The 72,089-nt window shown below is 36.8% G+C and overlaps 3 protein-coding genes across 4 annotated transcripts in view; 2 read left to right on the top strand and 1 right to left on the bottom strand.

Moving 5' to 3' along the window:
- LOC114535177 overlaps positions 1-2,777 on the top strand; it is a 2,990-nt gene extending 213 nt beyond the window's left edge. The window contains exons 2-7 of the mRNA XM_028556558.1: positions 13-182; positions 390-662; positions 1,095-1,268; positions 1,647-1,916; positions 2,198-2,284; positions 2,713-2,777. Coding sequence (XP_028412359.1) covers positions 13-182; positions 390-662; positions 1,095-1,268; positions 1,647-1,916; positions 2,198-2,284; positions 2,713-2,741 — 1,003 coding nt within the window. The 3' untranslated portion in view covers positions 2,742-2,777. The remainder of the gene's footprint in view (positions 1-12; positions 183-389; positions 663-1,094; positions 1,269-1,646; positions 1,917-2,197; positions 2,285-2,712) is intronic.
- Positions 2,778-19,307: 16,530 nt separating this feature from the next.
- On the top strand, positions 19,308-63,007 carry LOC114535176. Of its 2 annotated transcripts, XM_028556557.1 has the most exons (12): positions 19,308-19,384; positions 19,559-19,956; positions 23,689-23,739; positions 31,731-32,015; positions 32,611-32,841; positions 37,410-37,525; positions 38,492-38,550; positions 49,687-49,820; positions 50,150-50,265; positions 51,428-51,486; positions 57,029-57,165; positions 62,124-63,007. In XM_028556557.1, exons 2-12 carry the CDS (start codon positions 19,704-19,706, stop codon positions 62,408-62,410), a joined length of 1,728 nt encoding a protein of 575 aa, XP_028412358.1. In that variant the 5' UTR covers positions 19,308-19,384; positions 19,559-19,703; the 3' UTR covers positions 62,411-63,007. The 2 variants fall into 2 exon arrangements, with proteins under 2 accessions (XP_028412358.1, XP_028412357.1); XM_028556556.1 differs by lacking the exon at positions 19,308-19,384 and having other exon boundaries at positions 19,393-19,956.
- A 5,982-nt stretch (positions 63,008-68,989) lies between these two features.
- Positions 68,990-72,089, bottom strand: part of LOC114535194 (von Willebrand factor D and EGF domain-containing protein-like) — a 134,967-nt gene continuing 131,867 nt past the window's right edge. Inside the window, exon 28 of the mRNA XM_028556574.1 lies at positions 68,990-69,950. Coding sequence (XP_028412375.1) covers positions 69,667-69,950 — 284 coding nt within the window. The 3' untranslated portion in view covers positions 68,990-69,666. The remainder of the gene's footprint in view (positions 69,951-72,089) is intronic.

The raw sequence follows: 72,089 nt of genomic DNA, 5'->3' as shown, positions 1-72,089 counted from the left end.
ATTAATTTTTAGCCCATTGTCCACCAGGATCTTTTATGGCACGATGGAAAATGGTATTGCAGTATGCATTACCTGCCCGCGAGGGTTTTATCAATCAATTCCTGGTCAAATATCTTGCAGCAAGTGCCCTGGAGGTTTTCAAACTGCTAACAATGGTGCATACGATCAAAGACAGTGTGAAGGTAAATTAAAAATCTAATTTTTACCAATGCGTTTTTGGACCAATTTGATCCCGATCTGAGGGCAGTAGTTATGTTTTGTACGGATCAAATTTGCGGAATTCTGAAGATCCTCAAACTATTTTTTGCCCTGTATAAACACCCATATGACCGGTAGTAACTTCCTAACTCACTGCAAAACATCACCGTCTCCTTTCCACAATTATATAGACGAAAATAAATTCTTTCTCGTATTTGTACTGGTGAATAACTATCATGGTGATGTATTTGTCACGACAAACGTGTCTGGCAAGGTGGAAAAGTTTAATTTAAAACCAGGAAATAGAGTTGTGAAAAGTAAGAAATGGAAGACAGAAAGGTCGTTGATTTTAAGTGCTGTCGATGTTAGTACAAACCAAACGGTCGACATCAATGGGCAATCAATTATTCATCTGCAATCTACATCTAAGGAACGCGTATCACTGAGAGTTCTGACTATCCAAGGTGAGCAGTGCAGTGTTAGCTGCTTTGATTGTATTCATATGTAATTTTATAAGAAATTTTATATACAGATCTAAACGGCAATAATTGTAATTTAAATTGTAATTAACACGCGCACTCATTTGCGCGTGACGATCGAGGGACCGTCAATTAAAATACGATTAAATAAATGAGCAATCATATACATGAAATTGGTAGTTAGTTGATAATTATGCGAGATATCGCTTTTGTTCGTGTCCAAATTATTAAAAAAACATCGCTGTATTTAAGTCGGCTACAACCGACGGGATTTTTCAAAAATTATACTTTATCTTTGTAATGGTATGCTCGTTGTATGAAAAATATTATTCACTTTTTTAATACGACCATACCATTTCCCCGCTTGGGGTGAAAACCTGGTAAAATTCATGAATCATTTTCACTCATTTTTTCCAGTACAAAAAACAGTGGCACAGTTAACTACGAAAATAACTTCTACATTGACATCACCCCGAGCTAATGCAGCTTCGACTACTCCTCTTCCACTCAACGTTTTGACAGCTAAAGTTGTTTCAGCGAAAACAAGTCCTGTTGTGCCGTCGACAAATGATCCTCTCAACGTAATGGAAGGTAAGAAAACAATATGATCAATTAAATATTTTTACTTTCACCAGCTACGTACTACACGTGATATCAACTTACCGATGAGGGCGTTGATAATAATACATAAATGCAGCTTAAGAGCTTTGAATCAAGTTTGAGTTGAGTTGAGGAATGTTGTCGTTTAGTTTTTATAATAACATTCGTAGTGGTCGGGTATTTCAACAAAAAACCGCCTTTATTTTGATGGGATTGTTTTTACGTTTGCTTTACCATAAATATACGAATATTCGCCATTCATGCAATTGTAAGCTTCTAGCTATGGCACTGCTTTGAAGGTTCGTTTATTCAATCAAACATATCAATGACAATTCAAAGTCACCGCAGATTACTTTTCCACCTTTCCAGACGAAGGTAAATTTCATTTTCTATTCCTGGTGGTAAATAATTATCATGGTACTGTACTTGTTACGACAAATATATCTAGTGGGCTGGAAAATTTTTATCTCAACGCAACAAATACAGTGGTAATGAGTAGGAAAAGCAAGGTAGAAGAACCAATGATCGTAAGTGCGGTCGATGCTAGAACAAGTCTAACTGTCGAGATTAATGGACGATCAATTGTTCGACTCCAACCAATGACTAAACATTCTTCATTGAATGTTCTCATTATTAAAGGTAAGCATGTAGTAAAAGGCAAATAAATTTAAAAACAATAATCTGAAAAAATGCATGTAGTTACCGAAGCCAAATTAATATTCAAAAGTATAAGTTTAAATTATTCCAGATAATGTCACGCTATTCCACATGCAACATTATCATTTCAGAATCACTTTAAACAGTTACAAAAGAACAGTTTTGCCAGTTTTTTTCTTAATTCTACCAAAATTTGGGTAATTTGGTCAGTGCTAAGTTGGGCAATTTTTAGTCACAACTTTCTGAAAAAAAAATCGTTTTAGCCCAAGCGACTCCTGCTCTACCTTTGACAACCGAAGACGAAGATTTTGATGACCCTATCATTGTAAATGAAGAAATAGCACGAGATGGTAAATGAAATATTTCTCATAAGCATACTAACCCCTTTCGTTATCCAAAAGCAAAATTTTTTATAAATGTTACGTTTGATTTTTAACACTGTGTCTGTATTTTTTGCTGTAGCTACTGTTTTATACCGGTGTTTTCGCAGGTCCTATCTATATCGTACATCGGTACATGTGACAACAAAAAATGTCTGACCGTTTGGTCAACAATAACCCTTTTTCTTAGAGAAAGTTATACCAATTATTATTAATTTGATTAAGACTTAAATTACTATAAAAAATAGAAGAAAAGAAAAAGGTCAATGCTTCAAACACTCTGCCAAATATCGTGTTTTGTTTGAGAATATGATGTCATGATGCACATGTAGGTACATAGCTACGATTAAAATGTTCCAACCTAAAATGAACTTTTTCTCTTTAATTTCCATTTGTAGGTCAGGGTACCAAGACCAGCAGTGAATGAATATACAGGCCAACAAAGCTACATTTATCTCAACTGCATGGCTTTTTTCTATGTATTTAATCAAGAGAGATCATTCTATATATCCAAATAATGATTCGTTAATTTCGTTTGTTTTTCTAGTTAAATATGATAAACTTGTGAATGATTGGGGATGTTTGTGCAGGACAACCTCTTTTATGTATCTAAGTAGCTATATTTACAGTGCTTGGTGATTTAAAAATTTGCATTGAAATGGTAGTTTATCGTCATGGAATTATTGTATTGAAAATCTTTTATTAATTTTTCAATAAGTGCTGTTTTTATTTCGTGGTTACAAAATATTGAGTATATGGAAACTCGGAACATTCTTCGTTATAAGCTATATACCTAGCTAAGCTTGACGGATAATGATTTAAAAAATATTATTTGACCAGCAAATTGTTTGAAAAATTAGCGAGAAGCCTCTGTTTCAATTTCTAAAAAGTTTAGTATTTGCACCCCTTTGGCGGTATATTTTTATTTTGTGCAGTAGATGCTATATGCCCTCTTTCCCCATCTCATCCTCACAACACCCATCTTCTTTTCAACATGGACTGCATGTACTGTCTTTTCATCATTGAGCTCCCTTAGCTGGGTGGCACTTATTTCAGCTGCTCTGCAAATATCTACACATTTCTCCAGGCTTAAATCTGATTCCCTAAGCAACCGTGCTCTCACCGAGTCATTAGTTATCCCACATACAATTCTATCACGTATTAGTCCATCTTTAAGGTCAGAACATTCGCATCTATAAGCTTTATTTCTTAACTCAGTAACATAGGCATCTATTGTCTCACTTTCCTGTTGATTTCTTGAAAAAAAAGAGTGTCTTTCAAATGTTAAACTTTTTCTTGGGTTACAATACCTTTCGAACTTTTCCATTATTCTATCCACCTTGATATTATCTCCCTATTTACACAGGTAACCCAATCACTTAACATTACAACCGTGAGAGGTCTGGGTCTAGTTGCGTGTTTATTGCGTGTTCGTGGTAAGCGCGAGAACATCTTAATGAATGGAAATTTTGTTCTTTTGGGATATATTTTCAAAGCCCAAATTCATAAAGTCAAAGATTCATTTAAGTTCAGGTGCACAAATGAAACCAAACGATGTTGAAATATTAGAAAGATCTATATGCTATATAAGCGAACATTTACGCAAGTATTTATAGGGTAAAAATTAAAAGTTATGTAAGCATGTACCGTGCGATATCACCGATATGGGGTCTCAAATGTTTTTATTTTCTGCATGCAGTTAGAAGTAACTGTATCCACAGCGGCTGTATATATATATATATATATATATATATATATATATATATATATATATATATATATATATATATATATATATAGTCAAACAATAATATGGTTTTCGTATATCGAAGACTGCTCAATACTGTAAAGTAGAGCTATAATATAATTGCAGTAAAGACAGAAAACTAAGGTTGCATAATTACTACAGCGCTGTTTCGAAGGAGCAAGCTCCCTCTCATCAGGTGTATATAAGAATTTATTATTAACAGGCACGCCTTAAATACATCAGAGTCTAATTTACATGTTAGATAGAGTCTATAAGTTCTTTAGAAGATATTTGCTAGCGTGACGGCATGTGCTTGTAAGTTCGTTCCTTTTGTTAAGTGACTGTGTTATGTAACTGCAGATCCAGAACCTTTTGTTATGTAACTGCAGATCCAGAGATAACTGCCCTTTAAACGGCGAATGCCTAACAAGGAACATAATCTATCAAGCAACCGTCGAGAGCAACAATGAGAAACAAACCTATATTGGTCTCACTAGTGATGAATTCAAATCTAGATATAGAAATCATACAGCGTCATTTAGGCACAAGAACAAACAGAACGCAACCGAGCTTAGTAAGTTTATCTGGTCCTTGAAGGATGACGGAGTACCATTCAAAGTAAGCTGGAAGATCATCGCACGAGCCGCCCCGTATTCAAACGCCACGAAGCGTTGCAACTTATGCCTCTTGGAGAAATACTACATCATTTGCAAAACAAACTTATGCTCACTTAACAAAAGGAACGAATTTACAAGCACATGCCGTCATGCTAGCAAATATCTTCTAAAGAACTTATAGATTCTATCTAACATGTAAATTAGACTCTGATGTATTTAAGGCGTGCCTGTTAATAATAAATTCTTATATACACCTGATGAGAGGGAGCTTGCTCCTTCGAAACAGCGCTGTAGTAATTATGCAACCTTAGTTTTCTGTCTTTACTGCAATTATATATATATATATATATATATATATATATATATATATATATATATATATATATATATATATACGCGCGGTGTATGTGTGATCGCAATCTGAGCCTATGAATTTTATCGACTGGTCCCCAGTACTGACCATATATGGTATTGACATATAACAGCATCACAGATTCACAGGCTCGCAGCATCTATTCGGATTTCGGTATTGAAATGTTTCTGTCGTCGTAATCGTATACTATATATATATATATATATATATATATACGTTGGCCGCAGATAGATAGATAGATAGATACTCGAAGTCTAATTAGAATTGCATATGATTACATTTGCATGGGATTTCAATCATATTACACAACATATGCAATTCTAATTAGATTTCGAGTATCTATCTATCTATCTATCTGCGGCCAACGTTTTTGCAAATGGGTGTATATATATATAGATATATATATATATATATATATATATATATATATATATATATATATATATATATATATATATATATTAATATATCGGGAAGCTGTCCCCAGCTTCGAGTGGCTATAATGAACTTAAGTGGACTAAATATAATAGTATCATAGATATGTGTGTATATAACATGTTTACAAATTCCCAACTATCTTTATTTTTTTTTTTTTGAGCTCGGCGTGGCTATCACGGGTATATTACCAAATGCCTAATAACTGAAACCATACACATAGTACGTGTTGTTATTTTACGACGACACTACATAATCGATTATACGAGATACAACTGATCTAAATATAATTGACTTATGCCTACATGCACCTCAGGGGTAATCTAACTATAATGTCATATAATTATATTAAACACGTCAGAATATAGCAATATTAAACCAAAATTAGTGTGAAAAGAAGGGGTAAAAATTTCCTGTTTTCCTGAATGTATGTACCAGGGACTTAAGCAAAATGATAAATTTTGTAGACGCAGTCAGAAAGTGTACCAAAAATTATTCAAATTTCATAAAATACCTTATCATTGCAACGGCGAAAATTGTATTCAGATTTTTGGTTGATCAACTCACATAACAGGAAATTATTATAAAGCTCTTCCGACAAAACATCTCTCCATAATAATAACCTAAACCTATACATACGTCTTAATAATTCTTCAAAATATTTCAACTTATGCAAACAAATTTTATACGTATACTTTTTAATATAACTGAAACTCATTTTACTTTTTTAAACGTAACGTCATGCACGGCAAACCAAACTCCAAAATGTAGGTTTTCATCGACAATATAAATACCGAGTCTACATAGAGAAAACAAGAATGTGCCTAATGTTTAAGCTTTTGGCTCGAAAAAGAATTATAATCCATTACAACAAGTTTGGGAGACCATTGACTGTCCCGGGGGAAGAGGAAAATATATTATCAACGAATGACGCATAACTAAAAGCGTCAGAATTAAATTTATATACTGACCCAATTAAAAACATGCATGCGCTATCCTACGGCACATGTTTAATCAGCATGCTGAGTGTACCTAAGGAATTTTAGTTGAACAGCTATACTCCCGTGTTTAATATTATCGCACATAAACAAACAAATGATAAACATATACGTGTAACATGAGAATGACAAAAACTTATATTATACAAATCTTAAAATGCGTCCAGTTTCATGTCCATAATACAAGCATTCTGACCATTAGGAAGGATTGGAGAACTCTGAGATTCATACTCTCTAAACCATGAATGTACACGACCACGGAGGCTTCCATTGGTGCCTCTTTGGCTGGATCTTCGACATAGCCAACATGTTCGGATAGAGAGAGTACATGTCGCCAAACTCGTATTGGACTGCAGACTGAGGGCAAAGCGACTGTAGTTTCAATTGTAGTTCTAGGGAAGTGTAGAGGTTGTGGACAGTTGTTTTGAACATATAACCAAAAAATGAAACAAAGTCTAGCATTGCCATAAGTAGAAGTATTGATGAATACAGAACGTGCGTTTCCTTCGAACCAGTCATCAGGTCGTTTCAGCAAGGCCAGTATTCACACGTTCTTACTATAGTACATAGGCGAGGTTTTTTTTAGAGCCGTTCCTCCACCAAGTTGTTATATATCTTTTCTAACGTTTCATATACTTTTTGGAATCGCTAGTCCACTCTAGGTTGTTGGTTCTGTAAAGGTTGTTGGTTCTGTAAAGGTTGAACTTCCTAACGTTTCATTTACTTTTTACTCCGCTAGTCCACTGAAGGTTGGGGTGTTGTGCACGCCCTTTTATAGTAACGGTTGAGGGAAACTTGCAGACGTCATCAACCAGAGTGGGCTGATCCTTATCCAACCAATCAGCATTGTAAGTTAGAAATGTGGGTTGGTCTTAGAAGCTCGTTCCAGCTCTTATATCTTATTTGTTTAAGGCGTTGTCGCACTAGTCGAGTTGGTCTTCTGCTCAATCGATCAATACTTAAAAATGTTCACACCTTAAAATGTTTATCATCAACAACTAGTAAAATTTACAAACAATACGTCTGTGAACAATATCTTTCAACTTAAACTATTTTCACTCTTATTTTATCGAATTGAACTTTTGATGACGTGATCTATTACCTGCTTGACCGAGCAACATTTTTAACACAATTGATTGACATAAGAACTTGAATGGCCTACAGCACGCACACTTTTTTAAAGAATGCAACCATTAAGATAAGTGAAGACTTAAGACTGTTTATCCAGGTATTAGTTCTGAGAGGATTATAAATATTTTCACCTTATTACTTATTTAATCCCACGATAAGTCATGCATGAAAGGGAAAGGCGATTAATGTTTGCTAATGGCCGAAAATTATATTTACTCAGGCGTCTTGTGGCAAAAACCATTCACTAATCCCTGTCATGCTCTTGACATTCCTATTTTTGCAGCTATTTTTATATGCATATCTCTAAACACAATAAAGCTTTGCGTAACAATACACCTTTTTGTGCCCCACCACTGGGTCTGTCAGATCATGTAACTGTTCTTGCGTTACCTAAGCTCAGGTCGAAAGACATTCAAACGACACAAGTATGCCATGTACGTGATAAAAGACCTAGCACTGTACGACGTCTCGGTCGGTTTTTCTGTGAAGTTCCATGGGATCTTGTGATCACTCCTGAATTCAGTAGTGAAGAAAACCTAGATACTCTAACAAACATTATCAACTATGGATTAGACACTCTGGTGCCACTAAAAACCGTTAAGATACGGGAAAATGACCGACCGTGGAAGAATTGTAATCTCAAATCGCTGATCGATAAAAGGCAAAGAGCTTTTGCACAGAATAACGATATTTTATACAAACAGTTGCGAAATAAAGTTAATAGAATGAGGAAAAAGTGTCGGAAAGCATATTACGAAGCTAAAGTAAAGGATATAAAGCAAAGTATGCCTAAAGATTGGTGGTACGAGGTAAAACGTTTGTGTGGTCTTCCGTCAGGATCAAGACGTAATTCCATATTTTCAAACTTATAACACAATATTCAGGATCCTGTCACATTAAGTAATACGATTAACAGTACTTTCTTGGAACCCATGCAAGGATATCTCCCTTTGGATAATAATAGGGAGCTTTAGCAGTGACTACGACTACGAGTACGACTACGAGTACGAGATTCGTCATTCTCGCGCGTTGTTTGCTTACGCCATCAGCCAAAACTCGTAGTCGTTGGGCTTTCGAGTACGAAATTTATCAAAAAACTCGTACTCAAAAGCCCGGCGACTACGAGTTTTGGCTGATGGCGTAAGCAAACAACGCGCGAGAATGACGAATCTCGTACTCGTAGTCGTACTCGTAGTCACTGCTAAAGCTCCCTAATATCTCACCCATGACAGAGAATAACGCTACGATTGTTGTGACTGAAAAAGAAGTGCGGACACACTTACACAGCATCAAATCGGGTAAATCAAGTGGTCCTGATAACTTACCAAACTGGGTTCTGCGGAAATTTGCAACTGTATTGGCATCTCCTATTGGCCGGTTGCCTTTGGTTTGGAAATTGGCAAATGTTTGTCCGATCCCCAAAAGTAAACAAGTGTTAGACATTAACAAAGATCTTAGGCCCATCTCATTGACCTCAACTTTGTGTAAAATTGCAGAGGATTTTGTAATCACGAGGGATCTTCAACCGACGTTAATGAAATGTATTGATCCTAATCAATACGGGTGTACACCAGGATCAAGTACCACCCTTGCATTGATTTCTTTGATCCATCGTTGGTCAGAGACAGTGGACAAGGCGGGTGGGTCTGTGCGAACACCTCTAACGGCCTATCGTAAAGCGTTTGATCTTATAGATCATAATATACTTTATGAGAAATTACGACGACTTGATTTGAAACCATCGGTTCTAAATTGGATTGCCGATTTTCTACGTGGAAGATTCCAAAGAGTGAAGCTTAATTCAAACTGTTTTTCTACGTGGAAACCAATTAATGCTAGGGTTCCACAAGGGACGAAGCTTGGTCCGTGGTTATTTTTAGTAATGATTAATGACCTCTCGATCTCAGATGACCAGTTCATGCGTGACATGATTAAATATGCTGATGACACCAGCATTTGGGAGAATCTCACTTATCAAGTTAGTACCAACTCTATCCAAGAAGTGACAGTTTCTATTGTGGGTTGGTCCCAACGCAACAAGTTTGAACTTAATCCGTCCAAATGCAAGGAAATGGTAATTAATTTCCAACAGAGCGAGCCTGATTTTGCCCCTATTTTGATACAAGAACAAATTACTGCTCGAGTAGAAGAGCCAACAATACTGGGCGCAAGATCTAAAATGGAATGGACATCATTGATAAAATAACGACGAAAGCTGCCAAGTGTCTTTATCTATTAAAGCAACTCAAGAAGTCTGGTCTTGACAGTAACGATTTAAAATGTTTTTACATTGCATCGATCAGGTCGATTCTCGAACATGCTTGTCAGGTCTTTCATTACGGCCTGACAAAATACCTCTCAGACTTGAACGAAAGAATCCAAAAAAGAGCAATGCGTATCATTTTTCCTGATCTATCGTATGAAGATGCTTTGGCTACTCTTGATATGAAGCATTTGTGGGTGAGAAGAGAAGACTTGAGCAAAAAACTTTTTAAATTAATAGTTAACGATGAAAACCATAAACTCCATCATCTTTTACCTATGAAAGTTCCGGATATGTACAATCTTAGAAGTTCGAAACAATTTTACATTCCCAACTATCGTACAAACAGATATAGGGACACGTTTATGATATCCAGTGTCTTAAATGAATAGTAAATTATATAGATGTTTTTTTACTAGTAGTGTACACTATAATTTTTATAATGTTTTTAAATTGTTGTATATAGCCTCATGCAATTCAGCCGACTGGCTGCCATATGAGTATTATTAAACGGTTTATCTATCTATCTACGTCATGTAAAGATTATATAACCAACGTAAACAAACTTTGTTATGCCAAGAATATATGCGCAGAACGGACTTTACATCATCTTTATTCCAACCACGTCGTCGTCTTGTTGCCGTCCTTTCATGCTTAAGGTCCCTAGTGTTGGTTTGAAACCAGGACATTGCTAGGTTTTAAATCTCGATGCGAAATGTCCATGTCATGTAGAACTTTCAACGCATTTATAGATTTAAATTTGTACACATATTAAAATTGTATGGCTAGCTACTAAAAAATATATTTGGAATATATACTTCAGTTGATCTGAAGTTTAGGCTTTGTCAATCACTTTAGGGGAGTCGTCGACGACAACTTGCCCATTGGGTTTTTTTCTGCTCCTTAATCTTTTTTTGCGCAATTCCGCGTTTTATCCCCATTTGCGGAATCCGCGTTTTATCCCAGCCTCGTACCCAGGCGCTTTAATAGTAAAATATATATAACGTTGCATTCAGGTCTTATATAGAGGTCAGCAGAAAAAAAGCAAACGCGCAGGGGTGCTTGGGGAGGTTGTTTTTTTTCGAGGAAGCGCCTGGCAGAAAATGACCGATTTCTGGCAAATCGTGACCAATTTCTGGCAAACGCTTGTATTTTGCAGTTTATATTTTCATTATGTATAATCTTTTTACTGGATCGACTGCCGATGGGCTAGCCAAGTATTATGAACGTTTCCTTTGGCGAAGAATCATCTGAAGGTACTTTCATTTAAATATTTTCCGTCGGAGTGACTATTCACAACACTCAAAAGAAAGCACAAAAGCGTGAAGGCCGGAATTTTAGGTGCAATGTATTCTAATGAGTTGTATAATCCCACTGGGATATTAATCCCTATAAAATATGGGCGTTCTTGCTGCATTTACGCCAAAGTTGACCAAGCGCCAAGTAATAGAGCAGTAATTTCTCGTCGTCTCCACGAAGTCCAAGCGAATCAACTTCAACCGCTCAGATATGGCCGAAGATGCTCCTCAAGTACAACTGGCAGTGCCGGTCGAAATAGAACCTGAAGCAAATGTACCAGTAAATAATCCTCAATTGGCTGTTAACCCTGTTCCACCACCAGACGACTTAGAGGTATTTAAACATTTCGTCTTATATTAACATTGTCTTCGCTACGCATATGGATTTTAATGATCATCTTATACGGTACTTGTATATTTGATGAACAATGTTGAGCTCTATAATATTAGCTGACATGCTGATTTTGTGTTAGAATGAAATGATTTCTTTGGCAAGGGTTCATTGAATGATCATCTAACACGGTATTTTGTATATTTGATGGCCAATGTTGAGTTCTATAATATCAGTTGAGATACTGATTTTGTGTTAGAGTGAAATTATTTCTTTGGCACGGGTTCATCGAATGATCATTTAACACGGTATTTTTTATATTTGATGGCTAATGTTTTGTTCTATAATATCAGCTGACATGCTGATTTGTGTTAGAGTGAAGTGATTTCTTTGGCAAGGGTTCATCGAATGATCATCTAACACGGCATTTTGTATATTTGATGGCCAGTGTTTTGCTCTATAATATCAGCTGACATGCTGATTTGTGTTAGAATGAAGTGATTTTCTTTGGCAAGGCTTCATTGAATGATCATCTAACACGGTATTTTGTATATTTCATGGCCAATGTTTGCTCTATAATATCAGTTGACATGCTGATTTTGTGTTAGAATGAAGTGATTTTCTTTGGCAAGGGTTCATTGAATGATCATCTAACACGGCATTTTGTATATTTGATGGCCAGTGTTTTGCTCTATAATATCAGCTGACATGCTGATTTGTGTTAGAATGAAGTGATTTTCTTTGGCAAGGCTTCATTGAATGATCATCTAACACGGTATTTTGTATATTTCATGGCCAATGTTTGCTCTATAATATCAGTTGACATGCTGATTTTGTGTTAGAATGAAGTGATTTTCTTTGGCAAGGGTTCATTGAATGATCATCTAACACGGTATTTTGAATATTTCATGGCCAATGTTTGCTCTATAATATCAGTTGACATGCTGATTATGTGTTAGAATGAAGTGATTTTCTTTCGCAAGGGTTCATTCAGTGATCATCTAACACGGTATTCTGTATATTTGATGGCAAAATGTTGAGCCTATAAAATTAGTTGACATACTGATTTTGTGTCAGAATGAAATGGTTTTCTTTGGTAAGGGTTCATTGAATGGTCATTTAACACGGTATGTTGGTGTTATAGCAATAAATAATTTTAAGAATGCTCATAATCATATTCATTTGCATCAAACATGATGGGGTGATTGCCAACCTTGTACATTATATTGATATTGCATCAATTCAGAACGATTGTAAATGGTTACATGATGTTTTGTATTAAAGCGATGTTCTTGTTGTTGTGTAGTCCCTCGCTAAAAGATATGATGACCTGAAAGCAAAAGTTGACTCTCTGACGGTTTCATCTTTGGATGATTTACTCACAAAAATTAGAAACCTGACATCGCGACCACTATCTGAATTCTCCCGTTTTGATGCTATGGACATACTTGAAGCTATCAAGAATACTGCCCGGGATACTAAGCATGAGCAGGCTAACTATTATCGATTAACACATGACACGCTCCGACCTAAGCTTAGCACCAGTACGGATGCACAGTTTCGTGCATATTTGGTTTCGCTGTTGGGTGATAAAGACCAAGAAAAAATCCTTGACAGGATGGCAAAGGTTGACAAGAACAAAAAACGTCGTCAAGTAGCGAGACCAGCAAGTCTCCAGTCTCAACCAGGAAATCAACCGTATTGTGCTATTCGTTGTTTCCACTGTCATCGATTTGGGCATATAAAGGCTAACTGTTTTAGATGGAAACAGCAGAACCAAACCTCCGCATTGCCTAAGAAAGATACATAGATCGTGCAAAAATCTCTAATGGATATTTATCCTTATGATTTAAATATTAGTCTGACGATAATCGGACTCTGTGTGCTATGTTTATACAAACATTGAGAATTGTTAGAACAATAATAATAATAATAAAAATAAGAGACACATAAAGTTAGTCATATGTTTTTTGATATGAACGTAGCATGGGGTGTAACAGTTGCGAAAACAGGGTCTCTTTAACCAGCCCTCCTAGTTACTAGGTCACAGCTGTTGCCCCTCTGTGCTGCCATGTGGTTTCCCAAATTTTCTCTAATCTCCTATTATTTCCGTTAGGCTCCACTTACCTTAGCATGGGATTGGGAACTTGCTCCATCCTTTGATCAGAGTATCGCAAGTGCAACGCACCTATCAGTACGGCACCTGAAATGGGTTACCTATATGGGAAACCCCGTGTGTGGTACAGAGGGGCCAACGGTTGTGCCCGATAACAGGTTAAATCGGATTATTCAGGGTGATAGCCTTGGTAACATTCAGGATCTACTATTTCGGGACCCCAACCATTTTCGTGCAGGAGAATTACATAACCATGTTACTGCATGGGAGCAGTTATTGGATGACGCGCCGACACCTCAACAACTTCAAGTTTTGCGCTGGATACGCGAGAAGGTAGACATCTCTCAATATTTTCGACCTTTTCGGGGCAACTTTAAAGGCAGCTTTTATGACTCTGCACGCCCGCCATCCGTTCAATTTCGTAATAACCCCTCATGTCGGGATTTTATCTCTCGCACCTTGATTGATCGCGTGCATACTGGAGCTATCTCTCTTCTTGGACGGGTGGGGGAAGTCTCTCCACCATTCCTCGTGTTACCTCTTACTGTTGAACCACAGAAACCAAGATTATGTCACGATGCCCGCTTCCTTAACTTATGGATGACAGATTCCCCCTTTACATTGGATAGTCTTGTATATCTCCCACGCTACGTTGCAAAAAATACTTACCAAACGGTCTTAGACGATAAGTCCGGTTACGACCACTTATTACTCTCAGAGGAAAGCAAAACCTATTTTGGTATCCAATGGGGAGGATGGTATTTCTTCTACAACACTCTGCCCTTTGGGTGGAAAATTTCGCCCTTGGTGTATCATTCCACAGGCCTCCTGGCCTCACATTTCTTTCGCTCCCTTGGTATACCATGCTCCCTTTATATTGATGATCGCCATAATGGACAACTCCAGGTTGATTTAAGTAAGGGAGCCTATTCCCAGTTGCAAACCTTAGATGAATGCGGTCGGGCGGCTGCCAATTCTGGTATCTTCCTTGTCGCATACTATTTGGTCCAACTTGGGTATTTCCTCGGCCTAACCAAGTCCATCCTTGAACCTCGTCAGGTTGTCCCATACTTGGGTTTTCTCGTTGACTCACGACTACAGGTGTTTCATCTGATGCCAGAGAAGCAGGTCAAGTTTGTGCGACTTGTACATGATATCCTTGCGAAATCATCGACTTCAGTTAAAACACTTCAACGACTGGTGGGCAAGTGTGTATCTTTTTCCTTGGCTGTCCCAGGCGCCATCCTGTTTACTAGAGAAATTAATGCGGCCATTTCAAAAGGCCTGCGTTCTCACCGACGAATACATATTTATAAACAACTTCGTGATGAGATTCAATCTTGGTTGTTCCTTGAGTCATGGGACGACCCATTACCCTGGAGAGACGAACGCCACCTGCGACTATCCCTTGCGTCTGATGCGTCCGGTTCCGGTTGGGGTGCAACATTACATCTAGAGAACTCAGTTAATATTTCTGACTATTGGACTGATACGGAAAGGGATTTTGATATCTCAATTAAAGAGGCCCTTGCTCTTGAAAAGGCCCTGTCATCATTTGCGGAAAAAGTCAGGAATACCTGGGTGGACGTCCAGATCGATAATATGGCTGTTGTAAGGGCGTGGCCAAATGGTTCGAAGACTGTCGCCCTAAATAAATTATGAAGGGAATATTTTTCATTACCGCACGGCTAAATATCTCACTCCACTTATCTTTTGTCCCGTCGAAACAAAATCCGGCCGACCTACCATCCGACGTCTATCAGTCCTTGATAGTAAGTTGCACCGGGACCTCTGGAAAATTGTACAACAGGAATTTGGCGGCACACACGGCCACACTTGCGATCTTATGGCACTGGACTCCAATGTAATGCATGACCTACATGATTGTCCCTTACCTCACTTTACCCCCTACCCATCCCCAGCTTCATCTGGAGTTAACTTCTTTGCGCAAGATCTGAATGCAACGACCAATCTCCTCATGCGACCGTATATCTTTCCCCCACTCTTGCTTGTTGGAGCTGTCATCCGTTCCCTCATGTAGGCGAAATGCAACTGTACCTTCGTCACACTCACCCTAAAAAATACTGGTGGCCACTGGTTAGAAAATATGCCACAAAATCCTTACTATTGGCACGTAGGGGCAGCAAAACCGCTTTAATGGTGCCTTCGCGTCAGGGTTGGGTGCCTCATGATGGAATACCGGGCGACCTGTGGGCCTTCGCCCTCATTTTTACCTAATTTATGAGTGTTGACTGAATACTTGTACATTGCTCATCGGTAACTAATATATTCTGACGATTATACCGTATGATTAAATACAGTAATATAATTAAATGACATTAAAGGAAAACAAACCTTTACATATTAGGGTTCACTATCAACCCAGCTGGACAACATCGTTCCGCCCATTTACACTATTAGCGTGATACATTTGTCATACTATATACAATATTTAATAAAAGAACGATATCAGAATATGAATAAAAACAATATCGTCTTTTGTCCATTTCTCCCCTATCTTCTTTAGCCTCTACCGACAGTTGCCAAGCTTTTTGTCCCTTCAGTACGATGCCCAGCCTGTAGTTATGCCAATGACTACAATTTTCGTTTTTGCCAAGCTTGTGGATACAAAAGGAAATCCGTCATTTTGCGTACCTCTACTCCGTTCGACCACGAGACGTTACAGCATATTGATGAACGCCTGCATCAGATGTCGTTATATTCTCAAGCTACCAGCTACGCAAAACAAAAAGACTCACTTCAACTTGAATTAGACAAGTTTTTAGCCGCTCTCCCTGGTTCTCCCACATTGGTTACTGCTACCCCTCGTGATATCTGTCGCTTCCTCGTTTTTAAGGATCGTAATGGGAAAACTCAGGTTCACACTACCGGGTGTCCATACCTTGGCCAGCGTGGAGCACACGACTGTGGTTGCCCTTTTAGACTTTCTCATAAAACAGTTGATTCCAACATTGGAAAACTTCGTGCTATATTCCATTCATTAGGGCGTGATGGAGAATGGGACCCTAGATTAGGCCTAGGGAATCCTGCCGCAGATAGGACCGTAAAGGAGTACCTAAAAGCCTTTACCATGGAGCAACTGCAAGCTCGAGTTCAACCGAAACAAGCAACCCCCTTTTTCATTGATAAACTTGACCGATTGGTCAACCATATACAACGTAGCCTGAAGTCATCAACACTCACGCCTACACAGCGATTTATTCTAGCCCGCGACCAGGCCTTCTTTAAGGCTGTTTTCTTTAGCGGTGATCGACCGGCTGATATGGGACAGGTCAAAGTCCCATAGATTCTCCGTTTCCCCAACAACGATGGGTTACTATTTAAACATATTTGGGGAAAAACATTACGGGATGGTAGTTCCAACATGTTCGGCATCAAACGCAACCCTCAATCCAGCATCTGCCCTGTCCAAGGGATTGAAGAGTATATTGCTGTTGCTGATCAACTTAAGATACAGTTAAGAACAGGATATTTATTCCGCCCTACCAACCCGCAGGGCGCCGTTTTGAATGCACCATTCACCTCCTCTGCGGCTGAGGCCCGCCTTAAGGTTTATCTAAAGGAAATGGGCAGTGATGATGGTGAAACACTACACGGATTCCGCTCCGGGTGTGCCATTACCCTAGCCCTTTCTGGGGTAGAATTGTCAGAAATCATGGACCATGTGGGATGGACTCAACGTCATACGGCATTGTACTACCTTCAATTAGCACGAGTATTAAACCCGGCTGGAGCCTCGTCTCGATTGGCTCAATCTGCTTTATATCCTCTGCAACACAAGAGTGGGAACACATGAATGATCTACGTCAGTTCGTCTCAGCTTTCCCGGCTGCGCATGAGCAGAAACGCACACATGATCAACCTTAGCTACACAACACCGCGGAAAAACGTCTGCGCACGCGTCAACTCTGACTGTAAGTGAGATTAAAAATAATTAAAAAGCGGTTCCGACGTTTCCGAAGGCTAAAAATGGCGGCAAAAAGGAGTGATTTCATTCGTGTTTTCAAATCCATATTTCGAGGGCATAAATAAACACTGCATTATAGAAACTAAGAGAAAAAACGTCCAGAGAGTCCTAGAAGTGGCATCCTACAAAAACCCCTGTAAAAGGTGACTGTTAACAAATTTTATGTCTCAAAAATTTTGTTTATCAAATAAGCAACGACAGTTTCCGAACTCTTAATTGAGACACGTTTTATTAAAAAAAAATATGTCGCCAGATACGAGACGTTTGCGTGTTCTCAATGATTGAAAATTAAGATGTATTTTACAATTTAAATAGATTAGAAAGCTTAACTTTCCGCGGGTTTTCTTAACTTTTAGGTTTAAACTTTTGTTTTCGAAAAATACCCTAAAGCCACCCCGAAAAAAAGGAAAATTTACCGTGAATTCCAGTTCGTTCGATACTCTAAATGCTAGAAGGCTTTTAATTTATGTTCTGTCTGGCCGTCTTGTGTATTTTTGCCTTTTCTTAACTTATATTTTATCAAATAATGGGCATGTTTTGTTCCAAAAGTTGATATTTAGATTTACCATCATATTTTGATACTTCAGCGCGTGCGCAGACATTTTTCCGCGGTGTTTAGCTACACATGTATAACGTAGTCATTGAGATGTGGGGTTAAGATGTGGGTTAGTTACGAGGTATGGGTCTTTAGTATTGGTGATTTAGGGGGTAGAGTGGGGACGGATGGAGGAAGAAGAAAACGAATTATACTGAGCGTCGAGATCAATTTTTCCCATACCTGAAACAAGTAAGTGCGGTGAGAGTGTGGTGAAATACGATACTATATTCGTAGAGTACTCGAATAATCGCCTGCCGTATTTACATATTACTATTGGGAAAAGCGAGCGCATTTACAACATATTAAGAGGTTTCTGTTCATGACATAAACTGAGATAAACTCATATTCCTTTATTCACAGGTTTAATAATCCGATGATGAATTCAACGCGATATGGCAACAACTTGAATTTAAAAGTAAATTGAATCTATACGTGATACTTATCGGATATAATTTGTAACATGAAATGTTCAATATTAATCAATCTATAACATTTTTAAAAACCGGTGTATCTGTAAAAATCTGGATCTAATTCAAGTAATCATAGTATATAATTATATTGTATTGTATTATATTGTATAATTCATTTGATTGTTTCCATGTTGAATTTATTTTCTGCCAGGCGCTAAATTTGGCAAAACCACCCCAAGCACCCACGCGCGTTCGCGTTTTTTTCAGCTGACCTCTATACAGTAACTGAATGCAACATTATTTTTACTATTAAAGCGCCTGGGTACGAGGCTGGTTTTATCCCCATTTGCGGAATCCGCGTTTTATCCCCATTTGCGGAATCCGCTTTCGCATTCCGTTCCGTATTCCGTTTCCGCGTTTTCTCCCAACCCCTGCGAGTACTCCAAAAGCTGTTTGCCGTTACATCGATTCCAAACATCGATTCGTCCGCTCGGTCGATGCGGACGTAATGGCAATTGGCAAACCACATTATGACTTATGTACGACACGCGTGGGTTCATCCTAATAATATTACAATTCTTTGAAATTGTCCGGTGCTATAAACAATGCGTTTTATAAAATTTTCGTTTAAAAGACACAGATTTTGTTGTTTAGAACAGGTCTAAAATCTGCTTTTATTCCGTCTCATACGTTGCATCCATGTCCCCATTTTTCTATTATTTTCAAACATTTATTATGCAAATCAACTGAAGGCTGATATATACAGTAAGTCATATTACAGTATCTACACGAAAGAAACGAAGCATCGAAGCAGGGTCTCATATGACCAGGAATTCATAAAAATTACGCTTTATATCAACAACAAAACTACATAGATATGGATTCGATTTGTTCTCAGATACTATATTCCGTGAGTGTTCTACTTCTTGTTTATCGTAGCGAATCAATCTCGAGTAATTGTTATGGGACACACTACAAAATCATAAACGATCTACGTCGAAGCACAGGCTACGTGTCAAATAATTCTAAAGCGAATCTTTGCGATAGACAGCTGTTGGAGAACAACGCTTGGTATCGATTTTCTATGGACAGTGACGGAAAAATGCCTACGACGAACCCAAAGGTCGGAAGTTGTGGAACTTTTATTCCTATGTGGATGAATGGCACCCATCCAATTATCGACGATGGCATTGTTGCAAGGAAAGTATGTGCAAATTTGCCGCACGTTTATCCATTTGGTTGCGGTTATTCCCTCAGAATACATGTTCGTAATTGTAGTGGATACTACATATACCAGCTAAAGGATCCTAAAAGATGTGTTTTTGCGTATTGTGCAGGTAAATTACGATACATATGTCTATGAATTTTTGCCTTTATTATACTGTATTATATGTAAATGTCCATACTGTTCGCAGTTCGCGTTTATATTAATTCGATATGCTCACTTCATTTAATTAAATGTCTAATTATATGTTTTCGAAGATTAGTACAGTCTAAATAAAGTTTAATTTTAATCTTCTATAAAGCCGTGTTGTACAGCAACTTAATAAACATACTAAAACAGGAAGTTCATGCCAGTAATGAGAATCGCTCATAACAAAAGTACGAATACAGTCACACAAGGTTTGCATTTTGCAAGCACTTGTATGCAAACTCATTCAGATTTTACTTTCTTTAGTTTAATTATTCCATTTTTGGGTACTAAATGTCCAGTTTAACAATTTTACAAATCTTTGAGAAAAGCCGGCCTATCTGCTTGAATGTGGGTTGCTTGATAAGCTGTCAATATTATTACAAAATGGTATACAACAATATACCTACTCCTAACTGGAGAACAAGATCTTTATTTTTCCTATACTAGTATATACACAATTATAACTCCTTATATTTTGTTAACTGTACATCTAAGCACAAATTTAACCCTCTCAATTGCTAACACAGTAAACACACCCTTCAAACCTCCATGTTAGATTAAAGAGGGGGAGGAATATCTGTTGTACTTGAATTTTGCAGCATTATAATTAGCACTATTTGAAGTCTTTTCAAACTGGCTTGTTTTAGATACATTAGCTACGTTTTTCTAGTGTTTTATAGGCATTTTATGATACATTTTAAACTGCAACTAGTGAATTTAATTGCATTTCTGGTTTCTTTAGAGGGTTCAGATTTCAGAATTTCCTGGCAAAGTGTACCATTGCCCACTCTTACAAAATTAAGGTTCACACATTTAGCATTCACTAGTCCCCCAAATCCAAAACCTGCCCTGTGGTCCTTGTTAAGTTATCCCTGCCAGAAGCAATGGGAATTGTACCATGAGATACACTTCTGATGAACGAAACACAATGTGACTATATTAAAATTTAAATTTTGTTGGTAAGTCAAAGCCTTGTTCCCATATGAATATGCTATAGTATATTCTAAATCCTATAGAATATTCTATAGGACTTCGTATCCTATAGCATATCCCATTGCCATATTCTATAGAATTTACAGATCCTATAGAATATTCTATAGGACTTCTTATCCTAATAATCCTATAGCAATAATAGCATATTCCATTGCCATATTCTATAGAATTTACAGATCCTGTAGAATATTCTATTGTACATTCGCATTAAATATCCAATAATATATTCTATAGAACATGCTGTACACAATACTTTATAGAATGTTATACAGAATGTGACCTTTATTTAATAATTAAGGCAATTTAAAATATAACATTTTTAGTACACGATTGATTGGCGAGAAATGTGTTTTCATCTGTCTAGAAACATAAAAGTTGAATAGTATCATATTCGTATTTTTTGTGAGGTCCTCTCGACATACTTTTTAAGTTTAAAGTTAAAATTCTCGGAAGAAATCCTTCGTTTTGTAATAGTCTAGGACCTGTAAAGGAGTTTGTATGCATTTCATTTAGGACAGATTATCTCAACTGTCTTAGGGTAAAATGACCATGGCAGTCAACATGGCATATGTGCCTAAATGTGAATCCGGGACGAAAGTCCTGAAAATGACCACACCCAGAAACGGCATAGTCAACATAGCTCCAAATCCTGAATTATCAAAGCTACAATCTTTCTGAATTGTTTATATGGCTCAGAATGGTTGCTTTTAGGGGTGGTCACTGCAGGGTGAAATTAGCCTAAGTTTCATATTTTACAAGAAAATGAATGTTTACTATTCCAGGTCAACTGCTAATTATGCATAAAATTACAGATTCACCTGGCAAAGTCTAATTTTCCCTATTTTCTAAAAATTTTTGCCATATGATGAAAAAAAAATGCTTATTTTAATATATTTATTACAAATTTCCTAGGAAATAACAATGTTTTGTTGCGATACGACATATTTCATTTCACTTTAATACCCCCCGCCATAACACGATTTCAGCCATATTTTGCAAATTTGATCGCCGTTTTTCGCCGTCCGTCGCAAGCACCATCCAAATACTGTACTTTAGCACGATTTTAGTGGACTAAAGAATTATTCAACCAATTTTCGATGGGTTTTGAAGTAGTGCCATGTGAAGTAGTGCCATTTTTTCATTTTTGTGTCCCTTGACATTTCATCAATTATGTCGCCATTGCCATGTCTCGTCGCCTTTCTGCACGATAAATGCCAAACCCTAGGTAGCCCAAGGCATGTGCCCAAGGTATTTGTTTTTTAATCTAAAGCGTCCATCCAGTTTAATATCGCGGTCTGTGACGTGAACACCAATTGCTGTATTTGTATTATAATAAGATAAGGTTGGCAACTAAATATAAATTAACGACGTACACCTAGAAAACTATCGACAAAAAACATTGAAAATATGAAACATATCTCACAAAAAACATCATAACAATAAAATTTGATGCTTTTAATTGCTCCCCAGTACATTTTCTTGTTGAAAACAACTCTATAGAAATACGAAAAATTTAGCGATACTTTTCGTGTTGCCATGAATTTTTCCGCCGTAACCATGCGGGATGTCTTTTGCCTAGCACCGGTTTTCGAAGCAGCGACCTCATTGGCTCTTAAAATTGGCGAGTAATTAAATTGTTGTTCATTCAACATCTTAAATTTCCTTTTCTCTCATGCATTTGCACGATGAAATTTCCTGATTTATTTAGCTACACTGTTGCTGAAATAATCATATTTAAATATCATCATCTTTTGTTTTCTGGCCCCACAATGACTCTAAACACTTAGCTACATTGCATGGTTTAAGGTGTTGTATTGGGCTAGGTGCCTAAGGGGGTATGGCTGGTAGGGCTGCGTTTTCACTGCAGCTGTCAGATAGGGCACCAATAAAGAGTTTTTTCATTTAGTTTGCTCGCAATAGCTCCGTAAAGTTGGCTATCTTTTGCGCAAAGTTGACTGGTCAGCGGCATAGGCGACCGCAAGGCTTTATAAAAGTTCGATTTACTAGCTTTACGACGAGTTTTTCTAAAACTAAAAGATGGCCATTCGAGGGTAAGCTTTATGAGCTTGTCCTTATACTTCTAACCTTCTTCTAGCTTGCGAAACCACGACAGGCAACTTCTGTAAAGTATAGCCCTCTGATTTCATGCACGCACCAGTGGCATAAATTTAATCCCTTCGCGAAGGCAACTAAACCGGTTACTGCAAATTTTCGTTTTTCCACATAGATTTATTGGTTGCATGCCGTTCGCTTCCGAACAGAATGGTATAAACAGCTGAGAACGACAACACAATAATCATATCGAAAAAATGTCTGTCAGACCGAGTTAGGCCGAGGATTAATCTCCGTCTCACCGCGGTTCGACCTCGCTCAGACCTCGGTTCAAACGCGATTAGACCGAGGTTTGACCTAGGTTAACCGCAATTTTTTTAGATTATTTCTGGACAGTACTGTACGGCACATGGAATCTCTTTTGGAACCTCTATATACCATAGTTTTTTGGAAAACGCCTCGGCGCAAAAAGCCTATAGACCCTAGGTGTTTGGACAGGCAACGAAGAGCTTTTGTTCTGTCCCCAAACTCCCCACAAAATGTCACCCCGTTTGACCAAACTATTTAAAATCATGTTTAATTCTTACTTGATGTAAAAAAAATTTCGTAGGTTCGAAGGTACCTAATTGCACAAATACAGATCCCAATGGCAGCTGCATTGGTAAGTAAATCCATTTTAATCAAATTAGGCAGTTATTTTTCCATCCAGAAAACATCTAAGCTGATTGAAAAACAGCTGTCAAGCATGATTGATGTGTTATATCTAAAATTCAAAATACGCGAATAAATTTTTTTGAAAATAATTCATTTTGCCATAAATATAACAAAAACTATTTATTCGAATCTTGAACTTGAATTCAAATGATTTACAATAAACAAATGCAACTTTTACCTATATACATAAAATACTTTTTACATGAGTATGAATCCAACTTCACACACAAATGGTAAATGCTAACAGACATTAATTTTTCATACATGATTGTGTTAAATATTCACGAAGGACGTGCAAGTAAATTTTCATCCTATAATCTAAAGTTATGCAATTCTGTGTGGCTTCTATGAAAAGATTGAAAGCTATTTTTTAATTTTTGAATGTGAATATATTTAATCAAAACTATAAATATTTTGTGCTCTGAAACTATAACATGACACGGATGTGTCCTAACCTTCCCTTTTACATAAAAAGTTATAGATAATATTTACAATTCTAAAATAATAAAAGTTGTTTACAATATGTTGATAAAAAATATTTAAAATATGTATATAGAACCTTTGGTTTGAGATTAAAAAAAAACAAAAAAAAACAACAACAAGAAAAAAACGCCTACTTCATTTGACTAATGGCGTTAGAAATTTCAGCGCCATTTGGATCTATAAACAGTTCATGTTTAGAACGTCTTGAACCTCTTAAGCACATGACCGCTGATTTGAGGAGATTAAAAGATAGTTCAGCTCTCAGCCAATGAATAGTTGCACTATAAGTTATGTTCTTTCGCTCCGCGAGCTTCTGGGCCAGCTCTGTCATGAATCTGTCAGCTTCCCTGCCAAGTCCTCCATATGCGGAGAAAACAAGAGGGCTAAAGGAACCGTGTTCTACTTCTATCATCCGCTGGTTGTAGTGTCGTTTCTTCTCTTTCTCATTGCTTGTGAAGGCGGCATCCAGTTTCTGGTTTAGGTGGCTTTTTGCGAATGGATTGAACACCCTTACATCAAAAAATGTTTGATGTAAAAATGATAAATGTTTTATAAAAATGATTTATGACAAATATCAGTAAACTACGTATATGTTGTAAAATAATAGCCATCTAACTTGCTATCTTGAACGGTAGAATTCAATTTTTTGATATGTCATTTGCTCAAAAGTTAACTTTGAGAATGTTTTTTTGCCATCTAGAAAAAAATGTTATTTCTACACTGCATGGTGGCGAAATATAGAGTTATATTTTTTAGATGAAATACCAAACTTTGAATTTTTACCTGGCAATTCTAGAAGTAAAAGCAGAAGTGCGAATTTCACAAGAAGCTTTTTAAAAGCTTCTTGTGAAATTCGCACTTCTCGTGATTGTATTTCCCGTTTTTTCCCGTTTTAATTTCCATTCATTTTTAATCCAAAAAGAGCAATGTCGGATGGATAAATAAAATTTGCCCAAAAAACAAAGAGCAAAAGATCCTTGGCTTTAAAATTGCATTTCTTCTGCTAAAAAATCGACTTTTCCTTCCTAGCGCATGCGCATTAAAAGCAGGGGGAGACGATTTGCCTCGAGTTCTACCTCTGTGTAGTTGCTCTGCATGTGATCAAGAGCAGGTGTGATTAAACTCAAACCCACCTGCCGAACCCCATGCGTTACTTTCCTAGCACCTTTTGCCAGATTGGAGGTCCGTATAGGGAATTATTTCCCAAGGTCTCAAAAACAGTCCGAGACCAAAGCCCGAGGGACGTTTTTGAGACCGAGGAAAATATTTCCCTATACGGACAGACTAAACTGATAAATAATAGATTATTTTTTTCTTGCGGTCCGAATTCATATTTTAGCGTTGGCTCTGTGGTTTTAAATCTAGCGCGGACCGCTCGCGTAGCCAATCAGATTGCAGGAAACGCTAAAATATGAATTCGTACCGCAAGAAAAAAAAAAAATAAATAAATATATTATTTACCAGTTTAGTCGGTCCGTATAGAGAAATATTTCCCTCGGCCTCAAAAACGTCCCTTGGCCTTTGGTCTTTGTTCATTTTTCCTTACTGTTACTCTTCATCTTTCTCGTATTCGTATCGCTGCAGCTGCTGCGGCGTCTCGTTTCAGTCTAAATTCTCCCACAGATGGATCCAGACGACGATCCATATCTCTGTTTTTCTTTCTTCGCTTGCTTCGTTATATCGCACGAGAGTTGTGATGGGTACAGGTGTTGTATGGAACGTTCTAGGTGGCTTTTACCCGCTCGGAGCTTCGCTACACGAAGAACTCCGTCGCGTCTGGCAATCAGGTCCTCCACGATAACTAATTTCCACTTGTTTCGGTTGCGTTCCTCGGCTCTGATTATTACCACGTCACCCAAGTTGAACGAAAATCTCTTGTTGTGGTGTTTGAGATTGTGTATTTCTCGCAACTCTCTCACGTACTCGTTCGTCCATCTTCTCCACATCATATCCTTGTATTTTCGATGCGCTTCGCGGTCTTTCTCAAATCTGCTTCTTCGATATCTCGGTAATCTTGTATCGGGAGTAGATTTGGTCGATGGAACATCAGGAAATTTGGTGTCAGTATCGTCATGTGTATATCGTCCTCGACGTAGCTGAGGGGTCTGTTGTTTAATGCGACTTCGACATCAAGCAAAAGTTCTTGTAACGCATCCCAGGTAAGTACTCCCGCCAGCTTTGTAAATTGCGCTCTTTACTAGATTATCAAACTGACCACTCCACCATGGTGCTCTACTCGTGTTAAATTGCCATTTAATCTCGTATTTCGCGAGCCAGTCGCGTAGTCATTGATCTCTGATTAATTGTTTGAGCCAGTTTCCTGCTGCCACAAACGTCTTCCCATCGTCGAAATAGATCTTCTGCAGCCGCCCTCGTCTGCCGATAAGACGTTTCAAGCTTTATAGGAACTCGTTTGTTTCTTGACTCGGGATTAGTTCGACGTGAACTGCTTGGGTTAGACTGCACGCGTATAATATTATGTAAGATTTTGCTTCGTGTTTCTTTTTGGTTGGATATTTGAGATTAACTTTTCGGTGAGTAGTTCGTTACCGGGTAGATACACAGGATAATGTCCTGGTATTCTGCCTTCACACTCGTAGAGGCCTTTCGCGTTTTTCTTCAAGTTCAGCCGTTGTTGGGCGTTGTTAGACTCTTTTTCCCAAAATTCAACTTGTCGACTCATCTCCTTGGTTGTTAAGGGTCCAACTATCTTGTTTTCACGACTGTTCTTTATCTTGTTCGCGAAACGGCTCATTCTCGCTGTTATTCGGAACGTTTTCTAGTAATCATGCTTTTGCAGGAGTTGGTTTAAAATCGTCTTCCAATGGAACTGTCACCGCGAATATCCCTTTTACCGCCGCTTTTGTTTCCGCTTTGTGTCTCACTGGTATCACTACTGGTAGTGATGTTGGGTGGCCATTTTTTTATGATCGAGCAACCAGCTGGGGCCTTGCCACCAAAGACTCTCAGATTGATGTACGTTACCGCCTTGTCTGCCAAGATTGGCTGGATTATCACCTGATGTAACGTGCCGCCATTCGATGCAGCTCTTTCCTGGATTTTCCTGACACGGTTTTTCACGAACTGTTTGTTATAGTACATCTTACTCTCTTCACAGTGGTAATGATAAACTCTTAATCCCTAAGTGTAGAACTGACAAATTTGCCAACAGTTTTTTTAATTTTGCTGGAAGTGGAGCTTTTAATATTTGTAAATAGTAAGAGTAAACCATAACAGACACGCTATTCTTATCATGTAATTTTAACTATATTTTATTGTAGAGTAACATTTTAATCTTGTTAACCAATGTAATTCAGTCTTTGAGTCTTTGACTGCGAAATTGGTACTTCTAATAAATCTTAATCTTAAATAAATATATTTAAGTTTAATTATATTGCTCTAACGAAGCTTACTTCTTCAGTTTGCGTATTAGGTTTGTCAAGTCGACTTAGGCTGCCCGCCTTATTGTTTGGTAGTCGGGGGTGATTTCCCTTCAAAGGAAGGCGAGTCTCATACCAGCCCTCCGGATTTCTTGTCAGTTGCTTCTTGAACTCTTCGTACACCATGCCCTGGTCACCGGTTACAGAGTCCTCTAGCCTAAGCCTGTCTAGTCTACGCAATCGCTCATGCTTTCTTTGCCGGGGGTGAGGATTGTCCATCCCAATTGGAAATTTCGTGAGCTCGGCTACCTGCATGCTTATTGGGACGTCCAGTGTGGGGTTTAGTCTCGGTCTGAATTCGGGCATATTCGCTTGCACCCAGGATTAGGTGCACTGGAGGTTCCGGTTTTTTGTCGTTGTCTTGCATTTGGACTTCACTCAAATGTGGAAATTTGGCCACAGGTAATTGCGGTTTTTAACGTCAACAATTACAATCCCATTCCCAGTGCTTGAGGCGATCAACAAGGAACTTGAGTTGTCAATTCCGTTATTTACACGAATATCACAGATGCTCGAATGGTAGCGTTCCATTTGTGGTGGGTTGAGCACCGTCCATTTTTCTAAAGCTTTTACAAGTTGGGGGAATTTCTACTCCTGCAAATCATCGTCCATACGAACAAGGTCCACTCTAATGCCTTCTAGTTGTCGATCGTGGCTCGGACATAACCATTTACGTCATTTAGCTTTAGTTTCTCGTAAAATTGATATTTTGCACATAGCTATTTACTATCTCGCTAGATTTCCCATACCTTGTTTGCAGTATATTTCAGGCTCTTTCGTAGCCCTCGGTTGTGTACGGTAACCCTTGAATTGCGATCCTCACCTTTGGAGTTACTAATTCCTTTAGGTGATTGAACTTTTTCTCTGCTAGGATTTCTGCTGCCTTGATTTCGGCTTCGAAATGTTTCCCAAACCGTAACCAATCTGCGTAAGTGCCGTCGAACTTTGTAATTTGCAGCTTCGGAAACCTTGCGTTGGATTTACGCGATTCGTTCTCGTTCAACCTTTTCATTTTCTGGTACTGTTCATTCTCTCTCCCGCAGTTCATTCTTTTTCGTAGTCTCGGCGACGGTCTACAACTCGGAGATCGCATTCTCGATATGTATAATGTTGTTCGATTTTATTCCTTCGGTCCATGCTCGTACCTCATCAGATGTAATTCCCTCGCCAAGCTTGATTTCTTGAATTCCTATCTTCAAATTATGTACTTCTTGTAGTTTATCGTTTAGCGTTTACCGTTCACGCTCTGGTAGGTTAATCTTGGCTTTAGTAATTATCTCCCTTGTTTCTTCGTTAGTTAGTCGAAGGAGATCTGCTTTTGCTTTTAATTGTTTTACAAGATCCTCAGATGGTTGCGTTGCGTGTGCCACAGTATCAGGAAATGCTTCTCCTGATCTCTAATTATTACTCACATATTTTGGTTTTTAAGGTTTTTTATTCGCGATATCTCTTCACAGGTTGTTCCTCTACTCTCTGCGCTGTCTCGCGCTACTCTGCCCTCACTCTGGTCTCACTCCCATACTTATGTTGTCAATCAGCTGTTGTTTTTCCTTGATCACATTACTCGCGCTTATTTGGCAATGTCTGCTATATAAACGTTCTATAGTTAAAAGTTCAATTTACGCTTTTATATAATGTCACTAATTAGTGAACAACTGTCAACTTCCCAACACACACTAAGAGATTCAGGAAGATAATATTTTACTCAAGTTACTAATGCAACACTTCCTTTCGATGCAAACGCCATTATTTTAAATGTATAATCAAGATTGTTTATTTTAAGCGTTCATTTTTAATTTCAATATTATTATGTATGCTTTGTGATGTCTCTTTTCGTGACTTGGGAACTGTCCTCTTATTGTTTCAACATGTACTTAATATAGTTGATGGAATATCGGTTTCAAATTTTGTGCGATGAGCAGATGAGCACATGCTCGTAACTGCTCATGAGCAGATGCTCATCTGCCCAATGAGACAGGCCCATTGAAAAATTTTGTCGATAAAATGAAAATTAATGTATGAACTAGCGGTGGGGAAGAAGAAAATTGCAGACATTTAAAATTTATTTGTCTCGCAATTATAGTTACAGCAATAAAAAATAAATTCTTGTAAATCCTTTTATCGCTTTTTGCTCGTTTACCATGGTTTCCTTAAGAAAGGTTTAGTAAACCATTTGACTAAGTTTAAATTATAATTTTCATCATCGCCATCATCATCATCACTGCCTTTATTTTCCTCCACATCTTCAATCTGGTGGTCGTTTAAAAGCCCTCTAAATTAGAAAATCTCTCTCTCGCTGCAACTGCAGCTTCAATGGCTTCCTCTTGTTCAAAATTGTCATTTCTAATAAGCGTATCTTTTGTGTGCATTATTTTCTGATGTACTGGAACTTTCTTTAGTTGTCTCTTCCACAAAAGTACGTAGGTATTTTCTAATTATTTCTGGAGTTTGGGCATAACATTCAAGTAAGCTTTCTCTTTTGCAAGGTGCTCGTCGAAACCACTGTTTATAAGGAGTTCTTTCATTTTCTCGAAAGCTGTGTTACTTCTTTGTTTTGCTTGTTCTATTATAGCAGTATCCAGGGATCCATTTCTTCTTCACATTCTGAGACGTCGTCGAACTTCCTTATTGCTGGATGGAAATGGTCGAGACATCTTGGAAATCTTTTTCTTGTCTGTCCGATTCTGCTTTAAACATGTTTCTCTCTTGTTCTCGTAGTGGACAGTATCCCTGCTCGTGTCTGCGTTGATTGTAACCGCGGCTAAAGTATCTTCCACAAAATTGGCAGCTCATCCCATTTCCGCACCAGAAGTGTGGAAATGCCTTGTTTTCGAGCATCAATGCAGTTTTATGAGCAGTTATGGGCATATCCTCATCTCATGAGCAGTTATAAGCATGTAACAGACATTACTTTTTAAACTTAACAATATCTATTATATGTAAGAGTTTGGACCTGCATGGCCCTGAAAGATCTCATTGAGCAGCTGCTCATGATCTCCTACGTCTAATATAAACTTCTACATATAATAGATATTCTAGAGGTTTTAAAGGGTCGTAATTTCGAGTGGAATTATACACACTTCAAATTTATACCAGAACAGTTAATGAAAAAACGAGTCAACTATAGGTCCTCCGAGAGGAATCGAACCTACGCTTTTGCGATGCCGGTGCAATGCACTTTCCGCTTTTCCGACATCCCACGGTGCGTGATTTTGCCGCTATTTTGGGAGAGGGTTAATTCTACTTACATTTATTGTTTTAAAAAATCAGCATTCATATATTATGAATACAGGATCAATATATACCACTTATTAACCGAATTTGAGGTCCGTACTAGAAAAATATCAGGCCGAGGTCTTGACAGTACAGACCGAAGCGATAGCGAGGTCCGTACATAAAAGACCAAGGTCTGATATTTTTCCAGTACGGACCGAACGTATTCGGTTAATAAGGGATTTATTATACGGCATACAGTATTTAGTTTATTTATTTATACAATGCGCTGCAGCATTCTTGCCGGCTCTTTCGCCAGTTAGTCGCCAAGCAAGCACTGTTCAGTGGCTTCCAAAACTTTGTTTTTTACTCGTTAAATAAGAATGATGCAGTAATATAAACAAAAATCAAAGATGAATAAATATATAATATTCACATGTACCAAATAATGCTCTCATCGTCCATACTCCGTCGATATTTTTCGCGTCAAAAATAAAAGTGCAAGCTTGTTTTTGTTCAAATATATGAGAGTTGGACCGTTACTACGGCAACGGTCCAATACTGGGGGATTCCAGACCAGCAAAGAGCCAATCAGCGCATGCCATTTTAGTCACGAGACCGCTAGCTATATTATACCGAACCTTACACGGTAGGAGCTGTTTGAGGCATATAGTATTCGCTGAAAAATATCATGGTCAGCATATGGTATAAAGCATGCTCTGTGATTGGAAAAGTTGGTTGTTAGGTATAATATAATGTGGAATAAATAATTATAAAAAAATGCATTTTTCGTTTTATACAGCCAATCGAGCTCCGTATATCACTATGCCTGGTCGTTTCTACGCTTTCGAAAAGAGCGAATTCCAACTATCGATTAATGCTACTGACCCTGAAGGATATAAATGGAAGTACGAATGTCTGCCGAATGCAACAGTTGGTATATCAAAAGATATGGAGAAAAAAATTGTTAGAATTTTTGTGAATAGAACTGGAAGATTTTCATTACGAGTAACAGATGGTGAAAGGCTTGCAAGCAGCGTTCATACAATCGAAATTGTCGCCTTACCGTGTTTGTGCCAGAATGGAGGTAAGACAATGCGTGTGATAAACATGTATACATAACATGTTCTCCCGACCCACTTTGTCTAGTTTTGCAATAAGATCATCCATTCCACGTTGAAAAACATTTTTGATGCTTTACAACTCGTGGGCAATTTGCTCAAAAGTGATTCAAAAGTACACTTTTACCGAGCATATCTAAACCGTTGATTTTAGTGAAAACCGCAATGTAATAACTAGAGATTTGCCAAAAAAAATTCTTATAATAAATATAACAACCCAATATATAACATTTAAGAATGCCATCAAACAATTATGAATTTAAAATAATTTATTTGTAACGTTTCGTTTTTAACTTAAGACATCTTCGGACTAAATTATATAAAATTAGTTTAAATGATATAATGATAAACTAAATGATATAAAATTACATAAGATTTCAAATCTTATGTAATTTTATATCATTTTTCTGCAGATGTCTTAAGTTAAAAACGAAACGTTACGAATAAACTCTAATTCATATTTATAACGAAGCTAAATAGTGTTAGATATTCAGACACCAAATGTAAACAAACATTTTTGTTTGCATACGAAATTGACTTCCGCTTTAATGTTTTTTAAAGGTAAATGCCAAGGGAAGAAAAATGTGTCAACAGTGCGTGCTGATTTCGCAAGTTTCAAATGTGGTTGTGTGAAACCGTATACGGGGCTGTTGTGCGAAATTAGCCCATGCGATAACCTGCCATGTTTTCGTGGGGTAAATTGTTCGGTAACAGGCGAGAGGTTGAAGTGCGGGAAGTGTCCTTCGAAATTTGAAGGTGATGGTAAAGACTGTCAGCTTATTTTACCAGATGGTAAGTAATTAAGAGATAGAAAACATTTTCCGTGTTTCTATACAGTTTTAGTATACACCCGACTATTGTCTATTACAAATCCTACATTCTGATTGGCTACTCAACCATTGTCTATTCGTGGTGGTTAACGTTTGGGAGAAATTCGCTCGCGCGACCGTATAAAATTGAATTAATTAAATTTTTTTTCGAAGTAATTGCGGTGTATCGATTATTTTCTCGAAATTAATATATCTAGGTGCAGGGTGTATACTAAAACAATTAGACAACTCGCCTTCGTTGTCTATGAGCGAATAATCAACTCAGGCTTCGCCTTCGTTCACTATTCGCTCGTAGACAACTCGGACTCGTTGTCTAATTGTTAAATAGAAACACGCGTGGGAGTTTGGGAGAACGAGAAATAATCAATTATTTCGAGTTTGGAGCAGTTACGGGTTTTGATAAAACTTGCTTGTTATGACGAGATATTATGTTTTTAAATTTGGGCATACAGCTGTAGCTAACTTTAACTGCATTTCGGTTGAATAATTTTTGCAAACTACTTTTAGATGGGAAGTGTTTATCGATAAGTTGCAGGAATATCCGAGCGATGTTTGTCTTCACTGATTTGCTAAACGGGGGATTAAACTTGTAACCGCTCCAACTTAAGATACTTGCAACTGCAGGAACCCGGAAGAATTCCCTTAAAATATTGTGTACTGTATAAGGCAAGGGTGGCATCAGTCGACGGGCAAACTAAGGAATACATAGGTATGACGGCAAATACGTTCAAGGAAAGATACCGTAACCACAAGAAATTGATTAACAATGAGAAATATGAAAAAGAAACAGAACTCTCAAAATACATCCCGGGGTTGAAAAAGGACGGTATGGAATTCGAATTGAAATGGTCAGTACTGCGACATGCTTATTCTTACAAACCTGGTGGAAGGCGTTGTAATCTCTGCATCGAGAAAAAACGTTATCTAATGAAAGCCGATTAGCATATTCTTCGGAATCGCGAGAGATTTTATGCTTGGAATTTTAAACGCACGCGCAAGCAATAATTGTCAGTGTGCATCAGCTTACGGTTGATCAATTGATCACGCAAACCAATATCACGAACTGAATTTAATCGCCTGAAGATCGAGACAATCGTGAAATTCTGAGTAGTGATAACTAAATAAATTCATTGTAAGAATTAAAGGAGCAGTGCCATAGCGTGTGCATCTTTTCTGCGCATCGCTAAACTTGAAAACGTCGGCTTGAAAACGTCGGCGGACGTTTTCAAGTTTGATATATTCAAGATGGCGTCCACATCTGGAAAACGTACTTCGAAAGCTCCGTTTCTCCAGAGTAGCGTTCGTGGTTAAAATATACATCTATCCATTCGCCTGATGATCGCCTTGAGCGTGAAACACCGTGTAGCGATGACAATATTTTTAGATTAAACATTTATATATATATATATATATATATATATATATATATATATATATATATATATATATATATATATAGATGTCTTAATAAGAATGTAGTATATGAAATTACGTGCTCACATTGTAATTTAAAATACGTAGGAGAAACAGGTAGAACAATAGGCTCACGTATCAAAGAACATTTAACAATGAGACAACAAACTATATACAAACATTTGATGTCCCATAAGAGAAAGAATCAGAAACCTGTAATCGAAGATATCGAATGGAACATTATACATAACAATTTTGCACAGGAAAATGAGCGCAAGTGCATTGAGGCAATAGAAATACGGAGACACAAGGATGATTTAATGAATGGTTGTATTGGCAGAATTTTAACAATATAGTAATTAAGAACCATTATAAACTCTTTTATAGCTTTTTTACATATCTTATACACAATTATATATATATATATATATATACACACATTTTTTAGGTAGGATACTTAGCATAGTAATTTTTTAGACAATAATATGTAATTATCATAATTTTAATCAGAGACTACATGTACATATAAGACCTATCACCATCAATCATTGTAAATTTTATTCTCCACTGAAGAAGCCCTAACCGGCGAAACGTTTGGAGTAAATATATATTATTTTATGCCTGAAGAAGTCATTCTTTTTAACAGAACATTCACAATAATACCAGGCATGGCAACCAAAACACCTTCATATATATAATATATTATATATATATATATATATATATATATTAATATATATTTATTATATAAAGTGTAGTGCTTTATAGAGATTTCGAGCACTGATAAAACTGATAATTTCACATGTGAGATTATTTATGATAATTTTACATGTGAAAATTATTGCTTTTCAACCAATCACGTAGCTTGTTGATAGTGGGAAAAATCTGATTAGTATGCAAGCAATCGCAAGAAGTGGAAGCATGTATTTTGACAATTTTGACTATTTTCGAGTTTTGTATTTTTGTTTTTCATCTTCTGTAAACTGGTTGTTCTTTTTGATGTACAATTTCACTTAAAATTTTTAAAGTATGGCATCGAATCGCTTTGTACCTCACAGTGAGGACGACATTCAATGTTTTGTGGACACAGAAGCAAATACAAATACGAAGAAAAAAACGGCAAGTGATGTTGGGCTCGTTAAACTTTTTCTTGCGAATGAGGGAGAACTAGACCCATTGAAGAGATTCCTCCGCCAAATTTAGATCGATATTTATCTAAATTCCTTGTATCAGTCCGAAAAAAGTCTGGTGAAGAATATGAACCAACAACTTTGCGAGGTTTCATAGCTTCTGTGGACAGATACCTTAAAAAATTTAGATACAGCGAGTCAGTTATCAATGGTCAAGGTTTTGCGAATACTCGAGATGTTTTGAAGTCAAAACAGAAGCAATTAAAAAGACTTGGTAAAGGGAACAAACCGCAAAAGCTGCTCCACTTACTGATGACGAGATAACTGCACTGTTTACTTCGAAAGTTATGGGAATTCATTCAGCAGAAGCCCTCGTTAACATTCTCTGGTTCAACAATTGTTTGCACTTTGGTTTGAGAGGAGGCAAGGAACAACGAGATTTGAAATGGGGAGATATTGAATTAAAAACCGACCTAAATGGCAAAGAATACCTCGAATACTCTGTAGAGAGGCAAACAAAAACTAGACCAGGTGATAATCCTGCAAATCGAAGAGCAGTAAAACCAAAAATGTTTGAAAACAAAGCCGTTGGACCGGAGCGAATCCGGTTTTGCCTACAACTATATCGAAGTAAACGACCAGAACAAACCCTATCACCAAACTCGCCATTTTACTTAAGTGTAAACCATTGTCGTTCCCACGAAACATCACTCGAAGACTGCAAACCCTGGTTTAAAGCACAGATAATGGGTGTAAACAAACTTAATACTTTGATGAAAAATTGTGCTGCAAAGGCAGAGATTGGGGCTAATAAGCGTATTACCAACCACAGCGCAAGAAAAACCCTTGTCCAAAAACTTCAGGATCATAACGTGCCACCAACACATATTGCTCAAGTGACAGGCCACAAAAATCTTCAATCTATAAACAATTATAGCTGTTTACGTGAAGAGCAACAAGAAGCCATTTCATCGTTGTTGTCTGCAGACACTCCGTCGCCGTCACGAACCTTGTCACAAACGACGAATGACACGTACTCAAGGGCATTAGTCCTTGAGGCAGGGAAGCAAAACAATGAAACAGAAACTTTATCGATGTTCAGAGGTAATTATATTACTGGTGGTACTTTCAACATACACGTTGCAAGCTCTACAGCGTCAAATAGCCAAACTTTAATAGCTGAAAGTCCGAAGAGAAAATATCGTAGACTCTGTCCTTTAGAAAGTAGTGATAGCAGCCAAGAAACCTAAGTATATTTTCAAACTTTCTGAATAATCTGTTGCATAAATAGCATGAATTATAAAATGCCATGTAACCTACTTTTAAGTTTTGCATGCATTGCCATTGAAAGGTTTCTCGTTTTAAATTTGTTTTTTTTCAGTTGAAACACGTTAATATTTATTAAATAAAGCATTTGAAGTTGATGAAAATGGATATATATTGTTTTTGTAAAAACTATACGCTTTATATAATAAACAGAAAAATACATGGATGCTTGGAAATATGGAATTTATTTCTCGTGCTGAGAAAGATATCTCACTCGTTCGCTGCGCTCACTCGTTCGATATCATTCTCTACACTCGAAATAAATTCCATATTTCCGCGCATCCATGTATTATTCTCTATATATATATTTATACAGTTGTTATCAAAAAGGTTGTCCCTATCAATATATATACAAATATATAAATATCAATCACGTGAGCATTAAACATTGTTTATTCCGCTCATTTTTGCCTTGTTTTTTATTATTATCAATATTTTTAACCTTACTATTATATTTATGAAATTTTTAATAAAGATTTTCACGGATTTCCCATAAAATTAACGTATGCACTAAAATCACGTGACTGATATTTACCTATTTATATATATTTCAATATGACAACCTTTTTGATAACGACTGTATATATATATATATATATATATATATATATATATATATATATATATATATATATATTGTGTTTATTATCAATATTTTTAGGCATCATTTTTGTTGAGGCGGAGTTGGCTATCGTTTCCGGATTGAAGTGGAATGCTGTACTTTCAAATAAAACTACGCAGTTTTACAAGCGTATAGCAGAAGAAATCGAAACCCAGGTATACACACACAAATGTGTACATATCTATATAATAACGTTAAGAATTAAAGCAATTTCATTGGTCGAGAGCAATGATCTATAAGAGGAAAGACGCACGGTTGAAATCACAGGTAATTTTAAGTCTAATATCTGTAAAATTACTACTTGCACAATTTTTCAAGTGTTGTGGAAACTATTTGCCTGTTTAGTTTCGTATTTTCCGATTTTATTTTGTAAAACAAATAGGTATAACATCGAATCGTTGTCTTTTCAGTTATAGATACACGGTATGACCGTTATTTGTACACTTATAGATCTCATCCCGGCGGTTTTGGGGCCACTTTGTTTTTTTATCATGCACAAATAACGTCATACCGTTTATCTATAACTGAACAGACAACGGTTCAATCTTATCTTTTTGTTAAATACATACAAGTATATACAAATATATATGCAGTCGTTGCCGCAAAGGGTTTCCTGATGATATACATAAATACCTAAATATCAATCACGTAACCTGTATATTTGCGTGCATGCGTTTTCCGTGGTTTTCGGCGACCTTATAATTTGGAGTGGCAATGCCTTATTCTAATAGCATAAGATGGAAAATGATATATTCTGGTTTAGATATGCTATAGCATCACATTGTAATGTCCCCATAATGATCGGTATAAAGCTGGAAAATTTCATCTTGCGCCAATCTCAGAAGTAAAAATGTCCCAAGGCCGCCATCTTGCTGGCAAGTGTTTATTGCCTGACATTGCGTGATATTTGTCATGAAGTAGCCTAATTGTTTTTTATGCTCTCTGCCGTGTCACCTATTTCACTACTTTTTTTTGCATTTGCGGAGATAAAAATTCATTTAAAAATTAATTTCTATCAATTAAAAGCCATTGAGGTACCACTAAAACGGTAGAAATAGCAGGACAAATCGTCAGGCTGTGTATACTGCTTATAATAACGACTTTATTCTATGTTTTTTTAGATTAAAAAAGCCTATAGAGATGCCGAAGACTTTTGGAGTGTAATTATCGTGTGCTTTCGGTACGTTTACAGTTTGGTAGTTTGTTTGACCGGAGTTAAAGTTGAGTACTAAGATTTAGTTGATAGCAGAGAGATTTTGAAGCATTTAATGTTTATTTTATAAATATTAGACCCAGAAGTGGCAGCTAAATTACTTCCAACTCTAGTATTAACATATATCAGTGCCATGAAACTATAATGAATCAAATTGTTCGTTTAGCTTCAACAGCGTTGTAACTGGAAAGGTAGCCAGAGACAGTTGCCTTTGAGACCGTTAAAAACTTTCAAAAGTACAGGCCTGGTTAAAATTCTTTCCAAAATGTTGCAATCGCAGCAGATATTGTAGCTCCTTCCCTAACATACATACAGCATAATACTGTCTCTAATAAACTATAACACTGCGGTTGCGGTTCGGTTTCGGTCGACCGATAGAAACTGCCGACGACCGCAATGAAAAAAATACCTTCGCAGTGGCCGTTCGCTTCCGAACGAAATGTTATGAACAGCTGAGAACGACAACACAATAATCAAAAGGAAAAAATCTAATAAGAAATGTCTGTCAGACCGTGTTAGGCCGAGCCTCCGTCTCACCTCGGTTCGACCTCGGTTTGACCTCGGTTCAACCGCGATCAGACCGAGGTTTCACCTAGGTTAACCGCAGTTTAATTTATTACTTTCTATTTAATGTCACATGACCTCCCATCCCCCCGGGGGGGGAGTCCACACGCACCTCTAAAAATATGAACGCTTTTTAGTGCAAAGTTTGAGAAAGTTTCAGTCAGTCATAGTGTAAACGTTACGGGGGGTAGGTTGATTTATGCGTATAGTAACTTTTTGTATATGATCAGTAATTTAAAGTTTTTAAATCAGTTTAACTTGCTTTATTTATTAATGCACTATATCTCTTTTGCAAAGTACACCAAAATTTTGAGGAATTCTGACGGTTACTGTAAATTTTGGAGCATTGCTTTTCCGCGGTTTGGGTTTGTTTCAAAGGGATTTGCGCGGTATTACCCTCCCCACGAACACCCGATTTTTTCTTATGCGTCGCAACTGCGCATGTGCCGTCGAGACTTGAACATTATTCACGATGTAAAGAAACGAGGAGCGACGAGCATTGCTTCAAAACATTCCGGGCGTAAAAATCGAGCAATTCTTTGAGAATCTACGTAATTTATCAACTTATGTTATGAATTACGAGCATTCAATTCAACACAAATATAAATATAATTTGGAAGGTTTATTCCATAAATAGAGCTAAGAGGTTAGGAAGAAACGACGCTGTGTTGTCCCCGAGCCGGTGCGGAGCACCGTGCGAGGGTACTAATTCCGCCCGGAGATTAGGAATTACACCCGGGACCCGGGAGAACATAGCGAAATCCAAAGTTGCCCAAATGCACTGAGCTATATAATAATTCCTGGAGGACCGGCTCCTAATGTTTTTTTCTCAAAAAGTGAAGCAAGAAACATGGCGGATTTTTCGTGCTGACGCCAGATATGGTCCCACTGGGCAATGGTAATGACCACTGACACGGCTCAATATTGAGCCCGCTCCAACATTCACTCCCCCCTGCATATTTTTATAAACACTTAGCGGTAAATTGTTTTCGTTATGAATTTTTATTTTTCGACCTTTTTTCTACTATTTGTTAATTTCATTTTAAGATCTACACAACTGACACGTACTTGTCGTGCTTTAAATGTGGCATACGATTGCTAAAAGCTGAAAATTTTCAGTAAATAATGGTGATATTTGAAAACATTGGCGAACTAAAATCTCGAAAGTATTTGAATATGAAGTTTTTATATCATATTTTAAGAAAACGGAAATTATTTACGTTTTATAGGTATGCTTGGTTGGCTTAAGTCGTATTACATATTCACCATTTATAATATGAGACAGAGTATTAACTATAAACTACAGTTTGACTTTGTATGTGGGAATCAGTTCATTGTCATTGTGCTCACTCAGTCTTTCACTAGCTGGTTGAAAATCTCATGCTATATCATAGTGCTATATATGTGGAAAAAAAAATTATAATCAATATCACTTAGCCAAAGGGCAGCTGATTCTGAATTGAAAAAGGGCAGCTGATTTGAACAGGCCCAAGATTGCCAAACTACCTGAATAAGCTGATCAAAAAACACAGGAATATTTCCCCCATTTGTCCTTTATATTTACCTTGGCTTTTTGCCAGCTTTTAAAACATAACTGACCAGTCTAGCAGTAAGCTTTGACAATATGAAAAATCAAATTATAAAGCATAAAAAAACTGAGCAGATGTATGTAAGTTCAACTATGTTTCACAATAATTAGTGACCAAGGATCACCAAGCAGATTTTGCATCTTGTGTGTTTTAATTTTAATAGTTTGAATCCTGGGTTTGCATGAAAATGGTGATAACTCAGAGCTTTGTTTTATATTTTAACCATAGGTATGCTGGTAGAGGATTTTTGGGAACAACACTATTACTTTTGACCTAAGCAATTAGTATGTGGACTGCATCTGCTTTTGAAATGTTAGTAATTGAGAAAGAACTGAATAAAAATAGTGATATATTAACATTACTTTGAATTATTATAGACCATATAGGGTCTATCATAGTCATAATTGGTAATTTTGTATTGTGTGTATTGTGTGTAGTTTTTGCCTAGATGGAAAGTAGGCAAAAATTTATTTTCCCACAATTGACATATAAATCAAGCATTCTTCTACTGTTTAACTCAGTTAAAATAGTCTCATACTCTCAAAGAATAGCAGTTTATAACACCTCTTTTGGACATGTCTAAATTAATAAACAACTATTCAGCTTGATGGCATAGATACAGATGGATGCAAGGTTTAATAATAATAAAATGATATTAAACAATGCCCAGGCAAGTGCAAGGATCTGGCAAATAAATTTAAAATATATAATTTAGGACAAGAAATCCAAAGGATTGCAAAAACAACTCTACTTATAAATTCCATATGAGAAACAATTTATAAAACTATAAGCGTGAATCTCAATTCATTTTCTATGAGAGCTGTCAAAAATGCCATCGATGAAACTTCAGAAGTAAATATAAATCGGCTTACAAGTATATGAGTCGATATTCATCCTTTCTGGAGACTAATTGCATCAACTCACTGCAAAAAGAGTCCATTGCTTTTAAAGGTCGAAAAAATTGTAGAAAATAGTCGGATTCGTTTGAAAAAAAAACAAAAAACAAAAAATATTTTTCGAAGGCAGCCGGAGGGCGAAGGAGTGCGCCTGAAGCACTGTATCGCGGTTGTCAGTGGTCATTACCATTGCCCAGTGGGACCATATCTGGCGTCAGCACGAAAAAATCCGCCATGTTTCTTGCTTCACTTTTTTGACAGGAGCCGGTCCTCCAGGAATTATTATATAGCTCAGTGCCCAAATGTCATGGACGTTCAATGGTCATGGTACTTGTGCGCATGCGCGAAATGCGAACGAGTGTAGACTGGTAATCAGCAACTTCCGGATTGGCTAAGACGAAACGTTTGTGTTTCAGTGAAAAACGTCAGCAATTTAACTGTCATTTTGTAAACTATTTTTTAAAAAAATGTTTCGAAAACAAAATATGAAATTTGGAATAAAATAACAGATAAAACACTGGGAAGAGTTTAAAATATTATCAGAACTGGAGGAATTAGCGGCGAAAAGGAACAACTCGATTATAATCCTTGAAATGGTAGGAGTCTATTTTGTTTATTTCGAGGTTTATTTCGTGTTTGCTGTACGAATACATTTTATGACCTTGGTACAGTACACACGTAAAAACGCACGAGTTGTAACAAGCCTGCAGCAAGCTTGTCGCAAGCTCGTTTCAACAAGCTTGTTGCAAGATTTATTCGCACCGCTTGTCCCAAGTTGTTGTGACGAACGTGTAGCAAGTTGTTGTCAGACTTGTAGCAAGTTTGTTGTGACAATGCTGTACCAAGGTTGTTGCCAACAAGCTTGCTACAAGTCTGACAACAACTTGCTACAAGCTTGTTGAACTTGAGCTGTTCCAAGCTTGTTATAACAAGGCCGTTACAAGCTTTTCGTGACAAGCTTGCTGCAAACATGGCCGCGCATTAAATCTCGCTTGAAAACACGCGTGTTTTCCCGGAGATTGTGAAACAAAGAACAAACAACACAAAGTTTGATGTAAAAATCATATTATTTTAAAAACAAATTCAAAGGTTAGCAATTAAATACAAACTTCACATTTGAAGTACCCAAGATTACTAAAGGCTCAGTACAAGAACATATGTATTTTCCTTTCTGAGTATATAGCCTAATAATCAGTTCGTAAGAAAAGTTTCTTTGCATTCATATGGTAAAAATTAACTGGTGTATGAATATTCTTGTATAATACCAGTATTTCAGTCACTTGTTGAATTGACTTCGTCATCCCAAGAATCAACAGCTAGCTGCACCTCTTTCCTATAATTCACTTTGTTTGATACGACTTTCCGGCCAATACCTCAGTTTAGCTCCAGTTTGATAATCAAATTCCTATAAAGTATAATATACAATGGCTTCAGGAATCAGTTACTTTAAAAAATATGCAAATATTTTTGAGGAAACTGGTTTGCAAATACGTTGAGGAAACTCCATCCTGTCTGCTGTGGCGAGGGTCTTGCTTGCCATCCAAGTCCTGATCCAAGTCTAATGTCAAATAAGTAATGTACAAATACTTTATTACCATAATACGTAAATATATATTATTATTTCTAATCAGAGCATGCTAAAAACATACGCACAGATATTAAAAATAGGAAATTTTGCACTTTACCGCACACCTACTCGTCATTAAAAATATTTGAATTATTGAATACAAAAAACCGGCAAAGTTTCGATTTTGATAAATATCCACAGAAACTAAGAGTTCAATGTTTATAAAAAGCAATAAATTCGACAAATATTTTAAAAACTATATAGTTTTAAAAGTCTAGCTTGTGTACTATAATAAATTGTGTTGCCGGCGTTGTGTACGCCATATCAAATATTTGGATGAATTAAACGCACATACCTTTATTAAAACGTCGAACTGTAGTATTCTTCAAACTTTTTTAAGTTGCCCATCCGTTTTAACTGATATTTCAACGTTTAATAAACTTTTAAAGGCTTAAAAAATCAAAGGTTTTGGCACAAAGATAGCTCAATGACCAGGTGAATCAGTGAACTCTTGAAAAGACCAGGGAAATTTGCAAATATACTGACGTATATTTCAACCAATAAGATCACTTATACATAGTTTAAACAGAGTCTGAACCAATGAGATTACTCCGTTGAAATCGTCACTTCCTCAACGGTTCAACGGTTATAGATATCCTTGAAACAAGGAAATGTTCATCTGTAATGTTTTTAAGGAATTCGGATTCTTTTCAAATCTTATTACTAAAAGAAGTTATGAACTTCGTTGCAGAGTGTTAAAGTGTTTAAAAGCTCGTTGATCTTGCTTTTGCCATTTGATGAATGGCAATGATCAATAAAATCATATTTGGCCCAGTTCAAATTGATTTTGTTGTTATCGGAAAACTTTTGCCGTTAACAATGTCGCTACAACTTGTTGGAACTGTCTTGTTACAGCATTGTCACGCGCAGCCTTCGTACAAGCTTGTTGTGAAAGGCTTGTTACAACTTGATGACTATAACAACTTGTCAACAAGTTGCTCCAACAAGCTTGGTACAGCTTGTTGTCGACAAGCTTGGAACAAGTTGTTCCAACAACTTGCTACAAGTCTCCAAGCCAACAAGTTGTAGCAAGCTTGATGTCAACAAGCTTGCTACAACCTGTTGTCTCAACAAGCTTGTTACAACTTGTCAACAAGCTTGCTACAAGCTTGTTGAGCTAACAAGTTGTCAACAAGATGTGAGATTTTTAGGTGTGTATGTCGTTTTGCTCGGTTTTGCGAAGACGTGACCGACTATTAAAGGCTTTACATCATCGTAGACATAATATGCACGGCGGTTTATTTACATTATTTACAACGCAACTATTTTGGCTATTATGAAGTGACGGATAAGTTGTTGCCATCATATAAATATAGTGAATTTAGTCACAGTTGTTTGACGAAGAAAAGAGACTAAACTGAGAAAATCGCGCCCGGTTAGGCCGGTTTACATGGGCAACTAAAATTATAATTTAATAGTGAAAGCATCCGCGGGCCCGCGGCTACGGTAACTTGAGTTCTTTGAGTAATTACCTTTTGATTAATGTTTAACCTAGCTCATTATATTTTTACTGGCATAAGTCAAAATGTTTATGTTGGGACAAACGTCTGGTTGCTCAGGTATTACAGGGCATGAAAAATTTGCACTCTCCTTGGATCCCTAGTTTTATATTTTTACTACATATTACTGTTAATTGACTGTTCGATCAAATGTTTGAACGTCCCAGATCCCAAATTAACAGCATGTTAAATTCATCGTCTTGCTGTAAACATTCCTTAATCTTTTGTTCGGCATATTTTGCAGCTTGCCTCTTCTTCCGGTTTTCTTGTGTTTCCCCGACTTTTTCAGTGCTTGCGTTGTGTAATTCCGCTTCGCGTAGTGGACTTCGAATCTCGAAGGGACAGAGTAATTCTATCGGACGCTCTGGTGGACGCTCTGTGACGTATTTAATGACTCTCTGTTTCATCCATTTCCCTCTATTCTTTTCTTCACCAACAATAAGGACAACCTCACCAATCTGTGGTACTTCGTTACGGCTCTTGTTTACTCAATGATATTCCATTAGTCCGTGCACATATTCTTTTCGCCATCTTGACCTCGCATGTTGTTTCGCGACTTCTAACCGTTTTTGTACTCTGCTGATTTCGTCATTATAGGTTTCATCAGATTCAATCGTGCATGCATTTTGTCCCCAGAGGATCACGTTCGGTGTCAGAACTTGTTCTTCGCTATGGTCGCTTTCAACATAAGTCAGTGGGCGATTGTTCAGATTTCGTTCGATATCCATTATAACCGTTTGAAGTTGTTGGTATGTCAGGTGTGTTTTGCCCAGGGTCTTGTACAGGGTTTTCTTCAACTCTTGTATCAAGCGTTCGTAGATCCCTCCCCACCATGGAGATTTGGCAAGGTTAAATGTCCAGTGGATCTCTTGGGCAGCCAGATAGTTATGCAACTTTTCGCCCTTTCTTATTTTCTTTATCCACAACGCTGTTGCTTTGAATACTGTGGCTTTGAGACTATTCGCCGAGGTTGTGTTCTGATAAAGGAATTTAGTTTTTCTTGGAACTCTTCGGCTGACTGTTAATGTGTTAGTTCGGGGTGAAGTGCTCTCGATGTTGCGCATGTAGATATAACCACGTAACATTTCTCGGTCTCTTTCTTTCCCGCTTTGCAAATCAAAGCCCTGCGAAATCCACCCCTTGACTTGGAATGGTCTACTTTCGTTGGTTCTGAATTCAGGTAACGGGGCTGTCGTCGGTGCTCCATACGGCTTAGCTGAGAAACCCTTACACGTGTTGCATTTCTTAATAACTTTCTTCACTTTGGACCGCAGATGAGGCACCCAGTTTTTTCGTATTGCTGCCATAGTGTTTGCCACTCCTAGATGCATAATCTTCTCATGTGTGTGTGCTATTAACTTCTCCACAAATAGCCTTCGTCCTTGATAAGCTGCCACCCGGGGACCTCGGCCTCGTCTTGAACGGTACTCTGGACCTTCCGCACGCTGCAGTTTATTGCTGCTTCTATATCGGTATAGTATCGATTAGACCTTTCTTATGCACCTCACGTTTTTACGATCGTCATGCAGTTGTTCGCGAACCGTAGCGCCCATGCCGTCACTCTAACTATTCTCTAGTAAGAGTTCTTGTTTAACATGCAATAGGTCCCATTCGACTGCAGCATTTTCTTCTACGTGATAAACCGTTTGTCTGAGGGGAATGCTCTCCTGAGAGGTGTATTTCGTTCTCGCTAGTCTTGGTTAATCAGGCCAATGGCCTTCCCTCCCAATCCACTGAGGTCCCGTAAACCAGCCACCCTGCTCTATCCGGTTTATTGTTGCACCTGTACTTCCTAGTTCTGCGATATTCTCTTTGGCAGGGCAATACTTCCACTGGATCCCGATTTCGGCGGTTATTGACGCGATTTTCCTGACCCGATTTGCTACAAACACTTTCCAGTGCTTGGCGGGGCTACCAAACTGTCCATCCAAACAGTTATTGAGGCAACAGGTATTCGTTTAAGTGCAGAACATATGTTTTTCCCATATTCGCTGCCATCTGGCCGCTTACTCAATCTCGGGATTGAAGTATTCCTCTTCAAGATCCTCTACTTCGATGCAAGGAGGCCTTTCACTGTTCCAGTAACTTGTTCTATTACCGCTATTGTCACACACGAGCATGCCAAGTTACTCGCATCTGCGAAGATATGGAGGTGAATCGCGTTGATCTCCTTTAGGTCTTTCGCAACAAATCGTTATATTTTCACATTTCGAAGCTGTTTAGTCCACCTCAAACAATCATTTTTCAAAGGCGTAGATGCTTCAACATCCCAGCTTTTCTTCGTCATCCCAGCTCCCTTCTTCTTTTCATCCCAGCTTTTCTTTTCTTCTCATACTTCTCTGAAAATTCTTTTCCCTTCGGCCATGGTTGGCGACACAAATGCCCAACGGATCATACATTTTCCCCAGATGGCTGACGATGGACTTCTTAGTCACAGGCATTTTTTCCGGATACTCAGGTACTTTAATTAACGTCTTCCTTTTTGTCCCATCTGAGTCCCAGAATCTTTTAGGGATTTGGCATCCCTTCACTTTCCAGTGTTCCCACATTCGACCCACATTTGTGTAACGGAAACCTACCACTTTTCAATATCTTTGTCGCTTCTTGCTTAAACCTCTCTAATTCTGAAACATCACTTCCCTTTTTCATTACATTGTCAACGTAGGTGTTTTCTCTTAATACTTCGATGGTGCTCTCAAACTCGACTGGTTGTTGTTCCAGGTGGTATTGTATTGTTGCTCCCAACATGAATGGACTCGCCTCCGCTCCGAAAGGCAATCTTGTAAACCGCAAATGTTCCTCTTTACCGTTGATATTGAACAAGAATCGGAAGGCATCCGATCTTCTTCTCTTATTCTGACTTGCAGAAATGTTCTTTGATTATCTGCTGAAGCTATGTTTGGGGCCACTCTCGCTTTAATCATTATGTCCCACAGGAGTGGTCGCAGTGGGGTCCCGTATACATGCCGTCGTTTACACTATTGGCCATTGGATGGGACTTCATGGTGGCGTCAAACACCATCCTTACTTTAGTTGTGGGGGCATCTTCCTTTACGACTGACTTGTGTGGCATATAAAATAAACTTTCTCCTTCTGGCTGCTCTGGTGCTCTTTCGATAATACCGTCATTTTAATGGCTTCGTACTATCTCAACATACTCTTCTTTCAGTGTTTTATATTGATTAATCTTCTTCCAAACATTGCCCAGTCGCTTCCTGCTTGGCTCCAGGTTATCATTCGTTATAGTAGTCCCTGGTAGTAGGTATAGTAGTCCACGGTACTTTAACCTCATATCATCCCTGTTTTGTCTTCGTTATGTTCTCTCGAAATTTCCGATGGATAGCCAGCTGGTCGTTTTTGCTTCGATCTTCCACTCCGAGGACATCCAGGCTATACAATCTCTCATAATCCGTTGTTTCTCTTGTGAACATGCATTGTTCACTCGAATAGTTACCACCATGAATTAATAATCCAGCCAAACGACGATCCTTCCACCACCTGGTTTTCAGCGTTGCCTTTGAAGACTTCCTCTGTTCGTATCTTACAATATGTCTTGTGTCCAATGATCATATGAATGGGATATTTCCCTCCTGGATTCATGTAGAATCGTTTATCTTTGGTGTGCTCGAATTCAAGTTTCAGTTTGTTCATATCCGGTCCGGGTGTGGCACAATTGAAACACAACTTGTTCTCTACGAAGAACTTCTTTCGTTGTTCAGTGGTAGTAGAGGAACTGCACTTGTCACTCCAGCGTTCTGCTTTGCAGAAGACGCATTGACTACCTCGTTTCCCACCCTTGTCTCCCCCTCGGCAAGTGTACATGCTTTGTTCCCTGTTGTTATCATGAGGGATTTGTTCCGTCTTAATTAATTTTTCCATTTTCCAGGCTTCACAATTGTGATCAGTTCTAACTAGGTCTGGCTTGACTTGGGGTAACTTGTGCACATTACCAACCCATCTAGTTTGCAATGTTCATCCAGGGTGCGTAATGCGTCATAATTTTTACTCAGTTTCTCATAAAACACTTGAACCCCATCGTGGGATGATCCCCTAACCGTCTCCAAATTTACTATTTCATCAATATGGAAATTTACTACCAACCTTGTCTGTCTTTTCCATCTCAAGTTTTCTCTTGGTTGTCTCGAGCTCTGCCTGTAACTTCTCTTGCCATATAACTGCCGCTCTTGTCGTCTAATCTCCTCTCGATGATGCTCCTCTTCCTCTCGCATCGTTTCCCGTTTCCGGCTTGTTTCGGCAAAAGTAATTTCCTCTTTTCTCTTCGCTAACATATTTTGCAACTTACTCAGTTCCAATACCCATGGTGAATACGTTTCCTAGGCAGTTTTCTTCCACTGTCGAATCGCTCTTGCCGTATACTCGCCCCAGTCCACTTTTAATTCTTGCATCGTCGACACTAAGTTATGTATCTCATCGAGAATAGGTTCTCAACGTTTGCTTACTGTTTCCATTTCCTTGCAGTCTCTCTCCTCGATTAATTCATCGGTTTGTTCAAGATAATACTTTAATTTCTCAATCTTTTTGTTCATTTTTGTCTCCAATTCCCTCTCTTTCTCATTAGGTTCGACTTTGTCCGTCATTTTCGCACGTCTTGTTTACAATCACAAAAGTTGTTCTCTCGCTCCAAATCGTTCTAAAATCCTGGTCTCGGCACCACTATGAGCCGAACTTTTGTTTCAAGCCAAAATTCTCACACCTCAAAGTCATTTTTATTATATTTATTATGAATAATTCATGATTTTAAAATCACAGTTTTTCTTTCCTCGCTTCCCAATGTTACATGACCTCCCATCCCGGAGAGGGGAGGTTATCTATCATTGTCTGTAAGGGTTGTAGCACTTTACCACAATAACAATTTATAGCAATTTATAGTCTTTTTTCAGTACTTATTTAAATAAACGTTTTTGCAGCAAGGGAAGTGTTGTGGTTGAGTTTCAACTTCATTTCAAGAAGGAAAAAGATGATCCGCTAAAGCCATTAAGATCATTTGTGCAAAACGATTTTGGCTCATTTAAAGTAGCACCCAACAGCATTAAAGAAAAATGTAAGTAATAATTGAGTGCAAGTAATAAATGAAAGTAATTTTTAAGTAATGTTATACTGGCAGATCCATAGGCTACTAAAGAACAATTTCGTTTAAATGAGAGGAGGGCCAGCCTTACCAGGCGAGATATCGCTATTGACTATCCGAGATATCGCCTGGTAGGGGGCTGGAAATGTTTCATATAAACGCAACAGGGATAACCCTCCCTGCATGTAGGGCTAAAGATTGCGCAATGATGCTAGTTGACGATTCCGACTCTTTTACTACCCCTAATCGTTTCCTAATCAGGATTATAATAAATGTCATCTTTTTTGTTGTATTAATTTTAGATTCGTTCGAGGTGGATGGAAAATTTCATGTGAAATCTGGTTTAGAATGGAAGGATGATCTTTTGCATAAAAATTCTTCGTATTTCAAAACTATGGCGTTTAAAATTGCTCATGAGGTATGGCTTATTTTCTTTTCTTATTAAAATTATCTTTCTTTTTCCATTCTTTGACGAGGATGGCCGCGTGAGTAAGAACAAAAAGGGGAAGCGGTCAATGACTATAGTCAGAGTCTGAATTTTGTCATCGACGTTTGAAGTGCTTACATAGTTAAGAGGTTGACATACCTGGAGGAAGATTATGCAGGTATAATGTACAAAAAAGTACCCAAATATTGATATAAATCATTAAGCAAAATACTGTTTCCCGCACCCGTAGAATAAAACCACCCACTTTTTTTTAGTACCCTCTCGCTTGATTATACATTAAAACCAATTCAACAAGGGAACAGTGTGGACGGATACATAAACAATCACTCTTGAAGATAAACTGATTATAAATGTCCTAAGAATCGACTTTCTCACATTTTTTTCTCAGCCTTTTACCTTCCCTGAAACTCTTCACAATAACTACGCCAGTTTTCAGACTGTTATTCATACAGACATTTCTACTCGGACATTACATTGTCTGCACTCGCAGGCTTTGATATACATGTCTCAAAAAAAACGAAAACTATTGAAATCACCCATAACAATGTAATTATTAGAGTTTGAATGCCTAAGCACTCTGTTGGGCCACAAGCGCATCGGGGTTGCCAGAAGCATTTTTATGCATGATGCAGTAAAATTTGTTTTTACGTAAAAGTCTTTGCAATTTGTCCTTTCTCGACCTTTGTCGAAAAGCGTTTCGAACTTCCGTTGTACTTTGGGTACGCGTATAATTTATCACAATAAACACTCGTTGTTCAGCGGTCAGCTGTAGAAAATTCTTTCGAAGCAATAACGAGGCTAATTTAAATTTAATCATATTCATAATCATATTCAATCTCAAATTTTTCGTATTTAGCATTTTATAAGTTGCATTAAATCCCCACAGGCTAAAACTCATGAACACGGCATTCAAATTTTAACAATGAGTGATTTCAATAGTTTTCGGGTTTTTTTGAGACATCCTGTAGAGTCTTTTGTGCAGTTTGGTCCAGTAATTTAATTTGAATAAAAAGTGATTTAAAGAAACGTGCTACAAATTAAATTAAATTTATTCCCTGCATTTCAAATGTGAATCATTATGACTTAATTGACTATCTTAATACAATAATTATCGCTTTACATTTATTTATAGATTGATAAAATCTATGCTGATGAGAAATATTTTGTGTACATCTTTGTCATTGGTTTCCGGTAGGCTGCAATTTCGTATAATAATGCATGGTAATTGCACTGGTTTTTGTAATGGCGCCTTTGATATCGCACCTATTGACTTGTTCAGATTAACATTATGTGTATCTATTTTTGAATACCTCGTCTAGGTCGAGAGTTTAATTACTTCTAAGGGAAAGCTGAGGGAAATAGATGGGTTAAACAGAAGATTATATATAGACAGTAACGTAGCCAGCCTGACAATTTGTCCCGCTATGCTAATATTTTTGTGTTCACTGACTGTAAAAACAATAAATTTCTAAAAAAGTTAATACATATAATAACTCGAAATTTACATAGCGGGACAAAATCGTCAGGCTGGCTTCGCCACTGTATATAGATAAATTAGAAATATGTTCTAAAAAGTTTCAAAGAAACTTTGCCGTATTGTGATGAGTGACAAAAATTCAAGTCAGTCAGTCAGTCATAGTGTAAACGTTCCGGGGGTTGTTAGTTTATGCTTATAGTAACTTTTTGTACACGATAAGTAATTTAAAGGTTTTAAATCAGTTTAAATTGTTTTATTTATTAATGCACTATCCCTTTTCCTAAGTTCACCAAAATATTGAGGAATTTTGACCGTTACTGTAAATTTTGAAGCATTGCTTTTCCGTGGTTTTGGGTTTCGTTTTAAAGGGAGCACCGGATTTTTTGGTTATAAGCCCATGTTACGGGTCACGGAATATATAATTAGAATCGCGAAAATATATAACACAGTGTTTCCAGAAAGTGTTTCCAGAAGTTTATAGAAACACAGAAACTAGAAACACAGAAACGTAGAAACATAGAAACACAGAAACACAGAAACACAGAAACACAGAAAACATGACAGAAACACAGAAACATAGAAACAAAGAAACACAGAAACACAGAAACACAGAAACACAGAAAAACAGAAACACAGAAACACAGAAACACAGAAACACAGAAACACAGAAACACAGAAACACAGAAACACAGAAACACAGAAACACAGAAACACAGAAACAAAGAAACACAGAAACACAGAAACACAGAAACATAGCAACACAGAAACATCGAAACACAGAAACACAGAAACACAGAAACACAGAAACACAGAAACACAGAAACACATTTTCCGGGCCAAAGGTCGATCATCAAGTCACTTTTAAAATTGGGGTGAGTGGACAAAATATTAGAGCCGTCGGTACTGGACAAATGGGATATGTTTTTTTTCTGCTTTCATACAGATACATATACATGGATACATATACATGAAGGCGATGCATGAACGTTCATTGTTCAATCTTAGAGGAGTCCTTTCATGTGTTAATCGGCTACATGATTCTCAAAGCAATGTTCTCATCTTAATCTAGAGCGGTGCTTTCATTAGTTTATCGGCTTTAGCTTATATGGTTCTTATATGTCAAATATTGAATATATTATAGCTTATATACCCAAGCGAATGGATATTGTTAACACGTAATTGTATACGCAGTAACGCAGGATCGGAACGGAAGATAGACATTTTCAGAACAAGGATATATTTCTTCCCCCACTTAGACAGATACATATACATTAAGGCGATGAATTTTTATTGTCAATCTAGCGCGGTGCTTTTATGAATTTATCGCCTATATCAGTATATTATGGTTCTTATGACGTACTTAATTCATAGTAAACAAATAAGTATATGAGGTACTAGATAAATGGGATATGCAGCAGGGATATATTTTTTCTGCTTTTATACAGATACATATACATGAAGGCGATGCATAAACGTTCATTGTTCAATCCTAGAAGAGTCCTTTATTCGTTTATCGGCTACATGGTTTTCATGGCAATGTTCTCATCTCAATCTAGAGCGGTGCTTTCATTAGTTTATCGGCTATAGCCTATATGGTTCTTATATGACAAATATTGAATATATTATAGCTTATATACCTAAGCGAATGGATATTGTAATGTTCAGACACACCGGACGCGATTTGACAACGCGACGCGATTTTACGATTTTCACTGACCGATAACTTTGATCCTGGTTCAAATTCTGCATATATTTAGACGCGCTATAACATTTCAAATTATTTGCTTGACATATTTTTTAAAATCTTCTCTCATTGAGTGTTTTATCAGCTTTTGGAAACTAAAAATTCGCGTCGTGTTGTCGATTCGCGTCCGGTGTGTCTCGGCCTTTACGTAATTGTATACGCAGTAACGCAGGATCGGAACAGAAGATAGACATTTTCAGAACAAGGATATATTTTTGCCGCTCTTATATACATACGTATACATCAAGCAATGTTCTCATCGCAATCTAGAGCGGTGCTTTCATTAGTTTATCGGCTATAGCTTATATGGTTCTTATATGTCAAATATTGAATATATTATAGCTCATATACCCAAGCGAATGGATATTGTTAACACGTAATTGTATACGCAGTAACGCAGGATCGGAACGGAAGATAGACATTTTCAGAACAAGGATATATTTCTTCCCCCACTTAGACAGATACATATACATTAAGGCAATGAATTTTTATTGTCAATCTAGCGCGGTGCTTTTATGAATTTATCGCCTGTGTATCAGTATATTATGGTTCTTATGACTTAATTCATTGTAAACAAATAAGTATATGGTAAATGGGTATTGAACATATGCAAGCGAACGAATATTGTAAATGTTATTGAATATTGGATACGCAAAATGTTGATCTCGTTAGTCCATTATTGTTCAGCTCATCTGACTTTTACGGTGAACAAATAAAATATGGACTGTGGGTATTCAATACTACAGGTGAGGGTGTCCCAAAAGACGCAAACAATAGCCTTGACGATTGTTAGAATTTGAATACCCAAGACAAACTACGAGTAGTGGCATGTTGAATTTTCACAGGTTACGTGCAGTGCAATTACATTTCAGTTCAAGAAATATCATTGCACGTAATGAATTCATATTAGCAATAATCTAACACGTCCCCAATGGATGGAAAATAGCACAATATTCAATACGAATTTCTTAACTTATTTTTAATTGCATGTATCCTGTCAAAATTTTACTCGCTATTGCGTCGAACTTTTTCTTAAGTATTCGAATTCTAAGCCTATTATTGTTTGCGTTTTTTTGAGACACCCTGTATATTCGGCGACAACGCGCAAAACGCCACCGCAACACTTGATCTTGGGGAACTGTCAACTAGCTCCATTTGCGACAAGCTTAATAAGCTAAAATCATTATCAGGAAATGAGATCACAACAGTTTAGTTAAAATACATTTCAAAATGTCGATCTCGTTAGTCGAAATGACTTTTTTTTGTATTTTTGAGCGTATACAAAATATATAGCGCTTTTGAAGTGTTAGAGCATTTCAATTTAACACCCAGTTCCACAAATTAAATAACGAACTTTTAAAAATGAATACTGTAAGAAAATACAAGACAAGCTTAAACTAAAATCATTATGATAGGAAAATGAGCCATAATAGTTTAGTCGATATCGCTAGTCGATTGTTGTGCTCGTATAAACATATAAACAACCAATTCAGAAAATTCCGCATGCTGCCTTTAATCCTTGGCCTTACCGGGGATGTTAAGGCAGCAATTTCCTTGCGATAGTAACTCCTAGTATATTCCGTGACCCGTAACCGATAACCGTAACTTATAACCGATTTTTTCTTATACGTCGCAACTGCGCATGTCCCGTCGAGCCTTGAACATTATTCACGATGTCAAGAAACTAGGAGCAAGTCGATACCATACAGTACATAATTGATACTATACAAAACGGACATTTTGTGCAGTAATCAAATCATTTTGGCGGTATACAGTATTGATTATAACTGATAAGTATATATTGTTTTGTGTCGATTTACGCGTCGAAGTATCCACATCATAGACGTAATATGCACCGCGGTTTATTTACATTATTTACAACCCAACTATTTTGGCTATTCGCATGAAATGACGGATAAATTGTTGCCATTATATAAATGTTGTGAATGTAGCTAGTCACAGTTGTTTGACGAGGAAAATAGACTAAACTGAGAAAATCGAGCCCGGTTTACATGAGCAACAAAAATTATAATTTAATAGTGACAATATCCGGGACTATAACGTAACTTGAGTACTTAGACCTAGTTTATTATATTTTTACTGGCATAAGTCAAAATGTTTATGTTGGGAGAAACGTCTGGTTGCTTAGGTACTACAGGGCATGGAAACTTTGCACTATCCTTGGTACTCTAGTTTCTTAATCGTAATGCTAACACTGCAATTGTTGAAAGTATTGCTCGTCAACATGTATTTCTCGTCAACATTGTATTGACAAGAGTGGCCCGCACGCCGGAGTTAAATACATCAGAAGCGGCGTCTTGGTTCATGAAGTTTCGGCTTGAATATATGCCGCGATTACATATAAAAAATACGAGTGTACAATCCACGCTTTTTGCTTTTTTGCAGTGTTTTATATATAGAGCAAATATATATTTGCAGTCAGAAAAAGTGGCGTCAGCAATGAGGTTGATTCAGTCTGAAATCACAGTGCTAAGAGAATCAGATTGCAGGTGTTAGCTACATGATGCCGCAATATCATGTAATTATAATTATAATAGGGTTATAAACTAATCTTTAAGGCATGCATTATATTCATAAGGCATTAGCCTGAATAACACACGATGAAAAGAAATACCCAGGAACACACAGTGGCGTAGTCAGCCTGACGATTTTGTCCGCTATGTACAGGGTGTCTCAAAAAAAACGCAACCACTTACGTATGCAAGAATATTAATATTGTTCGGGTTTGCACCATAGTTCAGCTAAAATGACTTTTAGCATTTTAAATGAAGGGTTAGGAGCCATTTTCAATTCCCAGAGGTGCTTATCTATTGCGCTTTAGAGCTGTAGTAATGCTTCTTGCAAATTTAAGTGGTTGCGTTTTTTTTAGACACCCTGTATATTTCGAGTTATTATAATTATTCATGTCTTTAGAAATTTATTGTTTTCACACTCAATGAACACCAAAATATTAGCATAGCGGGACAAATTGTCAGGCTGGCTACGCTACTGGGAACACACAAATACGAATAGTGACAAGAAGGCTAAATCTATATAGCCATACACCTGACGACGCTATATAATTTAAGCTGACAACATCAATTGTACATCAACATCAACACACACCAACATCAACACCAACATCAACATCAACACACATCAAAATTAATCTCAACATCAACACACATCAACATGGATTTTTAACTATTCGCTGTTCAAGTTATCAGTTAACGTACCTATCGAACTATGCTACTCAGACCAGAAAGTTAATAGGATAATGCTAATCTACTTTGTTAAGTTTAAATTACTATATAGTTCACTAAAAGTTTAAAAATGCTCAACACTGTTCTCATTGTTTGTTCGTTCTCACCGGCGAACGTAACACAGTTTTCAAAAGCACCGTGGTTTTCAAAATGAATATAATTCTACTTTGGGGTAATCCCACTATAGCTTATTAAAATTATGCACTGTCGTCTAAAAGGATAACATTAGTTACATAATATTTTTCTTAGCAAAGAAAATGCAGCTGTGAAATTTAGACTTGTATGGCGAAAGAAAGTCAAGAACCCTCTAGAAAGACTGCAAAATGAAATAAAAGATGGAAAACTGGGGCCATTTGAAATTGACGTACATAGCGTTAAAAAAAAGAGTGAGTTATTAAAAAAGATTGAAGATGTGTTATTCTTGCCTTTAGCTGGTGCATGTATTTTTCATGTTGTCTATTATTACTCCGGCCTAAGCGGCGAAGTTAAAAAAATACTCCTGTTTTGTTTTCTGTTTTTTCTTATTATTTTCTGAAGCTTAGCCAGCCTGACAATTTACCCCTACTATGCAAATTTCAGGTTATTATTATACACTTAATGTATGCTCCTGAGGGAAATAGTTAGTTTTGTTTTCCCAAGTGTCTGAACAAAAACATACATGTTACACAACAATTTCATTTCATATAAATACATTACAATTAAGAAAGCCTATATGTTGCTATATAGCTAACAAACAAACATTTTCAAACCTCCGCATGCAGCCAACGATTAAACCTTTTACTAATAATACCTATATATATAAAAAACAGGTGTGTAGAATTACACACCAAGGTGTGTTTGACTACACACCAAGGTGTGTTCAATTGCACGCCATGGTGTGTAATTTCTGCACACCTTTCTACGCGCTTTTAGAAAGCACACCTTGGTGTGTAAGGAAACACACCTTTGTGTGTACGCAAACACACATTCGTGTGTTCGAAAACACACCTTTGTGTGTTAGCGAAAACACCTCCTTTTGCACACCTTTTCTTTTACTCATTAAGGTGTGTAAAGTAACACACCTTTTCACTGAAAACACACCTTGGTGTGTTTGACAGCACACCTTGACCCATCCAAGAAACACATCTTTTGATGTGTTATAAAACACACCTTTAAATTATTAACCCTATGCTTGATTGGCCTTATTTATTACCTATAGTATTTTAGTGCGTCGATAAAAGCGTCAGCCTTACGAGGAATTACACAAGTCACAGGAAATTTCACGCTGTTCCATCGCATTTAAATTTAACTTTTTGCTTTAAATTCCTGTTATCTTTGGCCTGCGTTTCAGCTTTGATCAGTATTAAAAACTCTAAACATTATATAAGACATAGATTTAAGGGAATTTACAGATCGTTGTGGTTTACTTTAGTAAGAATGATTAACTCTTGTTTTTGAATATCTGCCATACAGACTTGTATATACAGGTCAGTGATATGATACGTCATACGCTTTTAACCAATAAGAATGTCGCGAGGTGTGAAACCCACGCGCACGAAATACAAACCACTGTTTAGTGTTTACATTTCCTTCTCTACTGTGACAACTGTGCTTCGAGTCTGTTTCAAGTTACAAGTTAAATTATGTTTATTGTGAAGGCGATTTTAAGATTTTTTTGGAGATGAACACACGAGAGCTTATGATGTTGTATAAAGAAGAAATTATAAGAGGGTAAGTTGTATTGCAGTGCTTTTCGAATCGTTTGTGTCAAACATTTGTATCAATTTCAATATGGCCAACGAGTGTAATCAATATGGTTGTCTCTATCTATTTGTAGCGAATAAATTGATGGTTCCGTTACAAACGATGCAAAGAAATTCAAGACTTCGAAGGTCCCGAATAGCTTTGAAAGTGAAAGTCTGCTTCATTCTAATAATTCAGAGACCACCGAAGCGCATGGCGACGCGAACAGATTCGACATCACAAGAGAGACTTGGTGAGTGTTACGTTTTATCTTTCAAAATTTAATTGTTCTAGGTGCTTTTAGAAGGAGATTTACACGTATATCGGTGTATACATAAGGCTGTTTATGCCATAGTTTATGCTTGGTATAAAGAAAGCATATAATTCGCTAGGTGTAATCTTGATGAATTGTTTTGTGTCTTAATTTATGTTTAATATTTTGTATTCCATTTTGGGGGTTAGTAACATTCCAAAGGACCAATTTTTGTCCTCACTATACTGCATTTGCTTTCTAAATGTTGTAAATATTAGATAGTTGATTTGACTTGAGTGTTCCAGGATGGTTTATGATTTTTAATACTATAGACTTGACTACTTATCCTGAAAGATAGCTAATTATACATATTTAAATAAAACTTTCCCATTTTAAAGAAATATAGGAAATGTGCCCAGACCCCAATTTTTCAAATTCAACAGAAGGTTATAATTCATGTAATTATACCTGCCTATACCTGACAATACATCCTAAATTCTTTTACCAAAAATAAATCTTAACTCATAAATTGGGTATCATTTATCATGTTCTATTAATTAACAGATGCTTGTGCACATCTTAAATTGGAAAATTCTAAATACCAGATCCTCTTATGCATATATTTTATATTTTCAGGTGACCTTTGTTGATTATGAAGATCATGAATTAAGGCGATGATGTTATTGCAACAGTTGAGCAGGCACCATACACTCCAACAAACAAGAACAAGGGTGACCAACAAGACAAGAAAACACCACCAAGTGTCAAGTCGAGACGACATCAAGTCAATAAACTGTTTATAGAGTAAGACATTATTTTAAACTAAACTGCATGCTTCAAGATATTTATATAATTCATTACTGTGACTTCATGTTAACAATTCTTAATAGTATTGGAACTTAAAATATATTTATAAATTAATATTGTGTTTGTGTGTTTTCTAGCCCTGTTTATATGTTACTTTTAGGAAAGGTGTGCAACTTTTTACTTAAACAATTTGTGTGTTCTCCAGCACAGCTTTAGCTGTGTAATGAAACACACCATGGTGTGTATGAAAACACACCTTCTTTGAAAACACACCTTAGAACGTGTTAAAATTTGGACAAGCCAAAAACACATCTTTTGGTGTGTTTTTTGACACACCTTTTAGTGTGTTCTACACACCTTTTGGTGTGCACAAAAACACACCATGCTATGTGTTAACACACCTTTGAAGATGCTTTTTGCACACCTTATAGTGTGTTAAACACACCTTTAGGTGTGTTTCAAAACCCACCTTTAGGTGTGTTAAAATTTGGACAAAAAAGGTGTGCAAATTTAACACACCTTTTTTTAGTGTATAATATATTTGCTGTGAAATGTCATTTTTTGTAAAAGTTAATGGCGCATTGTGGATACTGAATAGAAATATATATCTATATTTTAGAGGTTTAAAGGGTCTTAATTTCGAGTGGAATTATACACCCGTCAAATTCAAGCCAGGAACAGTTGATGGAAAAATAAGTCAACTATCGGCATTGCACCGGCATCGCAAAAGCGTTGGTTCGATTCCTGCATTGCACCAGCATCGCAAAAGCGTAGGTCCTGCCGGAGGACCGATAGTGACTCATTTTCCCATCAACTCTTTCCGGCTTGAATTTGACGTGTGTATAATTCCACTCGAAATTAAGTGTAAAGTATGCTGCATGCATGTGGTTTGTGACATCAATCAAATTAAAAACTATAGTTTTCCTGAAGTTAAGCACATTTTGTGGATGACAGCATAACAATTGTATTCGGTTGTATTCAACAACATAACAATTGTATTATTGTATTTATAATCCCTTAATCCCCTGCATGAGGGAACAAATCATTTTCTTCGGAACAGAACAGTTCCATTAGGGGCAAATTGTAAAATTTTCGTATAAAACTGTAAAACAACTAGAGCACGTGAGAATTGTGATGTCTTAGAAAGTATTCTCTAGGTGCTGTCTGACAACAAATTGCAAATCCTTACGCAATTCTCTAGTGTCCGTTTTGTTTATTTATTATTATTAATTTATATAAGGTATCGGCATGTTGAATGATCTGGGCTGGAAATATCCCCCCCAGCACATACCTAACCGGCGTAGCTCATATCCCCCCAGGGGCCGGTTGTCTAAAAACGTAGTTAAAGCCTTAACTATGATTAGTAAACTACACGACTTAACTACGTTGCACAAAGCGTAGTTAGTCAGATGATTAACTAATCACGTAGTTAACTTGCGTGGGACTTGCGTGGGGTTGTTAAACAGGGAAATAGCATGAAGTATCTCCAAATTATTGACCGCTATTATTGATTTTGAACAAGACTGTGGACTCGTATTTACAAAAATTGTCAATATTTTGAGCTAAATTATTGGAAAAAATGCAATAAAACAAGGAAAAAGTTCAAAATGATTTAAAAAAAACGCTCTTAATATAAAAAGGACCCTTATTTGAGTGAAATAACCGGTCGCATTTGAAAATGGAGATATTTGGCATTTTTTGAGTGTATTCTGTTATTTGCGAGAACGTCAACAGCCCACACTCACTTCCTTTCTTAGCAAATTTAAGTGAAACTTAAAAATATCCTAACACAGAGCATCAGCATTTAACCTTAATTAAAAATTCTACCATTTTCAACTAAAAAATATCAGAAAATAAGCAAAAAAAAGGAAACCAGTTTGGCCGTGCACGGAAGACCAGTAAACTTTATACAACTGGAACGCTAACTCCTGACAAACATCCCTATTCAGCTTGAAGCCAAAATAGTTTTTTCTGTGTTTTGAGATGAAATACGTTGGACTGTGCGTCAAATTAAAGCTATTGAAAAATTATATTTGGTGTAGAAATTTCAAGACTAAAACTATAAAGGGAATATTAAAAAAAAACCCAATTTTTTTTTAGATATTACCCTTTCTCTCTCGAAATTTCTACACGAAATATAACTTTTTAATCGCTTTAATTTCATACACGGCTCAACATTTGGCGTAAAGTATTTCAGCTCAAAACTCAAAAAAAGTAAAAAGCACTGGCTTCAATCCCCCCCCCCCAGAGTTATCGTCCCAGTTTGTTTACAGTTCAATGAGGAAGACTGGGTTGTCCTTCAATAGCTGCTTCAATTTCCGCCATTTTTGGCTGTCGTAATTTTAAAGGGCTGTCACAAGCTGCCAAGATGCATTCGATGTAGTGTAGCATGTCCACTCAAATTTGTACGGGTATCTGACGCATGTTGTTAAAAATGAATAAGTCGCTGGACACATGAATTTTCGTATTCCAAAAAAGCTTAACTTTTTTAAGGTAGCTTAAACTTCGTAATTACTTTGCAACCAGGTAATAACCTATTTTCTTATTGCAATATTTCTTTAGCTACCTCCAAACCCTCCTATGAAAGATCGCCATTTGGGATGCCTGAACCTTGGTTTATCTTCATTATTTGTTTATTGTCAGTCCTGGTTATTGCCTCCATCGCTGCCTGTGTTCTTTGCATCAAAAGGAAGACATTCAATATATTTGTGGCGACTCAGCAAGATGATTACCGTGAGATCTGCCCTAATAATAATAATAGCAACGATGGCTCCAGCATTCAACTGAAAACACGTCCTTCACGCAATCAAGTCGTGGATCTTGGAATTGATGGGAAAAATGCCTGGTGAATTTTTATTCATTTTCGTTGACAGTACATAACTCGAAGCTAAATTGCTGTTTTGCAGTATATTGCTGTATTGGTATAACCTATTTACATGCATGGTTTCGCTAAACATATACATAATATATACAGGGTGTCTAAAAATCTGTATTAATGTTCTTGCATATTTTAGTGGTTGCGTTTTTTTTGAGACACCCTGTATAAAATAGTGCGATGATCCGTGACCAAAAAGGGGAACAATTTCAACTCGCGCTAAAGCGCCAACTATTCAGTTTGTATGCAACCTGAGTTATCTTTAATTTTAAAATAACCTATAATAAAAAAGTAGCTAGTATAGTGAGACTATCATAGCTAATGAAATGTTTCAAGTTTCAAAGTAATTATTACTCTTTTTGGTTTGTTTTTGGCGAGTGACAAAAACTGAAACGACATTTAAATAGTATGTATAAGCGTATACTTATAGTCAATTGTTCATGATTAAGATTTGTTTCTTGTTAAAGGCGGCAATCAATCGAAATACGTCATGTCTTAAGGTGGCTCGATACAGTTTTCAAAAATTCCACTGCTCATCACTTTGACACGTTCAAACAACGCATATTTATGATTTATTCCAGAGATGTTGGGGTTTTTATATAATTTGATGTTTCTACTTTTAAATCGTATTAGTTTTAGTAACAGATCGTCCGTTGCTATGGCGACACACGTCTACAAAATTCACTCCAAAATGACCAATTGACCCCCAATTTTTTTCGTGCATTATTTTATTTGGGAGAAAAACTAACAATTAAAAAAATGATATAATGCCACATTTTTTAAAAAACGCAAAAATGACATTTTTTTCGATAATGTTTTTTGCTATTCTAGAATTTTTTATTTTGGTATTATGAGAGACATGTTTGGTACAATACACCAGGCAAAATTTCAGCATAGGTCACCGTACGAAATAACCAGATATAGCGATTTTTAGCCCAAAGTGGAATTTTTTTATGACGTGTGCAATTACACGCGCGGAGTGCAAAACACGCATCAGGTGAAACAAACACGCGTCGCGCATGCTCTTCTGATTGTTATGATTCTCATAGCAGCATTTATGTTTATTTTTCTCGCTGGTTTTGGCAGTGCGTTCGAAAATAAAACTAGACAAATATCGCGAGGCTATTAATGTTTCCTCGCGCAAGAGCGCAACTAAATATACCGTGTCGAGCCACCGTAAACGTAGAAAGAGGCGTTAATCAGTTAAGCTTTATACTTGAACGCAATTTCAGTTGACGAATTATAAATCAGCCATGTTATATTATTATATATGTATATATAGATTTACACACTGTAGAAAGGTAAAATAAAACCTTTACCAAAAATAATTGTATTTCCAAACCTGTTAGACGGATTTTTTTTTCTCTAGTCGTTTGGCATTTTGACCAATGAATGACGCACATCATAGATGAAAAATGAACAGATGTCCATCTCCGTGGAAAAAATATCCTAAGGCAATTGCTCATTGCTTTTATGCCCCTCCCGTGTGCCCTATTTTACAAATGTTTTGGCATTTCCAAAGAAGATTTATTTAAAAATAAATTTCATAATTTATACCCATGGAAAGCCAACAAATTACTACTAAGACTTCTGATTACACTTCTGATATAATACGTATTCTGAATTGTAAAAATTACACTTCTGATAATACGTATTATGTGACCGCGTGGTTGCTGTGGTGATTACCGCGAATCAGTCTGAGCCGCCTTTTTTAATCTCAACAGCACCGTATTTATATATATATATATATATATATATATATATATATATATATATATATATATATATATATATATATACACCCGTTTGCAAAAACGTTGGCCGCAGATAGATAGATAGATAGATACTCGAAGTCTAATTAGAATTGCATATACGATTACATTTGCATGGGATTTCAATCATATTACACAACATATGCAATTCTAATTAGATTTCGGGTATCTATCTATATATCTATCTGCGGCCAACGTTTTTGCAAACGGGTGTATATATATATATATAATTATATATATATATATATATATATATAATATATATATATATATATATATAATTATATATATATATATATTATAGTGAATATATATAATTATAGTGAATATATTTATATATACAGTGAATAAAATTACATGAAGTAAACCAAGTTTTATGTATTTTATTCTCGTCTTATTAGCTTTATACTTCGGTATATCGAGCACTTTCCACATATTATTTAGGACAGTCTTTTAGCAAACATCAAAAGAGTAGACTGCTCGCTCCTTGCTTCCGCCGTGTCTTAAAGTACTCGAGATGAAACTACGAATACGTTGCGGCATTGTGGACCCGTGCCGTGACTGCGATTCCTCATGACGGCTTGTCACCAACTGAATACGGATGGCACACAGAGGACAACATTTTGAAGCCAGAGTGGTTTCATAGGCAAGCCGTACTAAGTAGTTATTTTCCAAGTTCCAACGACAGGGGATGAGCAAAGATGATGAGGAGAAAATGTCTGAAAGTGAAGATGATGATGTTTATGATGGCGACGATGATGCAGTCATGGATGACGTGGAAGCCTGGAGTGAAGACTCGGAACATTCCGAAGTAGAAGACAAAGAATAACTATATACTTACAAATTATGCAGTACTTGTACCACATTGTTTTTACAGTTTTCATACTTAACAATTTCATTGATTCAGTATTAATATCATATAGAAGATTCGGGATGCATGGACATGAATTGTCAACTGAAGGGTAAATTTATTAGCGAATTTTGCTAGGATCAGGTTTCGTTTCAAATTCACTCCATCATCGTTAGATTAGAGTACAATTGGTAATGTCGGACAGAAATGGACTGCAAATATTTTGAACTGTTGCTTTTCAGGCCGATTGGCATACATTCTAGGCTTAAATGAGTTCATTTCTATTAACTGTGATGACTTACATTCAAATTTTTGAGTTAAAAACAATTCATCACCGGAAATGTGTGGCAATAGTCTTTGCTAACTATTATATATATTTCCAAATATATAATTTGCTGATTATCTAGAAAAAGATGATCATGAACAATTTTCTATAGGTGGGGGAATTCGAGGCTGTCTGGCGTGATCAATCCACCACTCGAAATGTCTGGCAGTGGTAATTTGGAACTAATGGAGTTATAGCAAACATTATATGCAAAATATTTTATTTGGTTATCTCACAGCGGGTGAATGCTCTCTCTTTTGTTGAATAAGCTACAGCAGACTTATCCAGTTTACCTTTTTCGCAGTTCGTCTTATGTTCTTTTAGACGAATTGAGAGATTTCTACCGGTCTCTCCAATGTAAACCAAACCACATTCAAATGGAATGCGGTACACACCAGGTTTCTGAAGTTTATCAACGCCATCCTTGTGCGTGTTAAGAGCGCGAAACAATTTGTTATTGCTTGAATGGTATACTTGTGTTTCAACTTCTTTTAAAGATTTTATACGAAGCTGGACCAATATAATTATTACAGAGGATTGATATTCAAAGCTTAATGTCTTGTTTATGTCTTTGCTGTTCATTCATAGCAAGATCTGTATTTCTTGAGAAAACCATTCATGTGTAGAACACCCTTCAAATGCTTTAACTCTGAGAGTCATTGCTATTTGAGCCATAAATTGTTTTAGCAAGGTTGATTAATGTTTTGCATACTGATGTTTTAATGCTAGGATGGTGAAATGAATTATCTTTCTGTATTTCTAATGTAAATTTAATTGAAGGGTGATGCTATTAATATGATCTGAAAATTTTTTCAAATTTTCTAAACCATGCAACCAACTACTTAATGTGTAATCTACATATTTAAACCAGAAACCAGGTTTTAAACATGCTGTAGCAAGAGCTTTCTTTTCAAATTCTTCTATGAATAAATTGACCATATTTCGTGATAAAGGACTACCCATAGAAACACCATGTGTTTGCTCGTAGTATTTCTCATGCCACAGAAAACTAGTTGCATTCAAGCAAAATTTCAGTAGTTTATACTATATACTTTCGGAAGAAAGGCTAGACCTTTTAGACAGCGTATCATCCGAAAGCAGAAAAAAAATGTTACACGCCTCATCAATCGGCACATTAGTAAATAAACTAACTACGTCGAAACTGACAAGAATTTCATTTTCAAGAATTTTTCTTTTTTTTAATTAGAAGTATTTCCTTTTCATAATTATTTGGTAAGTGAAACCGTTAATGGCGCGAGCTAACAAATCACGACTAACGTGATATTTAAGTGACCTGTGAATGTGTATTAAGGTAATTGCACTGATGATTCGGCCGGGGTTAACGGACCGAAAGCTTTGCAGTATTAAATACTTACGTGGTGTACCTAAAAGCTAAATTACTTATTGATGGTCACCATGCAAACATTTAAGAATATTATTCATTATTACTGGTTTCCTCACACTAGTAGCAATTTTCATCTCATGTTCGCATCATAGATTTGGTGCTTCTTAAACTCGCTATGTAATAATAATTTGGTCACAATGCATGTTGAAAACAAAATATCTCAATTGTGGGTACTTTTTGAGTCACCCTGTAGATAACACGTACGGACCAATTATTAGACCTATTGACCATGCAATATATGCTACATTAGCCTGCTATGTTCAAGTCGGAATAAATCAAAACATATAATCATCATTCGATTTGAATTTGAATCGTATATATAGCCCCGGAAGTTATTTCTGCGAATGTGCCACAGGACTTATCGGTGATGGTAAACAAAAGCGCTTTAGACCCGGTAAGTGTAAATAGCGCTAACCACAATGTTACTTTGTGCTATGTTGTTGCAACCGCAATGGAATTGACAGTAACGGGGGCTTTCTCTTAGAAAACTCGCATCTGGCTTGCAAAATACAAGCTTCCAACCATCATAACGTGCAGATTTGGCATGCAAATTAAGAGAATTAGCATTGCAAGTTGGAAAATTGAAAAATTGAAAGAATAATTGAAGCGAAGGACTTCCACAATGCAAGGAAATTTCCTTGGGATCTGTTTTAATAAATATATATATTATGCATTATATTCAAAAGTTCTTTGTTTCTATATTTTGTCATTGCCATCCCCCCATGAGGACAGCCCTATGCAACTAAGTTCTGCAAGCCCTGGTGAAGAGATTTATGCAGTCAAGTGAGCTCGTATACTTTGGAATGCTTCTTAAAGCGCATATTTAAAGCTCTGGTGGATTTAAGGTTCCCTTGTGGGCATTGTCCGGCCTTTTGATGAAGATTATTTAAAAGTTGATATATTAATGTGGTTTACTATATATCGGTAAAATTGGAAGATCTCTAAGGGTAAGGTTTGGTGAACACTGTAGGTCGGTAAACAACCACGATACAAATGTATCCGACGGTCCACTATAAAAATCAAGACAATCTCAGTTCGTCGGACCTTATATCTAGCACTCGTTCGTTCCCACCTGACTTATATGCGTCCCAGGTCTGGGCTGCACAATCTGTTGATCTCATCAATCGCACAGAACGCATTCAAAGACGGGCAGTTTTCTTGTGCCACGTAAATTAGTGAACTAGTGCTGGATCCACCCCTGATTGTGTCACAGACATGAGAGTTAGAGCCCTCTGTCCCATTCCGGTACTAACGACAGTCGTAAACGACAAGAAATGCGATTCATCTACGGTCTTAACACTCTTCATCCCTCCGGCATAAATGAACGACTCTCTTTCATTTAAGCTGATTCATCCAGAGTAATATGATTCCCATTACTTTGTTTACATCAATACTTTCTGTAATATATATTCGTTGCTGATCAGGCTTCCCTCATTGCGGGCTATTCTTAACCCACAATCAGGCGTCTCTTTGGCCAGGTAATGTTGTTTTGATTTTTTGTATCCCATTGGCCCATTTTTATCACGTGTTTTGCCCCCATACAAAACATGTATTCTCCCCATTTATTTTCATACTTCTCACTTCGCTACGCTCGGTAATTTCCAGCCTCCCCTGGTTCATTAAGCAGAACTCAAAGTCGACAAATGGGATTGCGCCGCAAATCATTATTCAATTTGCGAAGCTGTTGAACTATCAGTCAATGTCTTCCATAAAGTGGAAACAATTTAAAAAGATCCTGTAAACTAATGCAAAATCGAATTACCTTACTGTTTCAAAGTGAAGTAATGTCGATGAATAGTGACTGAATATTAATCGACAAATGTACCCATATTTTTGAAGATGTGAAAAATAAGGCCTTAGAATAACTTTAATTCTAAATCGCTTCGACTTGAGCAAAAAAAATCTCGTCTTCTTCTGGAGTAAACCTGCATGGTAGAATCCACGGCAGAATATGATATTCAACATGTTAAGACGCGGATGAGGAGTCGTAGATGTGAATGTTAATGTTTCGTTGATTTAACACGCATAAGTGCATGTATCGTGAGGTCATTTGGATAGAAAATTGAATTTGTTGCTGAAAAAAAATGCTAGATAAAGAATTATTCACATTCTTAATGAAACAATAAAAACAAAAGAAACTGTAAAAGTAGTTGTGTTGTTTGTTAATGTTATATATCATTATTTTAAGACAAATATGGCAGAATCAAGTGCAATGTAGAGACATTCTTTTCATAATGATGTCTATTTAAGAAAATTACTGCAAAAAGAACCGATTACTGCTAACTTAACCCTTTTTGTAGAAAAACAGTTCAATGCAGTAACTTGTTTAATTATATAGCGTCATTAAGTGCAGTGCTATAATATCAATTTATCTATTTATATATTGAATTATATAAATGGTGTTAATAAGATCCCCGTATTCCCAGTTCGCAATCACTCTTAAGAAATAAGTATATGAGTTATGCGAATAGATATATCAGAATAGATGAATGTACATGCAGTATTGTCCAAAAATAACCTGTGGTTGCGGTTCGGCTGCGGTTTGGTTAAGGTCGACCGATAGAAACCGCAGACGACCGCAAGGGAAGAAATATTATCGCGGTTGCCGTTCGCTTCCGAACGGAATGTTACAGATCGAGGTTCGACTGAAGTTCAACATCGGTCTCACCGCGCTTCGACCTAAGTTAACATCGGTTTTTGTTAGGTTGTTTCTGGACATGCTAAAGCAGTAACCACAAGCTGAATTACTCATTTATTTCTGGACAGTACTGTAAGCGTTTATAAATAGTGCAGAAAAACAATTATGATACCGTTATTTAAATTTCTCTCATTTAAAAAGCAGGTGTTGAATCTCAAACGCCGAATTAGGGTTCGATACTTAAGTCTCCTCCCACGCAACTAGCCTTGATTCCATCTCTTTCATTTCCATTTCTTCACCAGCTTTTCCCTTGTATGAAATTCCTTTCGGATTGCTTCTTGTAATTTTAGCTTTTTGTTTCTTCCCGAGTTCCTCTTCCCTGTGCTTTCTCTGTCTTCTCACACGCAGCACAACAATAAGTATAATGAGCAAAAGGAGAACCACAACAGCGACACTCACAGCAATGTGAATCGTTTTGTTCATTGAGCCATTTTTGTCGTCCTCTGAATCATGTTCATTATTCACTAGAATTAGAATTAGAAAGGTTTCTAACTAGAATTACAAATTTTAAGTGAAATGTTGTCAGTGAACTTCCCCCGGCCCAGTCATCTGTTGGATAGTCTTCAAGAAGACCTGCAGAATAGTATTGGCAATATTCCGTGTCAAAAACTTAATCTTATATATATATATATATATATATATATATATATATATATATATATATATATAAATATATATATATATATATATATATATACAGTAGGAGGCAAAAGTTTGAGTCCAGTGACTGTATTTCTTTGTTTCAGCAGCATATATTAATATTCTACAGAAAACCTTACCGATAAGTGAACTAGAAAAAAGTAAACAAGTAAACAGAAAAATACATGCTGTACAACAACTATGAGATGTTATGATATTCATTTTTACGTATTTTAATGTGCAAACATGCATTTACATGTCATTGCTTAGTTCCCTCTTTTTTGCTCTTGAAATGACCTTTATTCTTGCTCGCATAGATTCCATAGGTTTTTTAATGTCACACGTTCAATACCTTGCCAGCATTCGTTGACCACTTGCCTCAAGTCAGCCTGGCTGGCGGGTCTGTGCCTCGCCCTCTTCCGGTTAAAACGGTTCTACAAGTGCTCCATAGGTTTTAGATCTGGAATATGAGGTGGAAAGCCATGACAACGAGATCACCAGAATGAGTTTGCTTCTAAACGATTTCTGGCACATAGAAGATGTGCATGTGCTTAGGGTGATTATCATGTAGTTAGACGTGCGATCATCTTTGTACCAGATGAAATTCCATGTCCTTGAAGAATTGGATGATACTTTTCTTTAATTAGGATCCTATTATATCTTTCAATATTGCCAAACCGAGCATGACCAAAGCAGCTAAAAGTTTGCTTGAGTAGGATTTAATTTCTTCGAACCTCTCCAAGGTTAGTTGCATACCACCTTTTTAAATTCTCACTTCTTCTGCGATCTTACGAGGAAAGAATCCTTCAATACTTAATGGAACTATTTGTCCTTGTGCACCATCACTTTGCCCTTTTTCCTACCCATCTTGGGCAGTGTAAAGGAATGAGAACTTTATTTTGTTATAATTTAGATCATTAGGACCAAAACAGTGTGCAATTAATATAGTTTACAGTACTGAAACACTAGCACGCATGTCTTAACTCCAATACGCTGCCAGGATTTAATACTGGAATTCTACAACGACTGGACTCAAACTTTTGCCTCCTACTGTATATATATATATTATATATATAATATATATATATATATATATATATATATATATATATTATATATATATATATATATATATATATATATATATATATATATATATATATATATATATATATCTTATATCGTGGTTATGCTGATGAGAATAATTATGAAGAATTATATACTCATTCGCATAGGATGAAACCGCAGTACTATGGTACGTGTGCTCAAAAAATTATCTTGTCAAACAAAAATCGCTGAAATCGAGATCCACGTCAAAATCACGTGCACAGAATGGCCATTGTACCAGAAGCATCACTCTTTGCATTTTGCTAATGTTTTCGTGTACGAAATTATTCAGCAGCGCACGCTTCACTCTACGCAATTCTACGCCATTCTGGTGTGTGCAGGAACTCTGTACCCCCATAAAAAAGTTCTATATATATATGGAGTAATAACTAGGTTGCTAAAAGTGAAGCCAAAGATGGCGGAAATTGAGGAGCTATTGCAGGACATCCCAGTCCTCCTACGTGCGCGGTCAGATCAAATATTTTTTCATTGTTTTGACCGGGAGTGATGGCTCGCGAAAACCTCGGATTTTTGTGGTTTTCTTCATTTTAAAAGAATAAGAACGGAAAAAGAGTTTATTTTTTTATAGCAATCTGTTTCTCTTCATCTACCTTATCTGAATACTGTATTTTCCCACTGCAGTGTGAGTAAATATGAATTTTTCGCTAAGCTTGAAACTTTTGCCTTGGCTTTCGAGTAAATTTTGTTTTTTAATTTGTAACTTTGACACAGTTTTAAGACACTGATAGTCCTTTATTTTTGCCAATTGTCCTAGTATGGGTTGGTTTTTAAATATTTTCACTTTGCATGAAACGTTCGTATAAAAATGCCATATTTTCAGTTGTATTTTGAATCTC

This window comes from Dendronephthya gigantea, unplaced genomic scaffold (assembly GCF_004324835.1).
Source record: "Dendronephthya gigantea isolate DGI-Jeju-01 unplaced genomic scaffold, DenGig_1.0 000112F, whole genome shotgun sequence".
NCBI lineage: Eukaryota > Metazoa > Cnidaria > Anthozoa > Malacalcyonacea > Nephtheidae > Dendronephthya > Dendronephthya gigantea.
The sequence above is the reverse complement of the archived record's forward strand: the minus strand, read 5'-3'. Positions and strand labels throughout refer to the sequence as shown.

What these genes read in the sequence shown, in the direction of transcription:
- LOC114535176 (XM_028556556.1), top strand. Translation starts at nt 19,497, where the DNA reads ATGGATTCGATTTGTTCTCAGATACTATATTCCGTGAGTGTTCTACTT. An exon ending in TCAGCTTATTTTACCAGATG is followed by an intron (nt 32,842 to 37,409) that starts GTAAGTAATTAA and finishes CAATATTTTTAG; the next exon opens with GCATCATTTTTGTTGAGGCG. An exon ending in ATCTTTGTCATTGGTTTCCG is followed by an intron (nt 51,487 to 57,028) that starts GTAGGCTGCAAT and finishes TATTTTTCTTAG; the next exon opens with CAAAGAAAATGCAGCTGTGA.